This window comes from Rhinoderma darwinii, chromosome 2 (genome assembly GCF_050947455.1).
Source record: "Rhinoderma darwinii isolate aRhiDar2 chromosome 2, aRhiDar2.hap1, whole genome shotgun sequence".
Taxonomy (NCBI): Eukaryota; Metazoa; Chordata; class Amphibia; order Anura; family Rhinodermatidae; genus Rhinoderma; species Rhinoderma darwinii.
The window spans coordinates 469,672,392-469,744,480 of NC_134688.1; the positions used below are offsets into that span (position 1 = coordinate 469,672,392).

At 41.9% G+C, this 72,089-nt stretch overlaps 1 protein-coding gene across 1 annotated transcript; it reads right to left on the minus strand.

Annotated features, from left to right (window-relative positions):
* Nucleotides 1-588: 588 nt before the first annotated feature.
* On the minus strand, nucleotides 589-23,306 carry LOC142741919 (OX-2 membrane glycoprotein-like). The gene is made up of 5 exons (XM_075851240.1): nucleotides 23,165-23,306; nucleotides 7,196-7,534; nucleotides 3,494-3,805; nucleotides 2,251-2,282; nucleotides 589-654 (listed from the first exon to the last, which is right to left on the minus strand). Exons 1-5 carry the CDS (start codon nucleotides 23,304-23,306, stop codon nucleotides 589-591), a joined length of 891 nt encoding a protein of 296 aa, XP_075707355.1.
* Nucleotides 23,307-72,089: the final 48,783 nt, after the last annotated feature.

Consider the following 72,089-nt stretch of genomic DNA (forward strand, 5'->3'; position numbering starts at 1 on the left):
TTTTAGCACTGCTGTTCCTTGACGTTGCCCTATGTGCCCCTCTAGAATAGAGACCTCCCTGCAATTATAACCTCTGAACACCTTATAGCTATCCCCACTTTCACCATAGAAAAACTGTATAAAACTATATTGGAAAACATGCCCAGTGGTAAACCTCACCATGGGGTGCCCATTGCCCATTCTCTTGAGAGATTTTGGCAACCTCGGTGTAAAATCTCGAGAGCAGTCTAAATTTTGCCAGCATTCCCAGAAGCCCGGCTCTGAGATAAAGACACTTCGCATACATTGAGTCATCAGTTTTTTACATATTTAAAAAGAAATGAAAAAAATTCATTATTTGTAAAAAAAAAAAAAAGTTAACTTTTGCAGACAGGGTCATAACAACTTACAATATCCATGCCCAGCATGTAGGAGAACAAATATTTACACAGATTGAGGTAGACCTAAGGCCAAGGTGCTTATAGTCACAAGAGACAAGTTTTTCATGATATTTTGTGATGATGTCACAATGGCTAAGAACCAGAGACTATTATTGTAAGCATGTCCCCGACTGGAAGTCCCGATCTCGGTCTGGAGATGCATTCCTCACTAGACGTCCAGCAATTTTCTTTCAGTGCGATTTGTCTCCAGCTTCTTGACCTGTTTCCGGTTACGCTAAAATCAAAAAGTACAATATAGTATTATTAATGTGATTTGGTTGCCACTTAATCACATAGATTTACAGAGGTAGGCAGTGGTGCATATCATTTTAGTTTGGAGAGGTGTAGATAAGTTGAATTCACATTTTTAGATGTGATTTTTTTGTTTTAAGCCAAGCAGGAGGAGAGGGTACTTAGTAGTGTTCTTCAGTCTGGGAATTCAGTGCATTAATGGGCATGAGTATTTTTTCTTAAGTCCTATCTCAAGAGAAGGGTATTTTATGGACATGGTCACACCGAGCTATGTTGTGTCGAGCCAGGGCAGTGGGCCCAACCTTCTCCAGTTTCAAAATATGGTTCCCAGTGTGCTATGCGTTACCAGTATTCACCAGCTGGAGCGCCATAGGTTGGAGACCACTGTTCTAGGGCACTATTGTAGAGAAATAACCATCGGGCCTTATTCCTGGCATTTCTTTGGTATTTTTCCCATCGACTCTAAATAGGGAAGGATCCAGTGGGGAAAAAAGAAGTTCAGATATCATTCCCCTCAGAAGCTCTACTAAGAACATTTCCTAGAAGCAATGTAGATGATCGTGGGAAACCCGTTCTGTTAGACCTTAGGGTATGTTCACACGGGCTATTTTCAGCCATTTTTCGGGCCGTCGGCGCCCCAAAAAATGGCTAAAAATGCGGGGGCTGAACACCTCCAAGCATCTGCACATTGATTTCAATAGGAAAAGTGGCATTTTGTTCCCATGGGGCATTTTTTACTCGTTCGTTTTTAAAAACGGACGCGTAAAAAAAAGCCTCGTAAAAAGAAGTGCACATCACTGCTTTAGCCGTTTTTGGAGCCGTTCTTCATTGACTAAATAGAAAAACAGCTCCAAAAAACGGCCGTAAAAAATGCAAGTTGCTTTTCCTTGAAAACAGCTACGTATTTTCAGCCGTTTTTTGTTAAGCATGTGAACATAGCTTTATATGCTCCAAAAGTAAAAAAAAAAGTGTTGGCGCTGTATGGATTTTTTATTTTTTTTTCCCATTAACTTCAAAGGGGCAAATGCACTTGCACATTTTACATGCGTTAAACGTGATGGCCCAACTGGACAACCCTTTTGTAGAATGAAGCCGCCTCGGCAATCATCTGATCATCATGAGGTCCAGGCTTTCTAACCTTATTGATCAAGTGTTCGTCAGTGGAAGATCACTTGGTTTTCCATGAGGGTATGTTCACACGCTTAATAAAAAAACACCTGAAAATACGGAGCTGTTTTCAAGGGAAAACAGCTCCTGATTTCGGACTTTTTTTTAGCAACTCGCGTTTTTCACTTCGTTTTTTATGGCCGTTTTTGGAACTGTTTTTCAATAGAGTCAATGAAAAACAGCTCGAAAACCGTCCCAAGAAGTGACATGCACTTCCTTTTCACGGGCGTCTTTTTACGTGCCATTTTTGGGAAATGAGGCGTAGAAAAACGCCCCGTTGGAACAGAACGCCGTATTTCCCATTGAAATCAATGGACAGATGTTTGTAGGCGTTCTGCTTCCGATTTTTTAGCCATTTTTCGGGACGTTCACAAACCAAAAAAACATCCGAAAATAGCCCATGTGGACATACCCTCACTCCTGCAGTGGCCACTTTGCCTTTTCCTTAGGGAACACAAGGAATGGAGTCACTTAGCCACTAAGTGGCGCTATCATCTGCATCCTCATAGAAAAGTGTCTAACATGTCTAGCTAGATGTGCCAAATTTATCATACTGCGTGCGCCACTGTGATAAATTTGGCGCATATTCTGACTGCCTGGTCTAAGTTTACGCTGCCTAAAACTTGCACAGTATTAAGAAATGTGCCCCATTGTTCTTTCCATAGTAAGATTGTAGTCTTGTGAAAAATAAGATAAACTGTAAATTACTGACCAAACATGTAATCCAGAGAATTCCGAACACAATTCCGCCAAAAATTAAAATTGCAGGAATGATCATATAAATGAACTTCAACTCTGGATTTCTTGAATTTTGATTTCCTGTGAAACGAATGTTAGAAATGTGATGTCGGATTATTTAAGAATCACCCATTAATTCATCGCACTCACTGATAAAGGGGTTGTTCACTGAAGAGTGCCTTTCTATATGTCTTCTATTAGGCCATATTACAGATTCGCATTATAGTTGCCTATAGGTTTATATCGTACCTCCGTTTGCCTTCCGATTTTATAAGAAGACGCATGGAGTTTTTTTCTCATGGATTCCATATGAATGCAGCAGAACATCAATTGTGACATTGCTTGCCATATTACGGAAGTATTCTGCGTCTCACATAAGCACCATATGGCGGCACACCGAGTGCCTAATGGACCTGACTATCAGCTCATCAGGAAGAGTGACTGCTGGACATTGTAACAAACCCTCAGCTTTTTGAGCAGAACTAGATCAAGAGGTTTTTAGACTGATTATAAATCAGAATGTTTCAATTCACTGGAAGCAAACAAACATGATTAAGAATTGAAACACAAAGTTGCGACGGAACAAACCATGTAGAGTCTTGGTTCACTTTTGAACACATCATGTATTAGGGAACTGGTGGGATCCCATCATGTATGAGGGAACTTGAAGAATCCCATCATGTATGAGGGAACTGGAGGGATGCCACCATGTATGAGGGAATTGGAGGGATCCCATCATGTATGAGGGAACTGGAGGGATCCCAGCATGTATGAGGGAACTGGAGGGATCCCATTATGTATGAGGGAACTGGAGGGATCCCAGCATGTATGAGGGAACTGGAGGGATCCCTGTTCTTCGAGATGATGTGTCTGCTGTGACTACTAATTGAAATATAAATAAATATTCCATAACTTACTAGTGCCATCTAGAACTGTAGATAGACGTTTCTCCGAGCTGAGGACGGGGTGATTGACCACACAGATTATAGAGACTTTCATGTCCCAGATACTAGAGATGTGCAGAGTAAAGTTACTTATAACCGTCTCGGTTTCATTCAGGTTGATAATCGTGTACGTTTCTGGAGCGCTATCCAGGTTCTCCGGGAGTAGCCATGTGATATTGGGGGCTGGCTTCCCAGTGGCGGAGCAGATGACAACGTACAACATGTCTAAAATGTCATGGTGGGCAATCTCACGTACTTGCAGTTTGGGCTCCAATATATTTGCCTCTAAGTATTAAAAAAATATATTAATTATTCTATAAATACAAAATTCCCAAGGGTCCCGCTATGTTAGTGAATTTCTTCCCCAGAGAATAATATAAAACATGTCCTACATATGTGGTCACAAGTACAGATAAGAAAATAAACACAAAAAAAGTGTGTGTATATATATATATATATATATATATATATATATATATATATACACTACCGTTCAAAAGTTTAGGGTAACTTAGAAATTTCCTTATTTTTGAAAGAAAATGAAGATAACATAAAATTAATCAGAAATACACTCTATACATTGTTAATGTGCTAAATGACTATTTTAGCTGCAAAGGTCTGGTTTTTAATGCAATATCTACATAGGTGTATAGAGGCCCATTTCCAGCAACCATCACTCCAGTGTTCTAATGGTACATTGTGTTTGCTAACTGTGTTAGAAGGCTAATGGATGATTAGAAAACACTTGAAAACCGTTGTGCAATTATGTTAGCACCGCTGTAAACAGTTTTGCTGTTTAGAGGAGCTATACAACTGACCTTCCTTTGAGCTAGTTGAGAATCTGGAGCATTACATTTGTCGGTTTGATTAAACTCTCCAAATGGCTAGAAAAAGAGAGCTTTCATGGGAAACTCGACAGTCTATTCTTGTTCTTAGAAATAAAGGCTATTCCATGCGAGAAATTGCCAAGAAACTGAAGATTTCCTACAACGGTGTGTACTATTCCCTTCAGAGGACAGCACAAACAGGCTCTAACCAGAGTAGAAAGAGAAGTGGGAGGCCCCGCTGCACAACTGAGCAACAAGGCAAGTACATTAGAGTCCCTAGTTTGAGAAATAGACGCCTCACAGGTCCTCAACTGGCAGCTTTATTAAATAGTACCCGCAAAACGCCAGTGTCAACGTCTACAGCGAAGAGGCGACTCCGGGATGCTGGCCTTCAGGGCAGAGTGGCAAAGAAAAAGCCATATCTGAGACTGGCTAATAAAAGGAAAAGATTAATATGGGCAAAAGCACACAGACATTGGACAGAGGAAGATTGGAAAAAAGTGTTATGGACAGACGAATCGAAGTTTGAGGTGTTTGGATCACACAGAAGAACATTTGTGAGACGCAGAACAACTGAAAATATGCTGGAAGAGTGCCTGATGCCATCTGTCAAGCATGGTGGAGGTCATGTGATGGTCTGGGGTTGCTTTGGTGCTGGTAAAGTGGGAGATTTGTACAAGGTAAAAGGGATTTTGAATAAGGAAGGCTATCACTCCATTTTGCAACGCCATGCCATACCCCTGTGGACAGCGCTTGATTGGAGCCAATTTCATCCTACAACAGGACAATGACACAAAGCACACCTCCAAATTATGCCAGAACTATTTAGGGAAGAAGCCGGCAGCTGGTATTCTATCTGTAATGGAGTGGCCAGCGCAGTCACCAGATCTCAACCCCATAGAGCTGTTGTGGGAGCCGCTTGACCGTGTGGTACGCAAGAAGTGCCCATCAAGCCAATCCAACTTGTGGGAGGGGCTTCTGGAAGCATGGGTTGAAATTTCTCCCGATTACCTCAGCAAATTAACAGCTAGAATGCCAAAGGTCTGCAATGCTGTAATTGCTGCAAATGGAGCATTCCAAGACCAAAGCAAAGTCTGAAGGAGAAAATTATTATTTCAAATAAAAATCATTATTTCTAACCTTGTCAATGTCTTGACTATATTTTCTAGTCATTTTGCAACTCATTTGACAGATATAACTGTGAGTTTTCATGGAAAACACAAAATTGTCTGGGTGACCCCAAACTTTTGAACGGTAGTATATATATTCACTGCTCTATAGATTCTCATGATGTCCTCAAAAGACAAGTTATAGATTGCCACATCTGTATATCACCATTTAGGCATGAAGTGGCATACAGTTGGATACATCGCCTGAACCATTCGGGCAGAGCTATACCTGAAGCGCTGTGCCTGGGGAAGATTCTGACGTCACTGTCCAAATATGGTTAGTGATGTCAGAGGCATTACAATGCCGGAGTCCCCAGCCAGAGCATCGCAAGAGCTATGGCCGGGGACTCCAGATGCCACCTGCACAGGGAACCTATATCCCCCAAGACTGCAATAACTTAAAAGGGTAATTAAACTTTCAGAAAACTTTTAACGTCATAGCGACACGTCAGAAGTTTTGATCGGTGAGGGTCCGAGCACTGAGACCCCACCGAAAGCTAAAATGAAGCCACAGAAGCACTCGGATGAGTGCTGAGCCGCTTAGTTTCTGATCGGCTTTTCCAGGAGAGCAGAGCAGTTGGTATACGGACTCATAGACATTCTATTGAATCCATACACCGTTACATTGGCTTTACGAGAAAAGCAGACCAGGAACCAAGCGGCTCAGCGCTCATCCGAGTGCTTCTGTGGCTTCATTTTAGCGATCGGTGGAGGTCTCAGTGCTTGGACCCCCACCGATCAAAACTTCTGACATGTCAAAAGTTTTCTGAAAGTTTAGTTACCCTTTAAAGCAGCCAGAATCCACGACTGCTATTTCTGACTGGGGAAGCTACATCATTGGAGCTTGCCTGGGGTAAACACGAATAGAAAAAGAAAGAAGCCTCCAGCTCACCTTTGTAGTATATATGATTTTAGGAAATCATGCACGGGTCCTCGTGTCGGCACACGTTGAGTAGACAGAACTAGGAAAAGCAAGGTTGGATCCAGCACGAAACATAAGATAAAATGGAAAGGAATTTCCAAGTTTAATGGGCCAATAATTTGGCTGGTTAAAAATCAGGATCTGGGTACACAGCGTGACATCCTGTTAGTGTAAGGAAAAATTGTGATGATGGTTGAAAGCCTACGCGTTTCAGACGCTGCGAGCGTCCTTAATCATGGCTGAAGCTCGCAGCGTCTGAAACGTGTAGGCTTTCAACCATCATCACAATTTTTCCTTACACTAACAGGATGTCACGCTGTGTACCCAGATCCTGATTTTTAACCAGCCAAATTATTGGCCCATTAAACTTGGAAATTCCTTTCCATTTTATCTTATGTTTCGTGCTGGATCCAACCTTGCTTTTCCTAGTCTTGCCTGGGGTAGTCCCAGTGACACAACTGGCCAATTACATCACTAGGGCTACCCCAGGAAATCTCCAGTGATATAGCTTCCTGGACAGAGATATCAGCCGGAAAGTACGGCTGCTTTGAAAGCAACCGGGAACTAAAGCTGTAAAGGTCTTATGGTAGCGGGGGATACGGCCGCCTCTGCAGCATCGGGAAGCTCTAACAATAACTGTCCATACATTGACATTTCCTTCACTGGTGTTTCCTGAAGCATACATTTGCCATATAGTGTCATTCATCATCCATAGCCCCCCATGTTAATTTCTAGTCCTTTATATTATTACTCTTACCATAAACTTCGAGGCAGATTGTTCCAGAGGAAGCCCCCAATGGAAACAGATTGAAGATACATTTAAAACATCCCTCATCCTCCAGGGTCACGTGGCTGATGGTGATTGCTGAGACATTACTGCTGTTTGTAAAGTGTTTTGTCCGATTTGAGTAGTAACCAAGTCTTTTTTGCCCATAAACCTTACTGCTGGTAGTCACGGTACCGGTAAAATTGCCAGATTCTTTCTGCCACGTGATTTGTACAACATTTGGATCGGGGGTCATCAGTTGGCACAGAAGAGTCACATTGCTGTCAATTCTCGCTCTTTCCGTTGCAATGTTCTTTACTTTTATTGTCCCTTTAGTAACAAAATATAGTAAAACAGTGTGAGGAAATTAGTGGAATTGTGTAGTGTATAGTAAAGCTGCGCACACCTACGCATGTAGCCATCTTTATCTTGACTCATAATTTCTCTTTGTTATTTCTTATAATCTAAAAGAAGGCTCCCCTCTCCTCCAATGCCTATTCCAGTAGAATTGGTCATGTAGATTTAGGTAATCCTTAGGGTATGTGCACACGATAAGTATCTTTTACATCTGAAAAGACAGACTGCCTCGTTTCAGACGTAAAAGCTCCTCCTCGCATTATGCGAGGCGTCTTTGACGCTCGTAAATCTTGAGCTGCTCTTCATTGACTTCAATGAAGAACGGCTCAAATTACGTTGCAAAGAAGTGTCCTGCATATAATGTATATAAGTGTCCCGCATATAATGTATATAAGTGTCCCGCATATAATGTATATAAGTGTCCTGCATATAATGTATATAAGTGTCCTGCATATAATGTATATAAGTGTCCCGCATATAATGTATATAAGTGTCACGCATATAATGTATATAAGTGCCCTGCATATAATGTATATAAGTGTCCTGCATATAATGTATATAAGTGTCCTGCATATAATGTATATAAGTGCCCCGCATATAATGTATATAAGTGTCCTGCATATAATGTATATAAGTGCCCTGCATATAATGTATAGAAGTGTCCCGCATATAATGTATAGAAGTGTCCCGCATATAATGTATAGAAGTGTCCCGCATATAATGTATATAAGTGTCCCGCATATAATGTATATAAGTGTCCTGCATATAATGTATATAAGTGTCCTGCATATAATGTATATAAGTGTCCTGCATATAATGTATATAAGTGTCCTGCATATAATGTATATAAGTGTCCTGCATATAATGTATATAAGTGTCCCGCATATAATGTATATAAGTGTCCTGCATATAATGTATATAAGTGTCCCGCATATAATGTATATAAGTGTCCTGCATATAATGTATATAAGTGTCCTGCATATAATGTATATAAGTGCCCCGCATATAATGTATATAAGTGTCCTGCATATAATGTATATAAGTGCCCTGCATATAATGTATAGAAGTGTCCCGCATATAATGTATAGAAGTGTCCCGCATATAATGTATATAAGTGTCCTGCATATAATGTATATAAGTGTCCTGCATATAATGTATATAAGTGTCCCGCATATAATGTATAGAAGTGTCCCGCATATAATGTATATAAGTGTCCCGCATATAATGTATAGAAGTGTCCTGCATATAATGTATATAAGTGTCCTGCATATAATGTATATAAGTGTCCCTCATATAATGTATATAAGTGCCCCGCATATAATGTATATAAGTGTCCCGCATATAATGTATAGAAGTGTCCTGCATATAATGTATATAAGTATCCTGCATATAATGTATATAAGTGTCCTGCATATAATGTATATAAGTGTCCTGCATATGATGTATATAAGTGTCCTGCATATAATGTATATAAGTGTCCTGCATATAATGTATATAAGTGTCCCGCACATAATGTATATAAGTGTCCCGCATATAATGTATAGAAGTGTCGTGCATATAATGTATATAAGTGTCCCGCATATAATGTATAGAAGTGTCCCGCATATAATGTATATAAGTGTCCCGCATATAATGTATATAAGTGTCCCGCATATAATGTATATAAGTGTCCTGCATATAATGTATATAAGTGTCCCGCATATAATGTATATAAGTGTCCTGCATATAATGTATATAAGTGTCCCGCATATAATGTATAGAAGTGTCCCGCATATAATGTATATAAGTGTCCTGCATATAATGTATATAAGTGCCCTGCATATAATGTATATAAGTGTCGTGCATATAATGTATATAAGTGTCCCGCATATAATGTATATAAGTGTCCCGCACATAATGTATATAAGTGTCCCGCATATAATGTATATAAGTGTCCTGCATATAATGTATATAAGTGTCCCGCATATAATGTATATAAGTGTCCTGCATATAATGTATATAAGTGTCCCGCATATAATGTATAGAAGTGTCCCGCATATAATGTATATAAGTGTCCCGCACATAATGTATATAAGTGTCCCGCATATAATGTATATAAGTGTCCCGCATATAATGTGTATAAGTGTCCTGCACATAATGTATATAAGTGTCCCGCATATAATGTATAGAAGTGTCCCGCATATAATGTATATAAGTGTCCCGCATATAATGTATATAAGTGTCCTGCATATAATGTATATGTGTCCCGCATATAATGTATATAAGTGTCCTGCATATAATGTATAGAAGTGTCCCGCATATAATGTATATAAGTGTCCCGCATATAATGTATATAAGTGTCCAGTAAGCCCAGCGTAATGTAGGCGCAGCCGTAATGAAGGAAGCGCATGACTAGGTGTTTGGGAGTTCTAGGCTATTATGTTCTAGGTATTATGTTTTAGGCTATATTTATAGGGATTGGAGGGTTATGTGAAAGGGGCATGGGGCAAAATGTATCTATATGTGGTGGGTGGAGAATAAAGTATATAAGTCCATGCGGGGAAGAGGCAGCCTTCTTTCCCGCTGGACAACAGGAGAAAGTTTTGTCCCGCCCGCCCTCCCAGTACTTTTCTCCTGTTTATGGGAATTTGTCGGTTGGGGTTTTTTTTTGTCACAGTAGCAATGGCGGTAGGAGGAGGGGTCTTTGGAGGCACGTAATGGTAAGAAGGAGAAGCAACAATGGAGATTGTTGGAAGAGAACTCGGGGCGTTTAACCCGGGATAGTATTGGAGGGGCTGGGGAGTGGTTACCCAGCTCATATATATTCCTGATGGGCAGGGTCCCCAGGAAGGGAGAGAGAGGTCTTGGACATGGTTGGTGCCCTCGGGTCAGGTGCAGAACGGCTGTAGGGTAAGGGGTCCAGACCTAATAAGGAAACGATGGAGTTTAATGATTGAAGTGCCTTCAAGGATCCTTTATCTGGAGTTGGGAAATAGAGCAGGATGTTATCATGGAGTTATGATGTGTTTATGGTTATGCTCTTTTTCAGAAAAAAGGTGTGTTTAATAAATGGCTGCTGTGGCCTTTACACCAAAATTCATGTGTGGTCTCTTATTGGGGTTTGGGGGGTGTAAGGTCGTAGATAGCGGAAGCATCAAACATACCTTAAGTCATGCATATAATGTATATAAGTGTCCTGCACTTCTTTGCCGAGGCAGTCAATTTACGCGTCGTCGTTTGACAGCTGTCAAACGACGACGCGTAAATGACAGGTACAGTCACAGTACGTCGGCAAACCCATTCAAATGAATGGGCAGATGTTTGCCGACGTATTGTAGCCCTATTTTCAGGCGTAAATCGAGGCATAATATGCCTTGTTTACGCCTGAAAATAGGTCGTGTGAACCCAGCCTTAGTGCATGACCCAGAAAACAGTTCATTACAACCAAAGAGTTAAATGTTAAAATTCTGGCTGCCTGACGCTGCCACTGGAGGGAAATTACTGTATACTTTGGTGTTATATAGCTCAATGGAAAACTATCTCTCTCTCTTTAACAGTCCCCATAACAGTGACAGACACAAGTCCCTCATAACAGTGACAGACACAAGTCCCTCATAACAGTGACAGGTACAGATTTCTCAAAACAGTAAGGGTATGTGCACACACACTAATTACGTCCGTACTTGACGGACGTATTTCGGCCGCAAGTACAGGACCGAATACAGTGCAGGGAGCCGGGCTCCTAGCATCATACTTATGTCCGATGCTAGGAGTTCCTGCCTCGCTGCAGGACAACTGTCCCGTACTGAAAACATGATTACAGTACGGGATAGTTGTCCTGCAGCGAGGCAGGGACTCCTAGCGTCGTACATAACTATGATGCTAGGAGCCCGGCTCCCTGCACTGTGTTCGGTCCGGTACTTGCGGCCGAAATACGTCCGTCAATTACGGACGTAATTAGTGTGTGTGCACATACCCTAATAGTCAGAGGACCCTCATAATAGTTACAGATACGGGTCCCTCGTAACAGTGACAGCTAGAGGACCCCATAACAGTGTTAGTCAAAGGTCCCTCATAACAGTGACAGCTATAGTTTCCTCATAACAGTGACAACCACAGGATCCCCTTAACAGTGAGAGCTGCAGGTTCCTCATGACAATGATAGCTACAGGTCCTTTGTAACAGTGACAGATCTAGGTCCCCATAACAGTGACAGCTAGAGGACCTCATAACAGTGTCAGCTACAGGTCCCTATGAAAGTAACAATTTGAGGACCCCATAACAGTGACAGGCACAGGTCCCTCATAGCAGTGACAGGTATAGGTCCAGTGAACCAGTGACAGTAATAAAAGTGACGACCACAAGACCTATAACAATGACAGCTACAGGACCCATAACAGTGACAGCAACAGGATCCCCATAACAGTGACAGCAACAGGACCCCCATAACAGTGACAGCAACAGGATCACCAGAACAGTGACAGCAACAGGACCCCCATAACAGTGACAGTAACAGGATCCCCATAACAGTGACAGCAACAGGATCCTCATAACAGTGACACTTAGCGTGTACAGCACTCCAAATGAACACAAGTATGCCGAGGGGCTTCATGCTAGGAAAATAATGAAGTTAAACAGCGTAACTTCCCATTGAAATAAGTAGAAAGAAGATGATGTACTGCAAAGTCACGCCGAAATGGGAAATTCACAAGAACATTGGTATCAATATAAAAGTCACCGGATACCCCTAACTTCCCTTTTTGAGCGCACGAAGAAGAAAAAAACCATATTGTGGTTTCAGTCAAAAAAGTTTTATATGCTTGCCTGTCAAATACACACTTCATCAGGGTTTGCTCTGGACTCCTTCCTCTGATAAATATGTAGCTATTCTAATGTAGTAAAAAACTTTAAGAGATTTAAGAACTCATTATAAGTTGGTTTATGGGGTTTTAACCAAGCATTCAAGATAGTCTTCTTCGCTGTCAATACCAATCATATATATATTTGGCAAGGACGTGGTGTCTGAGGCACAGTTAGCTCTGCCCACAGCCCGACCTGAAAGAAGGTGATGAGGAGGGAGATGTGAGTGCTCAGTCTGTCTGTTGTTTGTGCCTCTATTTGTCTGTGTCTCTGTGTGTTTGTGTGTGTGTGTGTGTGTATTAGTTCCAGTTTGTGTGTCTTTGTGTATGTGTATTTGTGTGTCTAAGTGCCTATATACAGTATGTATCTGTATGTGTATATATTTCTGTGTGTGCATCTACTACATTATCTGTACTCAGAGTTATCACTGTGTTATCTGTGGTGTTACATAGGACTGCAGGTAAAATCTACTACATTATCTGCAATCAGAGAGTTATCACTGTGTTATCTGTGGTGTTACATAGGACTGCAGGTAACATCTACATTATCTGTACTCAGAGAGTTATCACTGTGTTATCTGTGGTGTTACATAGAGCTGCAGATATCACTACTACATTATCTGTACTCAGAGAGTTATCACTGTGTTATCTATAGTGTTACATAGGACTGCAGGTAACATCTACATTATCTGTACTCAGAGTTATCCCTGTGTTATCTGTGGTGTTACATAGGACTGCATGTAACACTACTACATTATCTGTACTCAGAGAGTTGTCACTATGTTATCTGTGGTGTTACATAGGACTGCAGGTAACACTACTACATTATCTGTACTCAGAGAGTTATCACTATGTTATCTGCGGTGTTACATAGGACTGCAGGTAACATCTACTACATTATCTGTACTCAGAGAGTTATCACTGGGTTATCTGTGGTGTTACATAGGACTGCAGGTAACATCTACTACATTATCTGTACTCAGAGAGTTATCACTATGTTATCTGTGGTGTTACATAGGAATTCAGGTAACATCTACTACATTATCTGTACTCAGAGAGTTATCACTGTGTTATCTGTGGTGTTACATAGGACTGCAGGTAACATCTACTACATTATCTGTACTCAGAGAGTTATCACTGTGTTATCTGTGGTGTTACATAGGGCTGCAGGTATCACTACTACATTATCTGTACTCAGAGAGTTATCACTGTGTTATCTGTGGTGTTACATAGGACTGCAGGTATCACTACTACATTATCTGTACTCAGAGAGTTATCACTGTGTTATCTGTAGTGTTACATAGGGCTGCAGGTATCACTACTATATTATCTGTACTCAGAGAGTTATCACTGTGTTATCTGTGGTGTTACATAGGACTGCAGGTATCACTACTACATTATCTGCAATCAGAGAGTTATGACTATGTGTTATCTGTAGTGTTACATAGGACTGCAGGTAACATCTACTACATTATCTGTACTCAGAGAATTATCACTGTGTTATCTGTGGTGTTACATAGGACTGCAGGTAACACCTACTACATTATAGGGTAACAAGCGGAAGGAGGTCCACGTCTTTTACCCTGGGTGAATAATTTATCATTCAGAAAACGCTTCCACATTTTTTCTTAGGTTTAAAATTTTGGTAATTAGGTTTTAAAATATACTTATATTTTTTTATAATAGTTTTTACAAATACTTCATCATTCCTTTTGCAAACAAATCTGTATAACGGGTTTTCTATACTAGTAGCATAATAATTCTCCTTTTTTTCTATCTCATATGACTCTAAATCATTGTTAGACGAGAGCCCACGGATTCATAACTAAGGTCTTATCTACTACAGTATTAATAAATGAGACTACTTGGCCCCGAAAGATCTGGATCTATGGACACTTACACAACGAATGCCATACTCCAGCTTTGAGAAGTCAGCACTTTGGACATGCTTCAGTTGGACTTTGTTGGTCTCGGGATTTCGACAACTCGATTTTTTTATGTTCAAACCCCATATTGAAATCAGTATAAACTTGAAGTTCTCTTAACCCCTTCCCCACATTTGCCGTATGGATACGTCATGGAAAGCCAGTGCTTCCCGCATTTTGCCTTATCAATACGACAAATGGTGGACACCGACTCAGAAGCTGAGCCGGTGCCATCATTGCCGGATGTCATCGGTGTATTACAGTTAAAATCCGCTTTAATGGCGGGGGACCGAAATTAGCTTCGATCCCCGCCATTAACCCCTTAAATGCAGCGATCAAAAGCGATCGCTGCATTCAAGATGTTTGCAGCTCATCTGAACCCAGCAATTAAATTATAGCTCTGCCCGAATTGTTCCAGTGGCTAAAATGGCAACCGGAGGCCTAATACTGGCCTCTTGGTCGGCCCAGCATGGAAGACTTTCAGGACCCACCCAGCGGCGGAGCCTGAAAGGCTTCCGTAGCCGACGGCAAGATGGCGTTGGCTCAGGAGCTGAGCCGGCGTCATCAGTGGTGGATGTCAGCTGCATGTTACAGCTGACATCCACCTGTAACGGCAGGAGCCGGGGTTAGCTCCAATCCCTGCCATTAACCCCTTAGATACAGCGATCGCTTCATCTTAGAGGTTGCTAGCAGATCGCCAGCCCTGACATGCAATCAGGGCTGGCGACTGCTGCTTTTGCAACAGGAGACCCAATGGCCTCCTGCTTCGCCATTACAGAAGCCAATTATGCCCCCCTGGGAGGCAAAGCCTAATCGGCTTGCTGTCAGTGAATAACTGACAGATCTAATACATTGCACTACGTAGGTAGAGAAATGTATTAGAAAAAAAGGCAGACAGTTGGACCTTCAAGTCCCTGAGTGGGGCTTGAAAAAAAAGTGTAAAAAAAAGTATAAAAAAGTATAAAAATAGGTAAAAAAAAAAGTTTGAAAACATAATAAAAGTTTCAAGTAATAAAATAAAACACAATCGCCCTTTTGCTTATCAAGTGCTCTATTATTGAAAAATAATAATAAACCATACGTATTTGGTATCGCCATGACCGTAATGGCCTGAGATATAAAAATATTATGTTATGTATTGCACGCGGTGAACAGCGTAAATGAAACCTGTAAAAAAACGATACCAGAATTTCTGTTTTTTGGTCACTTTGCCCTACAAATATTGGAATAAAAAGTGATCAAAAAGTCGCATGTATCCAAAAATGGTACCTATAAAAACTATAGCTCGTCTCGCAAAAAACAAGCCCTCATACAGCTCCATCGTCAAAAGTTAAAACTTTATGTTTCTCACAAAAAATACATTATTTTTACAAAAGTAATTTTATTGTGCAAAAAGTTGTAAATCATAAGCAAAATCCAGCAAAATCTGCGCTCCAAAAGCCAAATGCCGCTCCTTCCCTTCTGAGCCCTACTGTGTGTCCAAACAGAGGTTTATGACCACAAATGTGGTATTGCCTTTACAAATATTGGGGTGCTTATTTTCCTTTATTTGTTGAGAAAATGAAACATTTTGAGCTAAAGCTACGTCTTATTGAAGAAAAAGGATTGTTTTTATTTTCACTGCCCAATTCTAATAAATTCTATGAAACACATGTGGGGTCAAAATGCTCACTACACCCCTAGATTAATTCCTCAAAGGGTGTAGTTTCCTACATGGAGTCACTTTTTTGGGCGTTTTCATTGTTTTGGTCCCTCAGGGGTTTTGCAAACCATTCCTGCTAAATTTGAGCTCCAAAATCCAAATTTCCCTTCTAAGCCCTGCCGTGTTTACAAACAGCTGTTTATGACCACATGTGGGGTATTGTTTTACTCGGGAGAAATTGGTTTACAAGTTTTGCGGTGCTTTTTCTCTTTTAGTCCTTGTGGAAAAAAAAAAAATTGCTAAACCTACATTTTCTTTGAAAAAATTTAGATTTTAATTTTCACGGCCTATTTCAAATAATTTCTGCAATAAACCTGTGTGGTCAAAATGCTCACTATATCCCTAGATAATTTTCTCAAGGGGTGTAGTTTCCAAAATGGGGTCACTTGTTGGGGGGTTTCCACTGTTTTGGCACCTCAAGAGCCCTTCAAACCTGACAAAGTGGCTAAAATATATTCCAATAAAAATAAGGCCTCAAAATCCTCTTGGTGCTCCTTTGATCCTGAGGCCGGTGCTTCAGTCCAATACCACGCTAGGGTCATATGTGGGATATTTACTAAAACTGCAGAACCTGGGTAATAAATATTGAGTTTCTCTGGTAAAACTTTCTGTGTTACAAAAAAAAAAAAAATTGATTCAAAATGAATTTCTGCAAAAAAAAAAAAAATGTGTACATTTCACCTCTAATTTTCTTTAATGCCTGTGAAAAGTCTAAAGGGTTAAGAAACTTTCTAAATGCTGTTTTGAATACTTTTAGGGGTGAAGTTTTTAAAATGGGTGACTTATTGGGAGTTTCTAATATATAAGGCCCTCAAAGTAACTTCACACCTGAACTCGTCCCTGTAATAATTGCCTTTTGAAATTTTCTTGAAATTGTGAGAAATTGCTGCAAAAGTTCTATGCCTTGTAACGTCCTAGAAAAATAAAAGGATGTTCAAAAACGATGCAAACATAAAGTAGACATATGGGAAATGGTAATTAGCAACAATTTTGTGTGGTATAACTGCCTGTCTTACAAGCAGATACATTTCAATTTAGAAAAATGCTAATTTTGCAATTTTTCCCTAAATTTTGGTGGTTTTCACAATTAAATACTGAATGTATCGAGCAAATTTTGCCAGTAATATAAGGTCCAATGTGTCACGAGAAAACAGTATCAGAATCGCTTGGATAGGTAAGAGCATTCCGAAGTTATTACCACATAAAGTGAAACATGTTAGATTTGAAAAATGAGGCTCTGTCAGGAAGGTCAAAAGTGGCCAAAGGGGGAAGGGGTTAATGTCTCATATTTTACCGCTAGGTTAGTATTCTTCCAACCCTTATATATATTTTCCTGGATCTCACTATACCGCTAGATAAATTCCACGAGGGGTATAGTTTCCCAAATGGGGTCACTTTTGCCGGGTTTGCACTATTTTGGCCCCTCAGTGGCTTTGCAAATGTGACATGGTGCTGCAAACCATTCCAGCAAAACTTGAGCTCCAAAAGTCAAATGGCGCTCCGTCCTTTCTAACTTCCGCCATGTGTCCAAACAGCAGTTTATTACCACATATGGGGTATTGCTGTGCTCAGAAGAGTTTGCTTTACAAATATTGGGGTGTTTTTTCTCCTTTATCTGTTTAAAAATTAAAAAGTCTGAGCTAAAACTACATTTTATTAGAAAAAAATTAGATTTTCAATTTTACGGCATAATTCCCATAAATTCAGCAAAAACCGTGTAGGGTCAAAATGCACACCATACCCCTAGAAAAATTCCTTGAGGGGTGTAGTTTCCAAAATGGGGTCACTTTTGGGGAGTTTCCACTGTTATGGTCCCTCCAGGGCTTTGCAAACACGACATGGCACCGAAAACCAATGCAGCAAAATCTGCGCTCCAAAATCCAAATGGCCCTCGTTCCCTTCTGAGCCCTGCCGTGGGTCCAAACAGCAGTTTATTACCACATATGGGGTATTGCCGTAATCGGGAGACATTGCTTTACAAATGTTGGGGTGCTTTTTCTCCTTTATTCCTTGTAAAATCTAAAACATCGTATGTTTTTTCAGAAAAAAAAGTAGATTTTCATTTTCACAGACCAGTTCCAATAAATTTAGCAAAAAACCTGTGGGCTAATAATGCTAACTATACCTCTTGAAAAATTCCTTGAGGGGTGTAGTTTCCAAAATGGGGTCACTTTTGGAGAGTTTCCACTGTTATGGTCCCTCCAGGGCTTTGCAAACACGACATGGCACCGAAAACCAATGCAGCAAAATCTGCGCTCCAAAATCCAAATGGCCCTCGTTCCCTTCTGAGCCCTGCCGTGGGTCCAAACAGCAGTTTATTACCACATATGGGGTATTGCCGTAATCGGGAGACATTGCTTTACAAATGTTGGGGTGCTTTTTCTCCTTTATTCCTTGTAAAAATGAAAACATCGTATGTTTTTTCAGAAAAAAAGTAGATTTCCATTTTCACAGACCAGTTCCAATAAATTTAGCAAAAAACCTGTGGGCTAAAAATTCTAACTATTCCTCTTGAAAAATTCCTTGAGGGGTGTAGTTTCCAAAATGGGGTCACTTTTGGGGGATTTCCACTGTTTTGGCACCACAAGACCTCTTCAAACCTGACATGGTGCCTAAAATATATTCTAATAAAATAGAGGCCCCAAAATCCACCAGGTGCTCCTTTGCTTCTGAGGCCGGTGTTTCAGTCCATTTTCACACTAGGGCCACATGTGGGATATTTCTAAAAATTGCAAAATCTGGGCAATAAATATTGAGTTGCATTTCTCTGGTAAAACCTTCTGTGTTACAAAAAAAATTTATTACAAATGAATTTAGTAAAAAAAAATTGAAATTTGTAAATTTCACTTTATTTCCTGTGAAACGCCTAAAGGGTTAAAATAATTTCTGAATGTGGTTTTGAATACTTTGAGGGGTGCAGTTTTTAAAATGGGGTGTTTTATAGGGGGTTTCTAATATATAAGGCCCTCAAAGCCACTTCAGAACTGAACTGGTCCCTGAAAAAATAGCCTTTTGAAATTTTCTTGAAAATGCGAGAAATTGCTGCTAAAGTTCTAAGCCTCGTAACGTCCTAGAAAAATAAAAGCACGTTCAAAAAACGATGCAAACATAAAGTAGACATATGGGAAATGTTAACTAGTAAATATTTTGTGTGGTATTACTATCTGTTTTACAAGCAGATACATTACAATTTAGAAAAATGCAGATTTTTGCAAATTTTCTCTAAATTTTGGTGTTTTTTACAAATAAATATTGAATTTAACGACAAAATTTTTTCAGTATCATAAAGTACAATATGTCACGAGAAAACAATCTCAGAATCGCTTGGATAGGCAAAAGCATTCTGGAGTTATTACCACATAAAGTGACACATGTCAGATTTGGAAAAATAGGCTGTGTCCTTAAGGCCAAAACAGGCTGTGTCCTTAAGGGGTTAATGATATAGAGGATGGGATTAATAGCACTATTTCTATTTTTGCAGATGACACCAAGCTATGTAATATAGTTCAGTCTATGGAAGATGTTCATGAATTGCAGGCAGATTTAAACAAACTAAGTGTTTGGGCGTCCACTTGGCAAATGAAGTTTAATGCAGATAAATGTAAAGTTATGCATCTGGGTACGAACAACCTGCATGCATCATATGTCCTAGGGGGCGCTACACTGGCGGATTCACTTGTTGAGAAGGATCTGGGTGTACTTGTAAATCATAAACTCAATAACAGCATGCAGTGTCAATCAGCTGCTTCAAAGGCCAGCATAATATTGTCGTGTATCAAAAGAGGGATGGACTCGCGGGACAGGGATGTAATATTACCACTTTACAAAGCATTAATGAGGCCTCATCTAGAATATGCAGTCCAGTTCTGGGCTCCAGTTCATAGAAAGGATGCCCTGGAGTTGGAAAAAATACAAAGAAGAGCAACGAAGCTAATAAGGGGCATGGAGAATAAGTTATGAGGAAAGATAAAAATAACTAAACCTATTTAGCCTTGAGAAAAGACGACTAAGTGGGGACATGATTAACTTATATAAATATATTAATGGCACATACAAAAAATATGGTGAAATCCTGTTCCATGTAAAACCCCCTCAAAAAACAAGGGGGCACTCCCTCCGTCTGGAGAAAAAAAGGTTCAATCTGCAGAGGCGACAAGTCTTCTTTACCGTGAGAACTGTGAATCTATGGAATAGCCGACCGCAGGAGCTGGTCACAGCAGGGACAGTAGATGGCTTTAAAAAAGGCTTAGATAATTTCCTAGAACAAAAAAATATTAGCTCCTATGTGTAGAAATTTTTTACTTCCCCTTTCCCATCCCACTTCCCCTTTCCCATCCCTTGGTTGAACATGATGGACATGTGTCTTTTTTCAACCGTACAAACTATGTGACTATGTGACTTACTAATATACTTTCATTTAAAATTCAGTACTAAATGGTGCCGTTCAAACCCGGTGAATTGTTCCCGGAAGTCCTGGAGCTTTTCTAATATTGATGACGCGCCGATACGGCCCCACGTGACTGAGGGCTGGCTTCCTGTGCTGTTCGTGGCGGTGTGTTATCAATGGCATGACTGCAAGGAGCAGTCACATTGCCTATTGCTGGAGTCCCCGAGCAGAGCATCAGCTAGCGCTTTGCTCGGGACTCCAGCACTGCTTCCGACATTTGGTCAGTGACTTCAGGGGTTTCCTGCCACTGGAGTCCCGGAGCAGAGCATCAGCTGATGCTCTGCTCCGGGACTCCAGCAGTAATGCCATTTTTTATAAGCACCAGGTTGAGCCAGGGCCAGGCCACTCTATCAAAAGGCTTTTTCTGCATCAAATGTGATTATTCCAGCCCTTGGATTCGATTGCGGCCTGACCCTGGCCCAGTCATTGAGTGCCAAGATTTTCCTTATATTTCTCACCCCATTCCTTCCTTTTTATAAAGCCATTTTGATGTGGACCAATCAAACTCGATATCACTTTTGCTAACCTAGTTGGCATTAATTTAGTGTAGATTTTGATATCGGCATTGATGAGGGTAATCGGGCGATAGGATTTTGGATCTGAAAGATCTTTATCTCTTTTTGGTACAAATTTTATATATGTCTCATTCCCAGATTGCAGATTTTTGCCATGTTGATACATATAATTGAAAGATTTAATAAAGCATACTTTATATTTAAAATAAAATATTTAACCAGTTCAGGTCAGGGCTATTTTGAGCCTTCAGGACCAGACACCGTTTAGCCATGTAACGTCCACAGCCGCGGACTGTCGTTCTTACCTGCCCCCCGACGGCCGCAGCCATGGACGAGTAAGTGCAGGGCGGCATCTCCCTCCTGAGAGACGCCGACATTCACTTCTGCATAGCTGCACTTGTTCCTGTAGGGTGCGCGCGTGTCCGGCCTTAAAGAGCCAGTGCACACACATGAGTAAAATCTGTATTTAGCCCATGATCACCCTGGGCAATAAAAAGAGCTCTGCCCTTTCACTCACTGGCAGAGTGTTGTTGTGTTTACCCATGTTAGTCGTAGCAAATGGTCCCTTAGTGTTATCCTGTTCCCGTTGTTCCCGTGCTCTGCTACCTGTAGCCTGTATCCCGTGCTATATTTGTTCCTGTGCCTTAGAGAGTTGGAGTCGTGTTGTGCCACCGGTCACGCCTGCTGATATACACCACGTCTGGTTTCTGCAAGTTTATCTGTGCCGAGCCTCTGTTACTGTCTTGACTATCAAAAGTGCTCTTGTACTAGGACTGTTGTTGGCCAGCTGCTACTCCGCTACGGCGGTGCGGACTAGTGGATCCACATACCCACGGATCGTGACAAGCCATTTTTAGCACGCGTTAGTTAAACAGCCATAACGTTTTTATTTGTTGGTCTAGAGACGTGATTTTTGCAATGTTTTTTTTCCGTAGACAATGCATGTTTCTTTTTATATCATTTTTATAAACAATTAGAAATTTTAGGCTTAAAATCTGAAAATACTACTAAAAAAATAATCTTTTTTACTTTTTAGCTGTTGTTTTCTGGTAATAACACAGTTTTACCCTAAATTAGACCTTTTTTGGGGATTTTCCTTGTCTACTAGTATTTAGTCAATATCTCTTTATGTATATTGTGATTTAATGAACCATCTTTATCTCTCAGTAACTTTATATGATTTGTTTTACGTACCCCTTTAGTTAAGTTGGAGAGATATTTACCCACTTTGTTACCTTATCTATACAATTCATAGTCTTTTTTTGTTTTTGAAATTTGAGCCATCCTATGCAAATAATATTGATATAAAGCTTTTTTTTTTTATCAAACTTTAAGATTTTATTAGTTAAGTTGTTGTGGGCCTTATATGTTTCATATGCAGTATGGTAATCTTTACTGACTTTTGTCAATTCCTTCGTTATCTTTTTTCCTTTTAAAGGCTACATAAGAGATTATACTTCCCCTCATCACAGATTTAGCTGCTTCCCAGAACAGTATAGAGTCTCTTAGATGTTCCTTATTGTTTATAGAATATTCTTCCCATGCGCCTTTAAGCGTCTTGATAAATTGTTGATCCTTAAGGGGAAACGCCAGTATTGACTTGTCGAAAATAGCTGTAGAAATATTTTTTATAAGGCTAATTGGAGCATGGTCAGATATTATTATTTTGTGAATCTTTGTCGTTTCCGTTCTAAGTAATAAATTCTTAGTAATTAGAATATTATCAATTCTAGAAAGCAAATTATATTGTGAGGAGAAATACGTATAGTCCTTTTCCTCTGGGTTCAGCACTCTCCATGTATCAATTAGTAATGTATTATTAATGAAACAATTGAATACTACTTCTTCTGTAGTGTGAGGGGAAGTTCCGGCTAGTCGATCGATCTCTCGATCACCTACTGTATTGAAATCGCCTGCTATAATTTTTGTGTTTGTTTCGTCGTGCAATATCCAGATCCTTATAGAAAATGTCCTTCTCATTATTGATATTTGGGGCGTCGATATTTCTAAATCTTCACTTTCTCTTCTCCCATCTTCAGAAGAACTCTCATCAATCTATCTGAATCATCATACTCGGTGCTAATTAATTCACATCTCAAATTTTTCTTAATTCAAATAATACAACTTTTTTTCCATTTAGATGTTCCTCTACCTATGGCTTCTCCCACCCATTTACCTTCAAGTTTCTTAATTTCACTTGGGCCTAGATATGTCTCTTGAAGTATATCGGCTTTCAAATCCTGAAGATGTTTAATTATTTTAGTTCTCTTTATAGGATTCGTTATTCCCCTGACATTCCAGCTAACGATATTAATCATGGTGATTTATTTTGAACCATATTTACTTCAAACCACAATATAAGAATAATTAAAAAAAAAAAATTAGATACTAAAGAATTATAACCCCATTTATTAATTGAAAAAAGAAAGAATTCCGTGCGCTCCAAGTCCCACCCATTTATCCCTAGCAAAATTCTAGGCTACCTAGTACACAATGATGCGCTCTACTAAACCTTCCTATCTTCGAAAAGATCAAAAGAAGATTCACTCCTTAAACTCAGCCAACAAAAAAAAGTTAGAATTAAGGTTCCAATAATCCACCGCCAAGCAGAAAGGAGAAAATAAAAAAGGAAACCTAGTTTTCACCCCCTCAGATTAAAGCCCCATGCACACGACAGCAAAAAACCTCAGTTTTTGCGGACCGCAATCGCGGACCGCAGAAACGGAGCCATTCACTTTCATTGAACACTGACACCTTTCCGTAGCACTACGGAAGGGTGTCAGTGCCGTGGAAATATTCCGGGAATTATGGAACATGTCCGTTCTTTCGCATTATGCGGGCCGTGCTCCCATACTTTGTATGGGAGCACGGCCCGAAAATGCGGCTGTCAGTCAGCGGCCGGCCGTGCCCGCAATCACGGGCTGTGATTGCGGGCACGGTCGTGTGCATGGGGCCTAACAGTAAATCTGTGAAAAAAAATAAAAAAATTCTTCTTTTGTGATTAGAACAGCGATTGAGAAACAAACCGATACCTTCAGTGTTTTTTGAGCTTAGTTTTTACAGCGTTCACCATGCAATTAAAACGACATGTTAACTTTATTTTGCGGTTCAATACGATTACGGGGATGAAAATTTATACAGTTTTTTTTATATTTTACTCCTTTTACAAGAAATAAACTAAGTTGAAAAATTTATTTTGTGTCACCAAATTCTGAGAGCCATAACTTTTTTATTTTTCTGTCGATTGAGATGTATGAGGGCTTATTTTTTGCAGGACGAGCTGTAGATTTTAATGGTACCATTTTGGGGTACATGCACATTTTTTATTACTTTTTAATCCATTTTTGTTGTGGGAGATGCGGTGACTAAAAAAAACGCAATTCTGGCGTGATGGCAGATCTGGGGGCCTTCATTTGGCACCAAGTCTGCCATGCCAACCATCGGCACCCCGCAATCATGTCACAAGGGGTGATGGGCTGTCAGAGGGGGTTGCCCCCTCTTTCTAATGCTTTAGATGCCGCGGTCGCTATTGACATCGTCATCTAAGGAGTTAAACTAGCGGCATGTTTTCAGACCAAATTGAATTTCTGAGCCGACTATAGATTTTTGGAAATTTACTGTATCTGTTAACGAGCAGTTCAACGGTGTGAACAGCAGGTGCATGGGATTTCAGTCACTGACAGCAAGCAGAGTAGAGCATGTTTACCAGATTGCCACAGGCTCCCAATATCTGTGAGCCCTGCCTTCTGTCCAGGCTTGCTTACTGGTAGCCTACTTCACACCAGCCCTGATCTGATATACACATGTCTTGCTTCTGCTTTAGACTAAACGTCTAATTTTTTTACATTATTTTAATGTAATAATGATTATTTGAAGCTCTAATATAATAAAACAAGAGCACAATTAGCTGTGTTTCCCAAAATCTGCTCTCAGTAGCCATATCGCTATATAACATTTACTGTTTAATTGTAAAGAACGCCTCTAATCGTTCATTCCCATCATTACTGCACCCAAAGTACATATAAATGCATGCAATTGTCGCTGTGTTTTTAATGGAAAAGCTTTCTAGGACTGAGTCTAAACCCCATAGCGGTACCACCATAAAAAAAATGCTTAAAGTTATGCAAAAAAGAGTAACAAGCAAATATGGTAATGCAACTTTTTTGTGCTGTGTTTAACCACACATGACTAAGAATGTCCCAGGACTGTCACACTACAAGGGTTTGTAATTACTTTAGCTACCAAGCAAACAACTGCGTAACTGTCTTCAAATGAGCAGAGGCAGTGTGAGAATTTTCTAATTAGGTGGTTTCCCCAATCGTATAGTATTTTTGAGGGGTTTTCCCATCTATGGACTATTAGTAATAGTAAAGGCCAGATATGTGTGATTATTGGCTTTTGACTGCAGGGAGCCCCATGATCACTAGAACAAATCGAGTCTTGAAGTCCTTCCAAGCACTGGGAAGTTCCAGCACTCTTTAGCCGTACTTTGCTCCATTCAGAAAATATCACGTTGGCCCATTGACTATAATTAGCCAACATGGTGCCACTTGTGAAATTTAGCGTGGCCAATTGGAGCTAAAGGGGCACTGCACCTGTAAGGGTGTCCCATTAGAACGGTTGGGCTTCAGTGTACAGTAGGGGTCCTAGTGGACATGCCCTCACTGAACATATATTTGTAGCATAGCCTATCAAAGAACCATAGATGTAAGTGGTCAGGTAACTTTTTTAATTTTGAATAACTTTGAAAAAACTATTCAATTTATTTAAAAGCCACTACTACTCTCATTTTTATTAAAAACCATAAGAGGCTATAACAGCCCTATCACTATCGCTGGCACCTCTAAATAATAATAGTATTTGGTTTAAAAGGTTTCTGCCACCAGACAGTCCCGGAACGGTAGGTCATTTACAAGGTGTCCTAACAAAAAGACGGTTGTAGATGCTGCTGTACTGTGAGCCCTCTGATTGGCCTATAGGACTTGTGAATTTGGATAATGCACACCCAAATCCCCCCCGCCATCATAATGGCAAAAATTGGGTGTTCAGTATGCAAATTAACAAGCCCTATAGGCCAATCAGAAGGCTTTCATGGTGTCTCTTTCTCCACATCTATAACATAAAGAAGCGGTACTGCAAGAGTTTTGTTGAGGTTTCGGATTGGGTATCGGTGTTATGGGGGACGAGGAGTGGGACATTATCAAAGAAAGCAGCTTCAAAGTTTTCCTGTTGGATTTTTTTTACTTTCATTAAACAGAAAAGATCAGCTGACGTATAAAGTAATTAAAATATCTTGTCCTAATAAAATTTCATAAATATCAGCGAATCAAATAATTGTACACAGTAAAAGAGTAAAGACAAAAAATACAAAAATTTGGTTGAGATTCTATTTTTATTTAGAAGTTCCTTCATGTCAGTCCTATCAGTTTTCTCTTCTCTTCACTTGACTAAAACAAGATCATAATCCGTGTCATCATTTTCTGTCCTTATTATGGCATATGCAGTGGTCTCTGTGGTTGGGTTCACACCATCTTTTTGTTCATTTTCCCCAAAATCAATAGTTGCGTAATGTAATTCGGGAACACTTTGGCACTGCTCAGCTGGGGGTTCCTGCAAAACCATGAAACACATGATCACGTTCACCTCTATAGTAGTTCCATCCGCATTTAATACAGTAACTGAAGAAGAAAATGTCTTGGTACACTTGAAGGAGTATTCCCAAAATCATAAATTATCATGGTGATAATTTTATGATCGCTGGGGGTCCCACCATTTAGACTCCCGCCATTTAGCCATTTAGTCCCGAACCCTCAAATCCTCTTAAGTAAACCATAGTAAGGAGGACATTGAATGGAGCAGCGGTCGAGCAAGTGCGCTACCGCTCCATTCAATGTCTATTTGAATGACAGCAATAGCCCAGTAAAGCGCTCAGGGTTTGGGACCCCCGTTCTCATGATCGGTGGACCTCCACCTTTATGATTTTGAGAATACCTCTTTCAGGAAGTAGAAGCTAAATATTTTTTTTAACACATTGCTAAGAGTTCATGATTGCCTTCTACTTCTCCTAACTCAGTGGTGGGTAAGTCACTTCTTCATCCCCAAAGTGGTAATTTCCTAATATAGAACAATAAAGGTTTGCAATGTGGTAATTTCCCTAGTATGTGATCAATATATGTGTGTCCCGGTGTCCAGTGGTTTAGTACCCCAGTCCTTGGTATAAGGGGTCTCGCACACAACCATGTGTGCCACCAGAGTCCGGTCCGTGATCTGTGGAAAGATAGGACATGTTCTATCTTTCCACGGATTGGAGAATCAGGTCCGTTATCACGGACCCGATTCACCCACTGAAGAGAATGGGTTAGTGAAAACTATCGGGTGCCATTCGGATTCCATGAAAAACGGACCGAGTGGCACTCGGTCGCGTGCAAGAACCCTAAAGGTGTTTAGTGGCTCTATCCCCATTGTCTAGAGGTTTGTGCCACTATCATTGGTGTTTAGGGATTTAGTGTCACTAATCCTAGCGTCTAGTGGTTTATTAGTCCCTTTCCCTGGTGTCTAGTAGTTTAGTGCCACTATCCCCTGTGTCTGGTGATTTAGTACCATGATCCCTTATGTCAAGTGGTTTAGTGGCCTTATCCTTGGTGTCCAGAGGTTTAGTGCAACTGTTTCTGGTTACTATTAGTTTAGCGCCCCAGTCCCTCAAAAGGGAACTGTGCCTGTCACTGATATAGGGGGCATTGCACTTTTATACTGATAAAAGGAGGTGCCGTGGTATGAAGAAGACTCAAAAAGACCCCGTTACATCATCATGTTCGATCAATATGTTACTGTCAGTTTTATAAAAGGACAATCCATTGGACTCTGCATACAGTACATAAAATCACAAGTTTACTGTACCTCTGACTCAGTGCGGAGATTCTCTGTCTCTGAAAAGGCAACAAATAAAAAAAACTTTTACCAAATCAAATACGTTTAAACAAAGTACATTTTTATTTAAATGTTTTATTTTATTTATTCATCTCTTTATGACCAGACACTTTTTGGAACATGTTTTTGAACATACGGTAGTTTTGATTATTTACAAAATAATTTTTGCAGTTTTTTTCATTACACTGAGGGCTGTTTCGTTTTGTTAGGGGTATTATTTTGGATTGTTTTGAGTTCGGGCTGACACGGCACTGTATTTGTATTTTTTTATTTGCAAATACAAAATTGTATTATTTTTGTATGTACGTGCATATATATATATATATATATATATATATATATATATATATATATATATATATACATACCATATTTTTCGGACTATAGGACGCAGTTTTTCTCCTAGAAAATGTGCTCTAATCTTGTGCTGCGTCCTATAGGCTGAAGGCAGACAGCTGTCAGTGTATGAAGAAGCAGGGAAACTGAGCAGGGAGCTTCAAAGGTCCTTGCAGTGCATCAAGGTCCTGTGCTGTGTTTAAAGAATCTCTGAGTTATCTGCTCACTGAACAGTCACATCTTACACAGAATTCTGTCATCTGAATGTTCAGTCGGCAAATAACCCTGACATTCATACACACAGCACAGTAAATCTGTGCAGGTCCTGCTCTGCAAGGACCTTCTAGCCACACCCACTCCTAAGAACAGAGCAGCAGAAGACAGTTTTTTCATTATTAACCCCTGCCTCTCTTCACCTCTGATGTCTGGTGGGTTTAGGGGAAGGGTGAGAGCACTATAGCTGCCTATATCTTGTCTTTCTGTGGCTGGCATTGTATTGGGGCGCTGTGGTACCCTATTGTCTAAATATTACTAAGGAAATGTAAAATTAAAGGCAAAACTTTTTCTTCTCTTTTATGCTACAAATTATGGGTGTCTTATGGTCCAGTGCATCATATATACGCATACACACACAATTTATACATTATACATATATGACCTCTGGGGACATTTACACTGGATATATATTTTTTTCATTTTGAATCTTTCCACTGTAACTGATGCATGCATAGTATGCCCAGTTACATTGGAAAAACTGTCCCCTGTGGTGACATCAGTCACTGGCCGAACTGATCTGTGTCTTCTAAGGATCAGCGCTTGAGTGATCAGGAGTGGCATGGAAGCTGAATACAGAGCCTTATCTGTGTGCATAGTATATATGTTGTTACTATCCTCCCTTATCTAAGGCCCATCCCCTCTAATGATAATGAGTTGACCCCGCCTATTCTATCCCAGTCTATACAGCAAAGGTGACAAGTCAGCTGCAGAAAACAGAAAATCTCAGATTATTGTGACAGCTCTAGTTGCCAGTGGGAAAAATTCAATATTTCAAGGTTTTAAATTTTGATATGGATAGTCCCTTAGAAAATAAAGAAAAATATATATTTTTAAACATTTGTTTATAATGAAAACCTGATTTAAATAATGGCATTATCTGATACATTCAATTTAAATATATATTTTTGAATGTTTGGGAACACCAAATATATATATTTTATGTTATGTGATGCATATAGAATAAAGTTTATTTTTTGTAAAAATATATTTTTGTTTAGTCGGGTTAAAATGTTTCACTTTTGTTGACTTAAATGTACTGGCATATCTCTATACCTAGGATATCAAAGTAAAGCTCTGGGGGGCCCTACTTCGGCCCAGAGCTGTCCCGTGTATGACTTAATTCCTTGCAATCACGTCGCTGGGGTTGACAATTGAAGATCAAAGCCATCACGTTTTGATGATAGCATGATCAGTATGGATCACAGCATCTGATAGGTTTACAGGGTTGTCCCATCAGGCCATATGGACCTCATATAAGTGATTTCCTGCTAGGAATCCCCCTCTATGATCCATTGACTCAGTGGCTCCTTCTATGACAGTCCAGGCCCGTTCATGTATTACATGGACGGTCATTCACTAAATACTACATTTCTTCTGCAGTGACCCCTGGAGAGGAAGCTTACCGAAGGGTTGTTGTGGTGAGACAACCCCTCTAAATGTCCAGGATAGGAGGATTTTGGGATTTCTAAGAGTATGACTGGATTGTAATCTAGAAAAAAATTTGGGCAGAGTTTCCCCTGAAAGTAAAGAATGCTGGAAATTACATTTACCTTGTTTTCTGAGAAGTGACGTCTTTCTGTTGAAAAGAGAACTTCTGGTTATTTTACTTAGTACATTTCTAATTTTGTGTGTATTTTGAGGTCTTGAAGTCATAATATAGAAACCTGAAACATGCAATATGTGCAAAAAAAAATAAATATATATCTTTCAGTTTCTAAACGTTTTTTTCTTTCAGCAACAAATTCTTCCCCATAGAGGAAATTACTGTACATGAGGAATATGAAAATCTCACTTTTGGCAGCTCGCTTCTATTATTGGGTAGAGTTTGTGCTGGTCACGTCTTCAGAATGTTGAGAAGATGAGAGGATAGGATGATAATGCTGATTTTTAGCAAATTTTTACACTATTTATTTAATAACTAGGGTCGACTAGGCATGTTAAATACACCTACAAAAACATCTCTTTTTCTTATTGTTTTTTATCCGAATGTATATTTTTATACTAGATATATACTAGGTATATTTTCAGTGGTGGATTATTATATGGGCGGTTCGGGCGGCCGCCCGGGGCCCACGGCTCCCAGGGGGCCCATGGCTGCCCGAACCGCACATCATTTAAAAAAAAACACATTGCAGCGCGCTAGCACTGTTAATGGGGAGGAGGGGCGGGCTGAGAGGGAATAGGGGCGCACCGTCCGCCCTGCTGCCTCTCTGAGGGGGCAGAAGCGCAACTGAATCCTGCCGCCGCTACCCCCTCCTGCACTAATTGTACCTGCATCTATAGAACGCAGGTACAATTACATGCATAAGCGCTGAATGGCCGGGTACGTTCGGTGCCCGACCATTCAGCGCCTTACAATGACGCTGATTGGCAGGGCAGAATGAGTTGTCCCGCCAATCAGCGCCTTTCAACTTGTGGAAAGGCGCTGATTGGCGGGGGAAGTCATTCTGCCCTGCCAATCAACGATGGTAGTGGCGCGATGACGTCATCGCACCGCTTCCATTGTTAAAGGTCGCTGATTGACGGGGCATGTCATTCTGCCCTGCCAATCAATGCCTTTCAATGACGCAAGTGGCGCGATGGTGTCGCTCAGCCCCAGCAAACCTGCTCAGAAGAGAGCAGACCTGCATTGACACAGGACAGCGTGGGAACGGGATCATGGTGAGTATGTAAGTTTTGTTGTTTTCAACTAAAAAGTGTGGGCGGCATTATCTACAGGAGGGGAAGCTATACGTGGGGCACAATCTACAGGGCAGGCTTTATGTGGGACACAATCAACAGGGGAGGCTTTATGTGGGACACAATTTACAGGGGGACTATATGTAGGGCGCTATATGTAGAGCGCCATCTACAGGGGGCTATATGTGGGGCACAATCTACAGGGGAGGCTTTATGTGGGACACAATTTACAGGGGGACTACATGTAGGGCACTATATACAGGGTGCGGTATATGTAGAGCGAAACTACAGGGGGCTATATGTGGGGCACAATCTACAGTGGAGGCTTTATGTGGGACACAATCTACAGGGGGGCTATATGTAGGGCACTATATACAGGGGGAGCTATATGTAGAGCGCTATCTTCAGGGGGCTATATGTAGAGCGCTATCAACAGGGGGGCTATATGTGGGGCACTATCTATGGGAGAATTATCTACAGGGGGCTCTATGGGGCACTATCTACAGGGGGCTCTATGGGGGCACTATCTACAGGGAGCACTATGTGTGTGTCTGGGACACATTGTATGGTGCTATTATAATCAGGGACACAGTGTATGGCGTTATTATAATTAGAGGTGCAGTGTATGGTACTATCACATATAGGGGCGTATTGTGCGGCACCATGATAACTTTATCTTTGTTTATAGATGCAGAAATGTTTGAAAAGTGAGAAGCCCGAGACATCTGAGTGAAAAACTGCAGAAATGGGTTGTGGCCGGGAGAAGTCATAGAGGTCTGGACTGGATGGAGAAGAAAAGAGAAAAAGAAGAACTAGAATCTGAAATGAAGTCACCGGTAAGTCACTTAATGTAAATTTTTATTCTGCCTCTAATTAGTACTGTAGTCACTGTATGATCTGCAGTGAGATGATGGGTGGTATGATGTTTTTTGGGGAAACAGCAAATCCCAGCATATCCTTACCATTGTTTGGGCCACGCTGGGAGCTGTAGTTGTATCCATACAAACTTATACAGCAGGGGTTGCACTAAATTGAGCTGTAATTGTGCTGGTGCTGTATTTATGTACTGAGCTTTGTTCTGGTATTGTATTTATGTACTGTGCTTGGTTCTGGTACTGTCATTATGTACTGAGCTCGGTTCTGTTGTTGTATATATGTAGTGAGCTTTGTTCTAGTACTGTATATATGTACTGAGCTTTGTTCTGGTGATGTATATATGTACTGAGCTTTGTTCCGGTGTTGTATACATGTAGTGAGCTTGGTTCTGGTGTTGTATTTATGTGCTGAGCTTGGTTCTGGTATACTGTTTCCGTAAGTCCCATAGAACTGAATGGTAGTTACGGAAACAGAGTAGATTGCATACTACGCTGCTTCCGTAACTGCCATTCACTACTATGAGTTATGGAAAGTCCATGGCCAGGAAGTGGCCGAGAGGCAGTGATAGCAGAAAGAGGTAGAACAGAGTTTAGGGGGCCCGGTTCTACAGGGTGGGCCATTTAAATGGATACCCCTAAATAAAATGGGAATGGTTGGTGATGTTAACTTCCTGTTTGTGGCACATTAGTATATGGGAGGGGGAAAACTTTTCAAGCTGGGTGTTGACCATGGTGGCCATTTTGAAGTCGGCCATTTTGTATCCAACTTTAGTTTTTTCAATGGGAAGAGGGACATGTGACACATCAAACTTATCGAGAATTTCACAAGAAAAACAATGGTGTGCTTGGTTTTAACGTTACGTTATTCTTTCATGAGTTATTTACAAGTTTCTGACCACTTATAAAATGTGTTCAAAGTGCTGCCCATTGTGTTGGATTGTCAATGCAACCCTCTTCTCCCACTCTTCACACACTGATAGCAACACCGCAGAAGAAATGCCTCCCGATCTGACCCCCTTAGACTTTTATCTTTGGGGTCATCTGAAGGCAATTGTCTATGATGTGAAGATACGAGATGTGCAGCAACTGAAACTACGGATACTGGAAGCCTGTGCTAGCATTTCTTCTGCGGTGTTACTATCAGTGTGTGAAGAGTGGGAGAAGAGGGTTGCATTGACAATCCAACACAATGGGCAGAACTTTGAACACATTTTATAAGTGGTCAGAAACTTGTAAATAACTCATGAAAGAATAAAGTAACGTTAAAACCAAGCACACCATTGTTTTTCTTGTGAAATTCTCGATAAGTCTGATGTGTCACATGACCCTCTTCCCATTGAAAAAACTAAAGTTGGATACAAAATGGCCGACTTCAAAATGGCCGCCATGGTCAACACCCAGCTTGAAAAGTTTCCCCCCTCCCATATACTAATGTGCCACAAGCAGGAAATTAATATCACCAACCATTCCCATTTTATTTAGGTGTATCCATATAAATGGCCCACCCTGTAGATATAGGTGCAGTTCCCAGAGGTGGGGCTCGCATCTATCTGACAGGATCCACAGGATATGTCATAAATTTCCCTCACAGGAAAACCCCTTTAAAGTGTAACTAAACTTCTAAAAAACTTCTGACATGTCATAGTGAAATGTCAGAAGTTTTGATCAGTGGGGTCCGAGCACTGACACCCCCATGGATTGCTAAAACAAAGTGGCAGAAGCGCTCAGGTGACCGCTGTGCCACTTCGTTTCTGATCTGCTTTTCTCGAAAAACCGAGCAAGCAGTGTACGGATGTACACCACTCCAAGGAATACTGATCAGAAGCGAAGCGGCGCAGCATTCAATCGTGCGCTTCTGCCACTTCACTTTAGCGATTGGTCTCAAGGCTCGAATCTCCCACCGATTAAAAGTTCTGACATATCACTATGACATGTTAAAAGTTTAGTTACACTTTAAAAAGAGGTGTTATAATTTAATTTTTTTTATTATTATTATTATTTTTTTCTTTAATAAAACAGTCTATCAGGGTGTTTGGTGCAACTTTCTAAATACCGTTTATTAAAAATTATTTTTACTTTTTGAGATACAGCTGCTTTATATCCTAAATACAGAGCGGCTGTATCTAGTGCTAAAACCTGTATCCATCAGGTCAGTGGCACTGACGGGTACAGTGTCAGCGGGTTGGGGGGGTTGAATTGTGTGTGTGGGGCAAGAAGGGGGCCCAAGTTGTGTCAACAGCGCAGGGCCCATGGTACACTTAATCCGCCACTGTATATTTTATACTTGTCTACTCATACATTGTCACTGTCATATCAGTTTCTTCATAAGAAAACATACTTGTTTTCCAACCACTTATTGCTTAGTCACTGATCATATGAACATACTGCTCATTCGTTAAAGGGACACTTACATCAGAAAGGGGTATCTTTTTGTAAACTCAATATTCATAAAAAACACGTTCTTAAAAATAAATTACAAAATATTGTATTTCTCTGGCAGTGATGACAAAGGGTTAAAACTCCTGAGTGGCAGAATAGACTGTCGGTTTACAGCCTGCTGCAAAGACAATAGGTTATCTCTATGCTAGTCTCATTATAAAAGAAGGTGGAGGGCTAGAATGACAGCTCTATTGTACTCTGGATAGGTGTAGATAAAGATGGGGCAATGACAAGTTTAAAACATGAAGAAGAAAAAGTATAGAAACAGCAAAGCAGTCTGAAGGCCATTTTACACGACAGATGATCGGACGAACGAGCGACATTCGAACGTTCATTCCCGATCATCACCCCATGTAAACATGCCCAGCGATCAGCCAAAAAACACACAATGCTGATCGGATCTTTTATACCGTATAAACATCGATGACGTGGAATTAGTGTTAGTCCAAAAGGGGGAACCTTTCCCTTGGACCAATAGGATTCCACGATCACAGACCTAATTCAACAAGCTAAGGTAGCCTTGGAAGCCGTCAAATCCTTGTGCAGCCCCTCAGGGATCACAAATAGAGAGCCAGAGCATCTGAAGGATTTAATCGCCACAAGTTATATGTGAACCGCCCTAACCACATCAAGAAAATAAAGTGCACGCTCCCACAGGTGGGATGGGAAGGGCCGACAATCTCCTCTTTTATGCGTAAGACAAAGACTATGTCAATGCAAGTGGAGCAATACCGTAAGGCTGCCGGAGTCTGCTGGGAGGGAGCGTGCACGTAAACCCGCAAACTCTAATCCGTAACCACTCTGGTCGACAGAATCTATAGCGACTCTAAGGTGTTCGCCAGAGCCGACCGCAAGGTGAGATCGACTTTGCTACTTAGAACCCAGGTTGTCTTTGCAGAGTGCAGTTTTGGAAAAGAGGTGCAGTGCAGGCAAACCTGAGCTGGAAACCAGACAGCCAGAAGGTTAACTGAAAGTCCAGAAAGGGAGTAGAGATACCCCAGGTTCTAATAAGGCTGAGATATAAAGCAGATGATTAAGGATCGTGCGTCTGTAGATCTAACAGTTGTGCTGGTTTGTGAATACCGATGTAAAATAGAAAAAGTTATATTTACTATAGAAAGTGTGAAAGCAGATGCCACGCTTCCCTACAACGTAAAAAGAATTAAGAAGCACTCACCTGGATTTCGGCACACAGTTCCCCATTTCAGAATGCACGTAGAGAAATAATATTATTATAAGATTCAATTAGTTAAAAAAACATACGTATTCTGTAATGCTTGCTATTGGGAGGAACTCAAAAGATGAAAAAATAAGACAAGCAGCTCCACTTCCTGTGTACAAGAAACCAATACAGGAAATAAGTAGTTCTCAACTTTTTTGTCTTTTTGGTTTCGATCCCGTAAGCATTTTATAACTTATGTAGATAGATACTAGATAGATAGATAGACAGACAGACAGACAGACAGACAGACAGACAGACAGACAGACAGACAGACAGACAGATAGATAGATAGATAGATAGATAGATAGATAGATAGATAGATAGATAGATAGATAGATAGATAGATAGATAGATAGATAGATATGAGATAGATAGATAGATAGATAGATAGATAGATAGATAGATAGATAGATAGATAGATAGATAGATAGATAGATAGATAGATAGATAGATAGATAGATGATAGATAGATAGATATGAGATAGATAGATAGATAGATAGATAGATAGATAGATAGATAGATAGATAGATAGATAGATAGATAGATAGATAGATAGATAGATAGATAGATAGATAGATAGATATGAGATAGATAGATAGATAGATAGATAGATAGATAGATAGATAGATAGATAGATAGATAGATAGATAGATAGATAGATAGATAGATAGATAGATAGATAGATATGAGATAGATAGATATGAGATAGATAGATAGATAGATATGAGATAGATAGATAGATAGATAGATAGATAGATAGATAGATAGATAGATAGATAGATAGATAGATAGATAGATAGATATGAGATAGATAGATAGATAGATAGATAGATAGATAGATAGATAGATAGATAGATAGATAGATAGATAGATAGATAGATAGATATGAGATAGATATGAGACAGATAGATATGAGATAGATAGATAGATAGATAGATAGATAGATAGATAGATAGATAGATAGATAGATAGATAGATAGGAAATATCTGTAGGTGATGCTCACCTGTTATTTATTTTCTTCAATGCTTGGCTGTTTATTAACTCAGCTCCTTTAACCCCTTACCGACTACAGGGAGTCTGAGGTAGTCTGAGACACACCTCCTGGTTCATCATTGGTTCAGGCTGCTATCTCCCTCTCAACTGCAGCTCTGTCTCTTCTGATTGGCTGCTCTCTGTATATGTTTATCACAGGCTCAGCAGGAAGTCGGTGCATGGAAGACCAATTTCTACTAAAGTGTAATATGAGTCAGACCTTGTTCACACGGCGCTCACAAAAAAAGACTAGTAAACGTGTCAAAAACGCTAGTGTTTTTGTAAAGCGCTTTTCAAAATACAGGCGTTTTTGTTGTGTTTTTTGATGCATTTTGAGGGCATTTTTGGCACGTTTTTTGGGCGCATAATTAGGACTCCCATAAACTAGATTCGCAATTAGGACTCTCATTGACTTGGGAATTAGGCAAGTTTTCAGTGCGTTTTACGCGCCAAGAATTGACCTGAAGCTTCTTTTTTTACACGACGAGTTTTTTAAAAACGTATGCGTAAAAAAACGCGTCCTAAACACTACAATGCGCTTTCCCAAGCTTAAAATGCGTCAAAAATGTGTTGAATACATGCCATGTGAACAAGGCCTAATAATGGAGGCAGAGGCTGAGAAAAAGCTTTTCCTCTATTTTTCTTAGGCAGAAGTGGCAAACAACTTGGATCAGCAGTATTATAATGATGCTGCTTGATTTGTATTCAAACCACTGTCTATAACTTTCTTATGACTCTTTCGGGGCTGTGGCGTTGGCTGCTATATCAGTCCTGCCATGAAGCACTCCGCTTAAGGTGATATTTAACCCACTTGTGACTCCTCACTTGTTCAACACTCCAGGGGCTCTTTCCTTATATGTGCTCTTTGGGCTTTTACTTTAATTATTTTTCCAAGCAGTATTCCAGGACTTACTACTGGATTATTTCCATTGAGAAGTCTGTTCAAGCGTGCTGGTTTTCTACCCTGTGTTGCTGCGTCGGGCCCAGCCCAGTAGGGTTTTAGCACTGCAATCCCTCCGACAGACAGACTCCTGACGAAGTTACCTGCATCTCTCTCTGTAGCAAGACCCTCTCCTTGCTGCCTGACTTTCTTGCACAGCTCCCAAACCGTACTCCCGCCTTCTCACCCGAAATAACGGTGCGCACCACTTCCTCTTCAGGTCTCCTCTGCTGCTCCAGCAGTCTTGACCAGTGTGTCACCGCCAGCTGCTGACCGACCCGGATACTGCGACCTCAGCAAAGTCATTACCATTCCTGTAGGTTACAACAGCCAGAGCAGCATGATTATAAAGTACAGAATACTAAACCACCAATGAGTAACTGCTACTCTTAAATTGAGGCAATTGGGCCTTAGTAAGGGGCAGGGTGAGGCTTGGAGTGTCACTTTCAGAAATGCAGTAGGTTTAGCTACATATGTAGAAGTACAAATAACACATGTGCTATGACAATAAGTTGTTCCAAACTCAGCTCTGCTACATCTTAAATTATACACTGCTGCTTGACGACTGTACTTGTAGTACTCCTTGCAACATTTTATATCAATAAATATTTGAAAGATACTACTTTTTTTTTATGTCTCCTGAGACAGTTTTGGGGGGTGGCAAACTGGGCATTTGCCCAACGCCCCAGTTTCCTATGGCCCTCTTAATACGGGAACCCCAAGAGCAAAGTAAAGCCTTACAAACCACCCAGTGTTAACACTATATGGTACTTTTATTTGGGAATTGAACTGTAGTATTAATTGAGAACTATATTATGTGGGATCTTAATGGGAGTATTATCTTGGCACTATATTGCAGGATATTGTGTTGTTTTTTGGGCTAAAATGACAGTGATGGACCAAGGTCCTCAAGAGTGCAGAGTATTTCAGCAGAGGAATGTGTTGATTTTGTGAACAGTCATGATGGGAGGAGTCGAATGGAGAAAAGTGGGAGGTCACAGTCTGATTGTAACATAGTGGGAGGAGCAGGAACCCTAGCAGCACAGAGTATTTCAAGAAAGTATTGTGCCGATCTTGTGGGGTGCAGTGACCTGTCACTCATAAGATGATGTAAAAGAGGACAAGGCTGCATGTGACTTGGACATAAAGAGAGAAAACGAATGGACACAGAAGGTCTCCAGGCTGGAAATAATGATGTCATACGCCAAGTGTTGTCCATTTAATGGCGTCACTCACAGGTTGATCACCTTGGTTCCAGCCTCTTAGAAGGGACTTTCTAGTAGGACAAGGTATAACTAACTCCTCAATGTCCTTGATGAGTGATTTAATCTTGACATGAAGAGACAAGTAGGACACCTACATACCATTTATGAAGAACATGGAGGTCGATCTGGGAAAATAAGACCCATACCTGAAGAAGGTCCATCCAAGAGCATACGTACCATAGAGGCAGCCCATACTGCTGCTATGGGGTCCCTGTAGAGAGGGGGCCCATTCTAGGCTGGTCTTGAATTTAATGGATGGTGAGAACCATGGATTTTGTCACCAGAGGAAGTTTTTAGGGTGAATTCAATTCAAGAGTTCAAAAGGGTCCTGGATGTCTTTCACGAGTGTAATTGTAAAGGATCTGCCAGGCACAGCTTCTGTATCTACGCCCATAGGTAATCAGTCTGCACCTGCTGTGAGACTGACTCCATCTTCCAACACTCAGGATGGCAGGCTTAGGAGTGGGAGAGCCTATCACAGCCTGGCCAGACGGAGCTAGCTCCCGCCCTCTGTCTATGTATACCTGCCTTTCCTGTTCCTCCTTGCTTGTGATTCTTCTCTGTTTGTTTCCTGCCCTGCTGCAGCTTCTTGAACTATTTGTCCCTGCTTCGTATTGACCCTGGCTTGCTGACTACTCTCCTGCTCTGCGTTTGGTACCTCGTGCTCTCCTGGTTTGACTCGGCTTGTTCACTACTCTCCTGCTCTGCGTTTGGCACCTCGTACTCTCCTGGTTTGACTCGGCTCGTTTACTACTCTTGTTGCTCACGGTGTTGCTGTGTGCAACTGCCCCGTTTCCCTTGGGTTCTGTGTTCCCTTGTCTGTTTGTCTATCGTGCACTTATTGAGTGTAGGGACCGTCGCCCAGTTGTACCCCGTCGCCTAGGGCGGGTCGTTGCAAGTAGGCAGGGACTGAGTGGCGGGTAGATTAGGGCTCACTTGTCTGTTTCCCAATCCCCGTCTTTACTGTAATAATATAACAAGTTATATGTACTAGATTTCTGGAGATGGGTCGTTGATCCAGGAATATATTTTGTTGCCAAACTGGAATCTGGAAGGGTTTTTTCCATTAGATGGGGTATATTGGCTTTTGCCTTCCTATGTATGCCGCTAGGATATTATACATCGCAGAAATATCATTTAGATTCCATTGCACCTTCAGTATGTCTATGCAAGTGTTTCCACATATTGTGTTGTCTGTACTGTTCATGCCCTTTGTTTGTTCCATCTGATTATTTTTGCTACTTCATATTCTGCAAATTAAGTGGAATTTTTTTTTCTTCTGGTAAATCTTTGGATATGCATAACCAGGGCCGTAAATACCCCTAGGGAAACATGTGATGGCCCTGTGTCATTTCTTTGAATGTAACACATAAACAACACAAATGTGTGAACAGCACATTCCAACAAAATGAAACAAAACGTGTATACAGGTGCAAGAACACCTGTGACTGTAAATATACAGCATACAAGAAAATGGCGACAGCACCCTGTGAACACTAATGTAACCTAAACACTGTATATAAATAAATATGCATTACTGCTAAATGTACTTACAATAGGGAGGTTCTCAGCTGTTTGGTGGTATTATTTAGGCACCACTGGCGTAGATATAGGGGTCGCAGCGGTCGCAATTGCGACCAGGCCCCCGAAGCCAGGGGGGCCCACGGCCCCCCGCACCACATCAATAAAAAGTTACTATAGTAATTCGGGCCGCGGGCCCCTGTTACTATGGTAACATACTTTACTTACCTTCCTGGTTCCGGATCGCAGCGGAGGTCCTGACGTCAAGCGCTCTGCGCAGCGCATGACGTCACAGCGCTATGCGCCGCGCACAGCATCGAGACGACAGAACTCCTGCCACGGCCGAAGAGGAAGGTAAGGTTATCCCTGACTGGCGGGGTCCGACTCCCGGGACCCGCCAATCAGCTGTTTTGAAGGGGCCGCAGCACTCTTACGAGAGCTGCTCCCCTTCATTCTGGTCACTTCATTCCGGTCACACTGTGAATCGGTGTCGGCGATTCACAGTGTGAGCAAGTAGTGAAATGAAGGGGAAGCAGCTCTCGTACGAGTGCTGCGGCCCCTTCAAAACAGCTGATTTGCGGGTCCCGGGCGACACATCAGCTATTGATGGCCTATCCTGTGGATAGGCCATCAATGTTTAGGGACTGCACAACCCCTAAGCCTACGATGTAGCAGGCTTAGGGGGCCCATGAGACAGGATCACAGATTGTGTGATCCTGTCTGCTGGGCCCTGTATCTAAGCCAATCACATGGTAGGCTTAGATACATGGCCCATGCGTGATCCTGTCTGCTGGGCCCTGTATCTAAGCCTACCACACTGTAGGTTTAGATACAGGGCCCCAGCACACAGTAATCTTATACTGTATAAGATTACTGTCTGCTGGACCCTGTATCTAAGCCTACCTTGTGGCCTTAAGCCTTAGGGTATGTGCACAGACACTAATTACGTCCGTAATTGACGGACGTATTTCGGCCGCAAGTACCGGACCGAACACAGTGCAGGGAGCCGGGCTCCTAGCATCATAGTTATGTACGATGCTAGGAGTCCCTGCCTCGCTGCAGGACAACTGTCCCATACTGTAAACCTGTTTTCAGTACGGGACAGTTGTCCGGCAGCGAGGCAGGGACTCCTAGCGTCGTACATAAGTACGACGCTAGGAGCCCGGCTCCCTGCACTGTGTTCGGTCCGGTACTTGTGGCCGAAATACGTCCGTCAATTACGGACGTAATTAGTGTGTGTGCACATACCCTAACACATGTGTTACTAATCATTTTTTGTGTGTTTTCTTACAGGTTCGGTCGTTGGACTACGGCGGATTCCAGGACTACTTCGATGACAGCTTTTTTTTTATTAATAAAATGGTAATGAGGGTTGTGTGGGGGTTTTATTTATTTCAATAAAATATTTTTTCTATGTCTTTGTGTTTTTTTTTAAACTATATTACTACCGCCTTAGTAATGGCCGCCGGCTGATTGACAGCATCCATTGCTAAGGCGGGGCTTAGTGTTAGCCGATGCAGAGGCGAACACTAACCCCCATTATTATAATAGTGCTGGGAAGAGCCGGGTACGATCCAGTACTTGACCATCTGTAGTGATGGTCGGCCACTGGGGTGGCCGCAGGCTGGTATTATCAGGAGGGGAAAGGCCAAAAACAGTGGCCCTTCCCACCCTGGTGATGCTAGGGTGCTGCTGCTTTATTGTATCTGGCTGATTATGAAAAATGGGGGGGACCCCACGTCATTTAAAAAAAAATAATAATAATAATAATTGGAAAGAACGATGTCGGGTCCCCCCCAATTTTCATAACCAGCCAGATACAACACAGCAGCAGCAGGCAGCATTACAAGGGTGGGAAGGGCCACTGTTTTTGGCCTTCCCCAGCCTAATATTACCAGCCTGCGGCCACCCCGGTGCCTGACCGTCACTACAGATGGTCGGGTACTGGTTCGTACCCGGCTCTTCCCAGTACTCCTGGTGGCGGTGGGTACCGGGGTAATAATGGGGGTTAGTGTTGGCCTCTGCACCTGCTAACATTAAGCCCCGCCTTAGTAATGGAGGTTGTCAATCAGCCAGCGGCCATTACTAAGGCGGTGATAATAAAGTTTAAAAAGATACAAGCACATAGAAAAAATATTTTATTGAAATAAAAAAACAACCCTCATTAACCATTTTATTGAGAATAAAAAAAACGCCGTCATTGAAGTCCTCGTATCCGAAGTCCAACAACCGAACCTGTAAAAAAAACACAAACACACAAAAATAATCAGTAACACATAAAGAAGCAAAATTATTATTCTTACCTATCCTGGGTCCAGCGCTGGAGCCGCAATGTCAGCGAGCTGGGCCCTGTATCTAATCCTATCATGTGTGATACAGTCTGCTGAGCTGTGTATCTAATCCAATCATGTGTGATACTGTCTGCTGGGCCCTGTATCTAATCGTATCTTGTGTGATACTGTCTGCTGGGCCCTATATCTAATCCGATCATGTGTGATACTGTCTGCTGAGCCACTGTATCTAATCCTATCATGTGTGATACTGCCTTCTGAGCCACTGTATCTAATCCTATCATGTGTGGTACTGTCTGCTGAGCCACTGTATCTAATCCTATCATGTGTGGTACTGTCTGCTGAGCCACTGTATCTAATCCTATCATGTGTGATACAGTCTGCTGGTCCACTGTATCTAATCCTATCATGTGTGATACTGCCTTCTGAGCCACTGTATCTAATCCTATCATGTGTGATACTGTCTGATCAGCCACTGTATCTAATCCTATCCATAGTGTATAGGGTCGTAGTGCTATAGATATGCTATGCTGTCTCCTACACACACTTTTTTTTGGGCGGACACATATGTATTGGGCCTATTTCCCGGACATTTTAAGCCCTGAGGGTATGTTCACACGGCAGCGTCTGTTACGGCTGAAATTACGGTGCTGTTTTCAGGAGAAAACAGAACCGTAATTTCAGCCGTAATGGCATGTGCAGGCGTCTTTCGCTGCGTCCATTACGGACGTAATTGGAGCTGTTTTTCCATGGAGTCCATGGAAAACGGCTCCATTTACGTCTGAAGAAGTGACAGGCACTTTTTTGACGTGGGTGTCTTTTTTACGCGCCGCCTTTTGACAGCGGCGCGTAAAAAAAAATGGCCGTCGGCACAGAACATCGTAAGACCCATTCAAATGAATGGGCAGATGTTTGCGACGCTTTTGAGCCGCATTTTCGGACGTAATTCAATGCTAAAACGCCCGAATTACGTCCGTAAATAGTGTGTGTGAACCCAGCCTTAGTGACGCCCCGGCTGCTAGTGCTGCACTGTTGGGTCACTTAGGAGACCCAGCGATGCAGCTGAAAGCGGACCGTCGGCCATGAGAAGTTTGCGGGGGGGGGCCCAGTAAGAATTTTTGCATCGGGGCCCATGAGCCTCTAGCTACACCCCTGTTAGGCACTATAAGTACTGTGTTGTTTATGTGATTCATGTATGTGGCACATTGTGAAGGGGGCACTATCTATAAGGGGGGGCTGCTTGTGGCACCTGGGGGGGGCCCAGTCAAGAGTTTTTGTCTGCCTGCTATGGGGCCCAGCCTTTCCTAGTTACGCCCCATGGCGGCATTTTGAACCAGGGACGGACTGGACCGGGCGGAAGGGGCATGCCTTATTTTACTTACCTGACGTACCGCATGATGGTGCCCATCTGTTTCGAACACTCCTCCTCCTCTCTGAATCTGTACGCAGCACGCACCGCCAGAGAGGAGCAGGTCTGCAGAAGGAGCGGCCGAGTGCTCTCTCCTCGAGAAGAGGAGTGACGAGATGCACGATGCACGAGGTGAGCGGTGAGCGGTGGCCTGTATTAAAAACTGAGCGCCACTTACAGCGCTCACGCTCCTGCCTTCACTAATTTAAAAGGTGTCGGTCGGCCATAGCTGGGGGACCGGGACCCGGGAGTATACTGCAAGGGAGGTCTGGGCATTTGACTGACAGCCAAGGGCTCTATGAGGGGGGAATAATCCACCCCATAGAGCCCTCACGTTACTATAATGGAAGGATAGGGGAATGCAGGGGAGGGGCGGTCTGAGCATCTGACTTACTGCAGAGGGCTCTATAGGGGGGAGTATTCTGCCCCCCCTTTAGAGCAGTCAGTCAGATGCTCAGACCCTTTCATTGTAGTAAGTAGTGAGGGCTCTATGGGGCGCATTATTCCCCCTATAGAGCCCTCTGCTGTCAGTAAAACCCCCAGACCCTCCTTGCAGTATACTCCCGGCCCCCCCACGTCGGCCGACCCCTTTTAAATTAGTAGGGGCAGGATCGAGCTGTTCATAACTTAGATGTGATCGATAATAGGTGACCTAATGGATTCAGGTCTCAGCACTAGATACAGCTGCTCTGTATAGAGGATACAAAGCAGCTGTATCTCAAAAAGTACAAATAATTTTCAATAAAAAGTAATTAACTTGCACCAGTCACATTGATGTATATATATATATATATATATATATATATATATACATATATATATATATATATAAAATAAATTTTTAAAGGTGTACATAGCCGTTAAACTGTAACTAAACTTCTATCATGTCATACTGACATGTCAGAAGTTTTCATTGGTGGGGGACCGAGCACTGAGACCCCCACCGATCAGCTGAAGTCCTCGTGTGAGCGCTCAGCTGCTTCGCGTCTGTTTGGCTAGTACCGGAAATAAATGTATCGGTGTACGGACTCAATAGAAAGTCTATGAGCCCGTACACAGATACATTTATTTCCGGAAAAAGCCTAACAGACACAAAGCGGCTGAGCGCTCACACGAGGAATTCAGCTGATTCGTTCTAGCGATTGGTGGGGGACTTCGTGCTCGGACCGCTACCAATCCAAACTTCTGACATGTCACTATGACATGTCAGAGGTTTGTCGAACGTTTAGCTGCACTTTAAGCTTTTTTTCAATAAAATGGTTAAAGTGCATTGTGTGGAAGAGTTATTTCAATAAAAAAAAAAATTATGTCTCTGTTTTTGAATACTTCATTACCGCCTTAGTAATGGCTGCTGTCTGATTGAGAGCGTCCATTACTAAGAAGGGGCTTAGTGTTAGCCAGTAAAAAGGCTAGCACTAACCCCCAATTATTACCCCGGTACCCACCACCACCAGGAGTACCGGGGAGAGGTGGGTATGATCCAGTACCCGACCATCTGAAGTGAAGGGTACTGGGGTGGCCACAGGCTGGTATTATCAGGCTAGGAAGGACCAAAAACCATGGCCCTTCCCACCCTGGTGATGCTAGGCTGCTGCTGCTTTATTGTATCTGGCTGGTTATGAAAAATGGAGGGGATCTCACATAATTTATTTTTCAATTTATTTTTAAAAAATGACGTGGGGTTCCCCCTATTTTTCATAACTAGCCAGATACAATAAAGCAGCTGCAGCCTAGCATCACCAGGGTGGGAGGGCCACGTTTTTTGGCCCTTCCCAGCCTGATAATACCAGCCTGCGGCCTAACCATCGTTTCAGATGGTCAGGTACTGAATCGTACTCAACTCTTCCCGGTATCCCTGGCGGCAGTGGGAAACGGGGTAATAATAGGGGTTAGTGATATACTTTTTACTGGCTAATGCTAAGCCACAGCCTTAGTAATTGGGGCATAGAAGATGTTAAACCATTTTCAGTGTTAATGCGGAGTTGCTGATCTGTGATAATAAAGTAACACCGTAAGTAGAATTCTTTAAATCTTTTCTATACATCAATCAGCACTTTAGCAAATAAACAACAAATGTTTTCCTATTTAAAAAAATGTATATATTGCGTGTTTGTTGAGTAAAGCTAGTAATGAGAAAACTCTGATAGATTTGGGGGGGGGGGTGTCTTTTTATAGTTCGCCTCAGGCAGCAGAGGGTCTAGGTTCACTCCTGGCTACACAGCGTGTCCCCCTTGTATATAGTGCTACATAACCCCACCTTGTATATAGTGCTACACAGACACCCCCCTGTATATAGTGCTACACAGCCCCCTCCCTTGTATATAGTGCTACACTGCCCCCCTTGTATATAGTGCTACACAGACATCCCCCTGTATATAGTGCTACACAGCCCGCCTTGTATATAGCGCTACACAGACATCCCCCTGTATATAGTGCTACACAGCACCCCCCCCCCCATATATATAGTGCTACACAGCCACAACCAAGAAAATAAAAAAAATTGTACCTTGGCCCGTTCCCGCAACGGATGGAGCGCTGAACACCTCTGGGTAGCATGCGCAGACCAGCGTGATGCAGTAACATAATCACGCTGGCAGGCACAGGGATTCTTCCCAGCGCCTTATAGGCTGCAGGCCTAACGTGGCTTTCAGCCTATAATATACCAACAAATACCACCCAACAGCACCACAACATGTGAACAGATACCAGCTGATTTTAATTTAGGAGTGACCTCATAATTGTTTCAGCTCTTTCTTGTGCTCTCAGTTTGTTCACTGGGGGCGCATGGTAAGGTGAGCTTATTCCATCTGTTCACATGTTGTGGTGCTGTATGGTGGTGTCTGTTTCTGTGGTGCTGCACTTGTGGAGGGATGTGGCCCAGAGCCAAGGAGGCTTGGCATAGCCTGATAGCATGGGTGCTTTTGGGCTTCTGGGTTGCTCCCTCTGCAGGAGCGGTGCTTCGGTGACCGCCATGCGGTGCTGCAACCGATAGAGTAGGGACCCACTTGAAAGAGGTCGCTGTGAAGTGGCTTATACAGTTTGATCAAAATGTTAACAAAGAACCTCATGTTCATGTTTATAAATTATGCCTACGTATATATTGTGGATGTGCGGCCCATGTCTAGTCTCACGATGTTGACTTGAGGAGAGTATTTGTGTCCCTCAGATATCAAAGCCAAACATCATATTAATATTACTGACTTTGATCCTAGCCCCTGACACTGATACCTGCCCTGTCTCTGACCTCAAGTCTAGCACCTGGCCCTGTCTCTGACCCCTGAACCCGAGTCTGACCCTGATACCTGCCCCTGTCTCTGACCCGAGTCTGACTCCTGACACTGGAAGTACAATGTTATTCTAAAAGTGGAATTGACATGCCTGACTTAGACTTTGTTCACATCTGCTTAGTTGTTTCTGTTAAAACCATGACGCAGTGTCACAACGAACATCAGTGGCACCCAACAAACCCCATTGACTTATCATGAGGGCTGTTGGATGATATCATTTTGACAGCAAGAATGGTGCTGCATGCTGGAGCCTCTTTAATGGCGCCTTCTGATGCAGATTTAACACGTTAGTGACCACCAATATGCCTTTTAACGGTGGTCACGAATGGTTCTTAGGCTAGGCCACCGCCTTTCCATGGCAGCCTAGTCTAAGTCCTGCACTAGTGTCCCGTGCTGGCTGGAGCGGGTGATGAGCTGTCTTATAACAGCCGGGCTCCTGTTCTAACGACCGTGATCGAAGTTTACTCTGACCACGACTGTTTAATCCCTTAGATGCTGTGGCCAATAGCGACTGCAGCATCTAAGTGTCACCCATCGATGGCTCACAAATGCGATTGCGGGTAGCCAATGGCTTGCCATGACAGCCAGGGGCCTAACATAGAACTCCAGGTATCGCCACAATCGTAATGAAGCGAACAATAAAGTTAACATGTTATTTAAACCACAAGGTACAAAATACAATGGCGAAAAAACAGTTTTTTGCATTCCCCCCCCCAAATAAATAATAATAAAAGTTAATCAAAGTCCAATGTACCCCAAAATAGTACCAATGAAAACTACATCCCGTCATACGGCTACATCAATGGAAAAATAAAAAAGTTATGACTGTTGGAAAGTGACGATGCAAAAAACAAATAATTTTACTACAGAAGAGTTTTTATTGTGCAATAGTTGTTAAACATAAAAAAAACTGTACCTATGTGGTATCGCCGCAAAAAGACCCATAGAATAAAGTTGGCATGTTATTTATGCCTCACAATGGACGGCGTATATTTAAAACGCATAGAACCATCACAGAATTGCTTTTTTTTTCCATTTCCCTAAAAAAAGTTTATAAAAGTGAATCAAAAAGCTATATGTTCCCCAAAATGGTGTCAAATAAAACCCATCCGCAAAAAAACAAGTCCTCCTATAGCTATGACGATGGAGAAATAGAAAAGTTATAGCTCCTTGAAGGCGAAGACGGAAAAACAAAAAAACAATTGCTTGGTCCTTAAAGCCTAGAATAGGCTGGTCACTAAGGGGTTAAGCATAGCTTCACCTCGCCATGTTATCAAGGTATCTGGTAGTTTCCAAGTCCGCTTTGAACAATGGAGGTTTCTATCTTCTGTTCCTCATTATTGCTCATTTTGTTGTGGTTACACCTCTCACATTACGAAATCTCCCCAAAACGTTATTATTTTCGTCACTGTTTACCTGCGCAGATATTGAACATGTCGAGGATGATGAGATAGGATCCAGCTTTATTCTGCTCTAAATAAAAACACTCTTAGAACGATGGGAGGAGATCACAACCAAAAGTACAATGCAAAAGACACAGGAAGGCTACGTTCACAATGGAACCCATTGACTTTAATGGGTTCCGTCAGGTTTCTGTCATGGTTTCCGTCATTTTGCTGGACAAAATAGCACTGAATTCTGCGCTGTTTTGTCCAGGATTTTTGAGGGAATTTGCAACAAAGACTTCTTTTTTTTTTCCATATATAATATAATTTTTTATTATTTCATTATTCAGTATTATATCAAAATATGCCATGCTACATAACAAAAAAAACAAAGGAAATTCTCCAAGTTAACATTATATTAAACAAAGCATTATGTAGGACAGACACTATCCAGAAAGGGGTTCAAAGAGATAATAGTGAAAAATCAACAATCATCCACTAAAACCCTGGAAAATATCGCGTAGGGAGGGGACAGGGAAAAAAAAACTCAGCAACTCCTAATAAAGTGAAGTTAATGGGCAGGTGCAAAACTGACTAGTCAGTTATCGTAGTCAAGTATCAGAGTCAGATATCATAGTCAGATACAGGTGTCAGGGTCAGGTATTAGAGTCAGTATCGGGTTATCAGACTCAGGAGTCAAAATCATGGTCAGATATCAGATTTCGGTGTCAGAGTTAGTATTAGACTCAGGTGTCAGGGTCAAAGTCAAGTATCATGAAGAAAAATGTGCCAAGGCACAGAGGTCCCAGTTTCCCAGCCACCAGTCGATTAGCCCCGTGTTATCCCCTGAGGACGCTGCTTCTGCAGCGAAACATGTCGGGGGGGCTATCGCCATTTTAATAATCACTGACGGTTCAGTCATTGCCTCTACTTGTGTGGGACTGTTCCTATGCACGGCAGTCTGCAGCTGCCGAATCAGTCTCTTTCACTGCGTCCAGCGATGTGCTGGGTGCATGCACATTGACTTCTGTGATACATACTGGCCGTCTCTTGATACAATTTTAACTCTTTATTGTTGTCTGTCTGTTTGATACATTAATAAAAGTTACATTTTAACTGCCATTACTGACACTAATCGACTGGTGGCTGGGAAACTGGGACCTCTGTGCCTTGGCACATTTTTCTTCATTGTTCATTCATCCCTGCCAGCCACTAGGGGTCTTTCTTTTGCTTTTTCAAAGTCAAGTATCAGGCTCAAGTGTCAGGGTTAGGAGTCAGATTTAGGTTTTAGGGTAAGACATTTGACTCTATCCGCCATTTATCTGAGGATGTCCTAATAGGACACTGTACAGCAGAAAGAGATAGAAAAGGCAGTACACTTATTCTACAATTTTCAGAGCCCAGCGTGGGCAGGTAAAATGTCCGCCCCTGAATAAGAGGCAGGAAATAGTATTAATTGTTTCCTGTCACTGGATTCCCTAAACAGCATGGGGTGGAGCTCTGAGGGGGCTACTTTCATATTTACCAGGTAACTTTTTGCTAATGTTTGTCCTTGTCCCTTTGATTGTCCCTATGAGAAAAAGTAATTTCCCCCTTAGCTACTAAACCAATAAGTTAACCAAATTCAATTGACAATTGGGTTTAATTTTACTAACCACTCCCATGCATGATCGCTGCCAGACCTGTTGAATCTATAAATTAACTAAATAGAGCCTGTATGGCAATGGAAAGCAGGCTAGAAGGTCTAAAAAAGCAGCACAGGGTACCAAGTCCTAAAGAGATTCAAATACAAATGCCAAACAAAGTCACTGAAATCTATAAGTCTGGAAAGGGTTACAAAGTCATCAATGATGTTCTGGGACACCGGCAAAATATGATGATGCCATTAGCCACAAATGGAGAAAACCTGCAACAGTGGTGAACCTTCCCAGGAGCGGCTGGCCTACCAAAATTTAGCCAAGATTGCATCGACGACCCATCCGGGAGGTCACAGAAAAACCTAGACAAACATCTAAAGAACTGCCGGCCTCACTTGTCTCAGTTAAGGTCGATGTACACAATTACACAATAAGAAAATAGCGTTCATGGGAGAGCTGCAAGGCGCAAACCACTGCCGACCATAAAGAACACAAAGGCTCGTCTCGCATTTGCCAAATAACATCTAGATGACCCTGAACTATTCTGTGGACTGATGAGTCCAAGATGTAACCAGACCCATGTCTTCCAAAAAGTTCCATCTGGTGTAAAGCTAATACTGCATTCCCCCATAACAACATCATACCAACAGTCTGTAAAAAAAACAGTTTGTAGTGGAATGTCTGGGGCTGCTTTGCTTCCGCACGACCTGGATGACTTGTCATAATCGATGGAACCATGAAGTTCTGCAGAAAATCCTGAAGGAGAATGTCCGCCCGTCAGTTCTTGACCTACAGCTCGATGTCCCCATACATTTCCATCATGTCGGCAACACATCTCCCTGTTTACACAGGGACATACTGTATGCTGCCGACTAGTGACCAATTTTTTTGACCGCATAAACGAGCGTATGCTTATTCACCGGCTGATCTTTGCCCTATTTACACAGGGAAATTATTGGGAACGAGCATTCATATGATTGCTCGTTTTCCCGATCATTGCCCCGTGTAAAGGCTCTTAACTGACCCCTGAATATTAGGGCAGATGAAACGCGTTGGGTCAAAAAAATAATCAAGTAAATCTGGAGTGAGATAGTAACCAAGCCAAGACAGACTGTGCAGTTACCAGGATCAGAATAAGGTTGTTAGGCTCTTTCTTTATTCTATCCACTATCTTCTGAAATTGTCTGATAAACTAAGCGCGATAGATTCAAACCAATGATGAAGAGTATATTGCTAGGTTTTTAAAGCATATTAATTTCAATTTTAAGTTTTAATGTACTTTATTATTTAGAAAGTTGACCAGATATTCTGTGATATAATACTTGGTAAGGGAAAAATATATTACAACTTTACATACTAAATGAGAAAAGGACTTAGTGATATAAGTTGACAGTAAACTGAACTGTAGCAACCAGTGTCAGGCAGCTGCTGCCAAGGCAAATAAGATCATGAGGTGCAACAGAAGGGAAATAGATGCACTTGACAAGAACATAGTTCTACCACTTTATGAATCACTGGTCAGAACACACATGGAATATTATGTACAGTTTCGGTCACCAGTGTACAAGAACGACATAGCAGAGCTGGAATGGGTGGACTGCAGTTTCCTGAATAATGGGTGACCTAATAATTATTCATACGTTTAAGAGTAGTCGGTATAAAGATCTCTCTCATGATATATTTGTACCCAGGGCTGTAACTTCTGTTTTTTGTGTTTTCTGTTGTTTTTTATTATCTCTAAAGATTTAAAAGGGAAATACCACAAACTGAAAGAAGTGCTAGATGCCAGTCTCTCCTAGTAAGATATATTAGGCTTCGTTCACATCTGCGTCAGGGCTCCGTTCCAACACTCCGTCTGAGCATTCAGTCAGAACAGTGCCCTGACTGACACAAACTGAAACCATAGGTTTCCGTTTCCATCACCATTAATTTCATTGGTGACGGACCCGGTGCCAATGGTTTCCATTTGTCTCCGTTGTGCAAGGGTTAAGTCGTTTTGACAGAATCAATAGCGTAGTCGACTGCACTACTGAGACAAACGGAAACCATTTGCACCGGATCCGTCACCATTGAAATCAATGGTGATGGAAACGGAAACCTATGTTTTTCGTTTGTGTCAGTCAGGGCTCTGTTCCAACGGAAAGCTCAGACAGAACATCGGAACGGAGCCCTAGCGCAGATGTGAACGAAGATGTAGTTTTTATCCACATATACTACTGATGTATGCAAAATAAAATATATACAGGCATACTTTAATATATTCAGTGACAATTTTGTAATTGGGTCTCTAAACATTCCCATAAACTAATTTTGTAAATGTTTAAAGCTGATAAACCGTTCCATTAGAGCTGCTAAAGGACTAACCCGGAACAGATTAGGGTTAAAAGGGTTGTCCACTATGGGCAATTCCATTTTGGTAGAAGAAAATTTGATCAGCACTCCACAGTAATCAGCTACAAATTACAGAGGAACCTGGCAGCAAGTGTTCCATTCCCCTGCAGTGCCACCACAGGAGGAATAGGGCATTACATTGGCTGTCCAGATAATACATGAACATGCTGGGGTCTCCAGTAGATGAGACACTCTTTGTAACTACTCTTTGTGCTGGCTAATGGATGAGGGTCTTGAATGGGTGAACCCCCTCTATTAACTAAGAATCTTATAATAGGGTATTTGAAAATGGGTTTGTAAACCAGATATCCCCATAAAAATATATTTAGTACAATATTACAAGACAGCAAACTAGTAATAAGTATTGGATGCATTAATTTAAGATTAGGCAAACATCATCAACATATGTCCCCCGTGTGATCAGGGGAGGTACTACAATTAAAAAAAAAACCTTTAAATTAACCCTTTCCAGCAGCGCATTATAAGTGCAAGGTGTAGGGACAGCGCAGGTTTAAGAGCTGTGCCAGCTCCCTGCTGCAATGCCCTGGATCAGAAATAACTCAGATCTAGGCCATTGACTGCTTTTAGGCTATGTTCACACGGGGTATTTTGCCGAGTTTTTTGACGCGGAGACCGCGTTGCAAAACTCGGCAAAAACGGCCCGAGAACGCCTCCCATTGATTTCAATGGGAGGCGTCGGCGTCTTTTTCCCGCGAGCAGTAAAACTGCCTCGCGGGAAAAAGAAGCGACATGCCCTATCTTCGGGCGCTTCCGCCTCTGACCTCCCATTGACTTCAATGGGAGGCAGGAGAAAGCGTATTTCTCGCTGTTTTATGCCCGCGGCGTCCAATGGCCGTGGGCGAAAAACGGCACGATAATCGCCGCGAAAATCGGCGTGCAGGGAGAGGAATATCTGCCTCAAAGTTCCAAACGGAATTTTGAGGCAGATATTCCTCCCCCAAAATACTCCGTGTGAACATAGCCTAAGACCACAGTCAATACTGACTGTGGTACCTAGGTAGTTTTACAGAAGGAGGGAGCTTTCTTTGTAAGCTCATTGGTGCCAATATATTGCCTAACAAAGACCCCCAGGTTTGCCATGTACATATGTGAGACTATTAGGCTCAATAGTCTTCCTGTCAGGCATAATACATTGCAATATGCAAATATTGCAATGCATTATGTAAGTGATCAAAGGATCACAAGTTCAAGTGCCATAGTGGGACTAAAAAAATAATTTAAAAAAGTTCAATAAAGTGTACCAATTCCATAGTAAAACAATGTTTCCCTTACAAAATGCTTTATTATGAAAAAGAATTAGACATAATTGATATCCATGCAACGGTAACAACCCGTATTATAAAATTAACATGTTGAAACCGCACAGCAAACGCCGTAAATCAAATCCCTGAAACACAATGGCGGAATTGCTGTTTTTTGTTTACCCTCTCCCCAAAAAGTTATAAAAGTAAATCAATAAAATACATCAACAGAAAAATAAAAGTTATAGCTATTCAAATGTGATGAAAAAAAGTTATGTAAAAAAATATGGAAGTTGTAAAACATAATAAAAACGGTATCACCGTAATGGTAACAAACTGTAGAATAAAGACATCATGTCATTTATACCGCATACAACACCATAAAAATAAATCCCAAAAAACAATGACGGAATTCTTCCCATCACAAAATGTAATAAAAGTTATTCAATACATTGTATGTAGTCATTAAAAAATACAACATATCCAAAAAAGGAAGACCTCATACAGCTATGATGCCCGAAAAAATAAAATAGTTTAAACTCCACAGTGATGAAAATACTTAAAATATCGCTATGCATTATCATTGGGGACTATAGGGATTGTCCGAGCTTGTATATTTTTATTATTATTAATGAAGAAAAAGGGAGTTTTTGAATTACTTGTCTTTGATAAAAATGCGCTCCTTCCCTCCACTGCCCACGGCGCTGCATGTAAACATTGCACATCGCCTCCTTCCTCCGTCCAATCCTGTGCAATGGACATTGCACAAAAAAGGGTTTTCCTCTCTGCATTCATATGTCAGTATAATGTATAAATGAAGCACTGTACCAGAATACCACTAGTGGGCCATTTGACTTGTTTGGTACGTCTGCTTTGTGTTTATATGGCCATAAGTTATTGTCATAGAACACCCCTCCAAATATGCTGCTTCAATTATTAAGAGTAATGATCGGGGAAGCCTAAGATTTCAGTGTCTGTGCTCTAGATTCCCACATTAATGATCCAATAATGGTTAAAGGCATTCTGTACAGATCAGAGGCAGTAGCTAGGGGTTTATCACACGGGGCAAAACATATCTGAGTGGGCCCCCCCAATGCATGTTTACAAGTGAAGAGGCGCAGTCTAGTTCTAGTGGTCATCATTGTGAATGAGCGCTGTCCTGTATACGCTGCTATATTTCCTTTTTTAGGCCCCATGCACACGACCGTAAAAAACTCTGTAATTGCGGACCGCAATACGGTCCGCAATTATGGACCCGCCAGGTTCTATTGGCCGCGGACACCTATCCGTATCGCTACGGAAGGGTGTCCGTGCCCTAGAACCATACTGGAAATTATGGAGAATGTCCTACTTTGTATGGGAGCACGGCACAAAAATGTGGCCTGTGGCAGTTAGTGGCCAGCCGTGATTACGTGCACAGCCGTGTGCATGAGGTCTTACTAAAGTTGAATCTTTTCTCTGACAGAGGAGTTTGCATTAGAAAGTGTTGCAGACCACACAAAATAAATGAAAGGGTATTTAACCCCCATCAGCCCAGTATATACCAGTCATCAACCCTGTACATACCAGACATCACCCCTGTATGTAACCGCCATCATCCCTGTATATAACCCCATCATCCCCATCCCTGTATATAACCCCATCATCCCTGTATGTAACCCCCATCATCCCTGTATGTAACCCCCATCATCCCTGTATATAACCCTATCATCCCTGTATATACCAGCCTGGCTAGTATATACAGGTAAGATGGGGGTTATAAACAGTGATGATGGTGGTATATACAGGGATGATGGGGGTTAATGCAGTGATGACGGCTGGACTACCAATCATCCCTGTATATAACAACCATCATCCCTGTATATACCAGCCATCATCACTGTTCATAACCCCCATCTTACCTGTAAATACTAGCCAGGCTGGTATATACAGGGATGATGGGGTTATATACAGGGATGATGGGGATATATACAGGGATGATGGCTGGTATATTCAGGGGTGATGAGGTTATATACAGAGATTATGGCTGGTAAAATCAGGGATGATGGGGATTATATACAGGGATGTTGGCTGGTATATACAGGGATAATGGGGTTGTATACAGGGATGATGGGGGTTATATACATGGATGATGGCTGGTCCAGCCATGATCGCTGTGTATAACCACCATCATCCCTGTATATACCAGTCATTCATCCCCGTATATAACTCCCATAATCCCTGTACCAGCCATCATCTCTGCTTATAACCCTTATCACCCCTGTATATACCACCTGACTGGTCTATACGGGGATGATGGAGTTTATATACAGGGATGATTGCTGGTATATACAGGGATGATGGTTGTTATATACAGGGATGATGGGGGTTATATACAGGGATGATGGGTAGTCCAGCTATCATCCCTGCTTTAACCCCATCATCCTGTATATACCAGCCATTATCCCTGTATACAAACCCCATCATCCCTATATTCATCATTCATTCATTGGGGAGGGCTGCTTGCTCACGCTCTCCTCACACCCAGGCTTCTTCTACTCCTCTCTGGTGGGCAGCATTACAGGTGTGGTCTAGTAGACGTGCCTAGCGTGCGGCACGTCTGCTAGATTGAAGAGTATTGTGGCCACGGTGATTATTTCTGTGGCGGCGGGGGCGGCTGTCATGGCAGGAGCGGCAGGCCCCACCATCTTACAAGGGCCCAGGGCCACCACCCCCTGTGTCCTCACTAGATACAGATGGAAAATCTGACTGTAACAGCCATGGTTGCACACGCTCGTCCCTAGACTTAAAGGGCCAGCGTGTTCACATGTAAAAAGTTCCCTAATCAATCCCCAGATCACCCTGGACTATAGAAAGCGCTCTGATCTTACACTCCTTGAGAGTTGTTATTGTTGTCTACCCATGTTCGTATTTCAAATGGTCGCTTAGTTGTATCCTGTTCCCAGTGTTCCTGTATCCTGCTTCCTGTATCCCGCATCCAGTATTGTGTTTGTTCCTGAGCTAATCTAGAATTGGAGTTGAAAACATCCTCTGTGCCACGTGCCATATGCCATGCCCCGCGTCATCTGCCACGTTAGTGTCACCTGTGCCAAGTGTCATCTGTGCCAAATGTTTGCTACACCACGTGTCTGCTGTGTCTACTTCCTTTCAAGCCGAGTGTTTGCAGGATCTTCTACCCAGGTACTCTTGTTGTAGAGACTGTTAAAGACTATCATGGTTTGGCCAGCTGCTACTCCGCTACGGCGGAGCGGCCTAGTGGGTCCACATACCCCACTATCGTGACAGCGGCCTGAGCGTACTGTCACAATCGTGGGGTTATTGCTTTTCCTTTCCTCCTGCACATGGGCTGAAATGAGAGCTGCTAATATATGTAGTTCCCACTTCAACCTGCCCTTTTTTAACTAGGTCTTGTTTGAAAGCCAGGACTCTTAGCTTTAAAAAAAGACCTGGATACCAGCTCTATCTGCGACCTAGCTTAAGCCTTTAGAAGCACAGGTTGAAGTGAGAGCTGCAAGTATATGCAGCTTTCACTTCAACCTGCTCAAGGTCTGTTAAGACCGCAGCTGGAGCAGCAAACCAGGGTTTATTTTAAAGCCAAGAACCTTAGATACAAAACAGGACTTAACTCTAGCTGCGACCTAGCCTGTGTTAGAGCCGTTAGTAGCAAAGACGTTTAAGATATGGGGTGTTCCCGATATGCAGTGGTTAGTACCTACCAAAAGTGGTCCAAGGAGGGACAAGCGGCAAACCACTGACAGTGTCATGGGCTTACAAGGCTCAGTGATGCGCAGGGGAGTAGAGTCTAGCCCGTCTGCTCCGATCCACAGAAGAACTACTGTAGCAAATATTGCTGAAAAAGTTTCTGCTGGCTATGAGAAAAGGGTGTCAGGACGCGAAGTGCATTTCAGCTTTCTGTACATGGGGTTATGTAGCCACAGACCGATCAGTGTGCCTTGTCCACCTCGAAAAAAAAGCACACAAAGGGCAAGTGAGCATCAGAATTGAACCATGGGGCAATGGAAGAAGGTGGCCTGGTCGGATGAATCACGTTTTTCTGTGCATCATGTGGACGGCCGGGTGCGTGTGCGCTGCTTACCTGGGGAAGACATGGCACCAGGATGCACTATGTAAGTTACAAGGTAGACCTCTTCTTAGGTACGGAATAGCTTAGACGACGCTATTTTATACAAAATTATCCCACAAAATAATGTATACCGTATACATTTTTTTTAGCATGTGAGCCTATGGGTGACGTGGTGACGTATGCCACTGTATGGCATATGCACAGGCGTCCGTTAAATGTACATGTCACAAGCTTTTCAATATTTTTTCCTGCTATTTCTGTTAAAACTATCCCATAATAGTCTATGAATGATGGACGCCACTCTTAGGCATCCATCAAAGCCAACATACAGAATACGTTGGGAACTTTTCCTGGCGTACACATTAAACATTGGCCAAAAGCGAGTGGGGCCTCAGTATGCCATTTGCCACAACTTTTTGTGACAGTACAATGTGTTCTCTGAGGTTTTTGGACTGCAGGTAATAGAACTTCAGAGCAGATACACAGAGTAAAATGACAAATTCAGCTCTGCTGCTCCTATAGCTCCATACCTGGTTATTAAATGGTGCAATCAGTAAAGAGCAAAAGAGATTATATTTTGCCATCTAGTGGACAATTGTTATATTACAGATGAGGCATGTCAATATAACTAAACTATAGGTTTTAGTTATAACTTAAAGGCAGTGGCGGACACAGACTGCAAAAGGCCCCTGTGCAGATAATGTGCCAGGGCCCCCCCCCCCCCACCCCGCAAACTTCTCATGGCCGACGGTCCGCTTTCAGCTGCATCGCTGGGTCTCCTAAGTGACCCAACAATGCAGCACTAGCAGCCGGGGCGTCACTAAGGCTGGGTTCACACACACACTATTTACGGACGTAATTTGGGCGTTTTAGCATTGAATTACATCCGAAAATGCGGCTCAAAAGCGTCGGAAAACATCTGCCCATTCATTTGAATGGGTCTTACGATGTTCTGTGCCGATGGTCATTTTTTTTTACGCGCCGCTGTCGAAAGGCGGCGCGTAAAAAACTGCCTGTCACTTCTTCAGATGTAAATGGAGCCGTTTTCCATGGACTCCATGGAAAACCAGCTTCAATTACTTCCGTAGTGGACGCAGCAAAAGACGCCTGCACATGCCATTACGGCTGAAATTACGGTGCTGTTTTCTCCTGAAAACAGCACAGTAATTTCAGCCGTAACAGACGCTGCCGTGTGAACATACCCTCAGGGCTTAAAATGTCCGGGAAATAGCCCCAATACATATGTGTCCGCCCCAAAAAAAAGTGTGTGTATAGGAGACAGCATAGCATATCTATAGCACTACGACCCTATAAACTATGGATAGGATTAGATACAGTGGCTGAGCAGACAGTATCACACATGATAGGATTAGATACAGTGGCTCAGAAGGCAGTATCACACATGATAGGATTAGATACACAGCTCAGCAGACAGTATCACACATGATAGGATTAGATACAGTGGCCCAGCAGACAGTATCACACATGATAGGATTAGATACAGTGGCTCAGCAGACAGTACCACACATGATAGGATTAGATACAGTGGCTCAGCAGACAGTACCACACATGATAGGATTAGATACAGTGGCTCAGCAGACAGTATCACACATGATAGGATTAGATACAGTGGCTCAGCAGACAGTACCACACATTATAGGATTAGATACAGTGGCTCAGCAGACAGTATCACACATGATAGGATTAGATACAGTGGCTCAGCAGACAGTATCACACATGATCGGATTAGATATAGGGCCCAGCACAGTATCATACATGATTGGATTAGATACACAGCTCAGCAGACTGTATCACACATGATAGGATTAGATACAGGGCCCAGCTCGCTGACATTGCGGCTCCAGCGCTGGACCCAGGAAAGGTAAGAATAATAATTTTGCTTCTTTATGTGTTACTGATTATTTTTGTGTGTTTGTTTTTTTTACAGGTTCGGTTGTTGGACTTCGGATACGAGGACTTCAATGACGGCGTTTTTTTTATTCTCAATAAAATGGTTAATGAGGGTTGTGTTTTTATTTCAATAAAAAAAATTTCTATGTGCTTGTATCTTTTTAAACTTTATTATCACCGCCTTAGTAATGGCCGCTGGCTGATTGACAACCTCCATTACTAAGGCGAGGCTTAATGTTAGCCGGTGCAGAGTCTACACTAACCCCCATTATTACCCCGGTACCCACCGCCACCAGGGGTACTGGGAAGAGCCGGGTACAAACCAGTACCCGACCAGCTGTAGTGACGGGCAGGCACCGGGGTGGCCGCAGGCTGGTAGTATTAGGCTGGGGAAGGCCAAAAACAGTGGCCCTTCCCACCCTTGTAATGCTGCCTGCTGCTGCTGTGTTGTATCTGGCTGGTTATGAAAATTGGGGGGGACCCGACATCGTTCTTTCCAATTATTTTTTAAATGACGTGGCGTCCCCCCCATTTTCATAACCAGCCAGATACAATAAAGCAGCAGCAGCCTAGCATCACCAGGGTAGGAAGGGCCACTGTATCTGGCCTTTCCCCTCCTGATAATACCAGCCTGCGGCCACCCCAGTGGCCGACCATCACTACAGATGGTCAGGTACTGGATCGTACCCGGCTCTTCCCAGCACCCCTGGTGGCGGTGGGTACCGGGGTAATAAAGGGGGTTAGTGTTAGCCTCTGCACCGGCTAACACTAAGCCCTGCCTTAGCAATGGATGCTGTCAATCAGCCGGCGGCCATTACTAAGGCGGTAGTAATATAGTTTAAAAAAAACCACAAAGACATAGAAAAAATATTTTATTGAAATAAAAAAAAAAAACACAACCCTCATTAACCATTTTATTAATAAAAAAAAAAGCTGTCATCGAAGTAGTCCTGGAATCCGCCGTAGTCCAACGACCGAACCTGTAAGAAAACACACAAAAAATGATTAGTAACACATGTGTTAGGGTATGTGCACACACACTAATTACGTCCGGAATTGACGGACGTATTTCGGCCGCAAGTACCGGACCGAACACACTGCAGGGAGCCGGGCTCCTAGCATCATAGTTATGTACGACGCTAGGAGTCCCTGCCTCGCTGCCGGACAACTGTCCGGTACTGAAAACATGATTACAGTACAGGACAGTTGTCCCACAGCGAGGCAGGGACTCCTAGCGTCGTACATAAGTACGACGCTAGGAGCCCGGCTCCCTGCAGTGTGTTCGGTCCGGTACTTGCGGCCGAAATACATCCGTCACTTACGGACGTAATTAGTGTCTGTGCACATACCCTAAGGCTTAGATACAGGGCCCATGTGTGATACTGTCTGTGGGACCCTGTATCTAAGCCTACCACAAGGTAGGCTTAGATACAGGGTCCAGCAGACAGTAATCTTATACAGTATAAGATTACTGTGTGCTGGGGCCCTGTATCTAAACCTACAGTGTGGTAGGCTTAGATACAGGGCCCAGCAGACAGGATCACGCATGGGCCATGTATCTAAGCCTACCATGTGATTGGCTTAGATACAGGGCCCAGCAGACAGCATCACACAATCTGTGATCCTGTCTCATGGGCCCCCTAAGCCTGCTACATCGTAGGCTTAGGGGTTGTGCAGTCCCTAAACATTGATGGCCTATCCTCAGGATAGGCCATCAATAGCTGATGTGTCGCCCGGGACCCGCAAATCAGCTGTTTTGAAGGGGCCGCAGCACTCGTACGAGAGCTGCTTCCCCTTCATTTCACTACTCGCCCACACTGTGAATCGCCGAAACCGATTCACAGTGTGACCGGAATGAAGTGACAGGAATGAAGGGGAGCAGCTCTCGTACGAGTGCTGCGGCCCCTTCAAAACAGCTGATTGGCGGGTCCCAGGAGTCGGACCCCGCCAGTCAGGGCTATCTTACCTTCCTCTTCGGCCGCGGCGGGAGTTCTGTCGTCTCGATGCTGTGCGCGGCGCATAGCGCTGTGACGTCATGTGCTGCGCACAGCGCCTGACGTCAGGACCTCCGCTGCGATCCGGAACCAGGAAGGTAAGTAAAGTATGTTACTATAGTAACAGGGGCCCGCGGCCCGAGTTACTATAGTAACTTTTTATTGATGTGGTGCGGGGGGCCGTGGGCCCCCCTGGCTTCGGGGCCCGGTCGCAATTGCGACCGCTGCGACCCCTATAGCTACGCCAGTGGTCCACGGGCCTCTGTCTCAGTCCTCAGCATCGCGCAGCTGAGAACTGAGTCGGCCAGCAGAGGAACGGGCCCCCTTCCCACGCGGGGCCCTTGTGCAGCTGCACCGGCTGCACATGCGGTATGTCCGCCCCTGCTTAAAGGGGTTTTCTGGTTTATAATAGAGGAGTTCCCTTGTCCTTCTACTTTGAGACAGAGCAGAGAGCAGTAACAATGAGTGCCTTTCACTCTGGAGGACAAATACGCAGACAGCTAATAGATTTCGATGAGAACTGTGTAATACTTTATTGGCATTGAAGAAAATGTAAATACGTATACTTGGGTTCCCTCACAGATTACAAATGATCGGAGGTGGTCCTTTATAAAAAAAAAAAAAAAAAGTGTAGACCATGGATATAATGATAATCCTAAATGGCTTTTTTTGTGAAAACTTTCCCGTTCAGATTGCAAACCAAAAATCTGCATGCTCCTATCATGACATACTAATGTCATAAATACATTATATGGCCAAAATGACTAAGTTCAGGTGTTTCAGCCACACCTATTTCAAACAGGTGCATAAAATCAAGCACACAGCCATATAATCTCCATAGAAATACTGTGCTAATAGTATGGGTTGTACTGAAGAGCTCAGTGACTTTACAAGTGGCACCTTTGCCACAAGTCTGCTTGAAAAATTTCTGATTTTCTAGATCTGCTAAATATGCCCCGGTCACCTGTAAGTGTTATTATTAACACTTAAAAAAACTGCCCGTCGGAGCAGAACACTGTTTTTCCCATTGAAATCAATGGGCAGATGTTTGAAGGCGTTCTGCTTCTGATTTTACGGATGTTTATCATCCATTTGCAGCTCGAAAAATGGCCGAAAAAAGCCAGTGTGAACATACCCTAAGTGTTATTATTATCTGCTCGATCTCCCCGGTCACGTGTTGGTGTTATTATTATCTGCTATATCTGCTCCGGTCAACTGTAAGTGTTATTATTATCTTTTGGATCTTTTCCGGTCATCTGTAAGTGTTGTTATTATTATCTTCTACAGCTGCCCAGTCACCTGTAAGTGTTATTATTATCTTCCAGATTTGTCCTGGTCACCTTAAGTGCTATTATTATCTGCTAGATCTGCCCAGCTCACCTGTAAGTGTTATTATTATTACTATCTGCTAGATCTGCCCTGATCACCTGTAAGTGGTATTATTATTTGCTAAATCTGTCCCGGTCACCTGTAAGTGTTATTATTATCTGCTAGATCTGCCCCGGTCACCTGTGAAGGTATGTGCACACACAAAATCAAAAACTACAGATCTGTTTTCAACGGAAAACAGCTCCTGATTTTCAGAAGTTTTTTTAAGCCACTCGCTTTTTCGATGTGCTTTTTACGGCCGTTTTTGGAGCTGTTTTTCTATAGAGTCAATGAAAAACAGCTCCAAAAATGTCTCAAGAAGTGACATGCACTTATTTTTCACGTCCGTTTTTTTTACGCGGCCGTTTTTCAAAACGGGAGCGTAAAAAACTGCCCGTTTGAGCAGAACACCGTTTTTCCCATTGAAATCAATGGACAGATGTTTGAAGGCATTCTGCTTCCGATTTTCCGGACGTTTTTCGTCCGTTTACGGCCTGAAAAACGGCTGAAAATAGCCCGTGTGAACATGCCCTAAATGTTATTATTATCTGCTAGATCTCCCCAGTCACGTGTTGGTGTTATTATTATCTGCTAGATCTGCCCTGGTCACCTGTAAGTGTTTATTTTATCTTCTGGATCTTTCCCGGTCATCTGTAAGTGTTATTATTATCTGCCAGGTATATATGTAGGCTTAGTCCGAGTTCTGGGTGTATGTGCAGCGTAAGTTCTCATCTTACAGAGGTCGCCTTGTCGTGGCAGGTGGGCAAACACTTTTTGATCAAAATGTGCACTAAGAACCTCCCTATTATAAGTAGATTTAGTTTTAGTGCATATTTATTTATATTTAGTGGTGTAGGTGGCATTAGTGTCGCAGTGTGCTGTCACCATTCTTTTTCTGCTGTATATTTGCAGTCACAGGTGTTCCTGCACCTGCATACACATTTTATATCATTTAGTTGGAATGTGATGTTCACATTTTTGTTGTGTTTAGATAGATAGATAGATAGATAGATAGATAGATAGATAGATAGATAGATACTATTCAAAAAATAGGCAGCACTCTGTAGTATACAGTGAAGGAAATAAGTATTTGATCCCTTGCTGATTTTGTAACTTTGCCCACTGTCAAAGACATGAACAGTCTAGAATTTTTAGGCTAGGTTAATTTTACCAGTGAGAGATAGATTATAGAAAAAAAAAAAAAGAAAATCACATTGTCAAAATGATATATATTTATTTGCATTGTGCACAGAGAAATAAGTATTTGATCCCCTACCAACCATTAAGAGTTCAGCCTCCTCCAGACCAGTTACACGCTCCAAATCAACTTGGTGCCTGCATTAAAGACAGCTGTCTTACATGGTCACCTGTATAAAAGACTCCTGTCCACAGACTCAATTAATCAGTCTGACTCTAACCTCTACAGCATGGGCAAGACCAAAGAGCTTTCTAAGGATGTCAGGGACAAGATCATAGACCTGCACAAGGCTGGAATGGGCTACAAAACCATAAGTAAGACGCTGGGTAAGAAGGCGACAACTGTTGGTGCAATAGTAAGAAAATGGAAGACATACAAAATGACTGTCAATCGACATCGATCTGGGGCTCCATGCAAAATCTCACCTCGTGAGGTATCCTTGATGCTGAGGAAGGTGAGAGCTCAGCCGAAAAATGGATGGAGCCATGTACCGTCAAATCCTGAGTGACAACCTCCTTCCCTCCACCAGGACATTAAAAATGGCTCGTGGCTGAGTCTTCCAGCACGACAATGACCCGAAACATACAGCCAAGGCAACAAAGGGGTGGCTCAAAAAGAAGCACATTAAGGTCATGGAGTGGCCTAGCCAGTCTCCAGACCTTAATCCAATCGAAAACTTATGGAGGGAGCTGAAGATCCGAGTTGCCAAGCGACTGCCTCGAAATCTTAATGATTTACAGATGATCTGCAAAGAGGAGTGGGCCAAAATTCCATCTAACATGTGTGCAAACCTCATCATCAACTACCAAAAACGTCTGACTGCTGTGCTTGCCAACAAGGGTTTTTCCACCAAGTATTAAGTCTTGTTTGCCAAAGGGATCAAATACTTATTTCTCTGTGCGCAATGCAAATAAATATATATAATTTTGACAATGTGATTTTCAGTTTTTTTTAAAATATAATCTATCTCTCACTGATAAAATTAACCTAGCCTAAAAATTCTAGACTGTTCATGTCTTTGACAGTGGGCAAACGTACAAAATCAGCAAGGGATCAAATACTTATTTCCTTCACTGTATGTGAAAAAAAGTGGGTACTTTATTGCCCCATGTGCAACGTTTCAGCTCTGTCCTCTAGAGCTTTCTCAAGCAACTAACATGTGATTTATTCAAAGTATATAACATGGTGTGAATCAGCAATACACAATAAGTACAATCAAGCATAATATATGCCAAAACAGTATATAGAGAATGTATAAAGCGTACCGTATAAAACAGTGCCTAAAATTCAAACACATTGTGTCATAGTAAGTTGGATAATATAAAACATATGTCATAAAACTAGCATCAAATCTAAAATATCAAATTGAGTAAAGTGTAAACATATGTGCAGTCCATGTGAATATATTAAAATAATTAAAAGAAATTCACCTCCTGGGAGCTCACAAACACGGCGCCGCCATAACAGCGAACAGGAAGCGCTACTGCGCATGCGTGAGAAATTCTGACAAGTTCAGGGTATCAAGGATATCCGGCGTACATCCGCACATGCGCAGTAAAGAGAAGACGCGGATGCGGCTATCTTTTAAATGGGAAAAGGTAAGTAAAGTGAACTGTATTACCTATATTAAATATCTAGAGGATTAAATTAAATTAATATATTAAGATGCCCCTAGTATTAGGTGTAAGGAAAAGTAATATTAGCTACCTGAGGACAGTGAATATGAACATCGGTGTATCTCTGTAAACTGTCTGTATGAAGACACTTCTGTAACAGCCCGAAGAAGTAGGGAAAAACCAACGGTTCCGTCTTAACTCTGATATATAAAGAAGTGGAGTGGAAAAAGTGGTCAATGGACATTCTATAAATATCCATCACCACCAACCAGAGAAGTAGACACTGGCACCATAGACATATCGTATATCCATGTGCCTTAGTGTCCCTTTCAATTCCTAAATTAGCACATTAGTGCTTGAATGGATGAGTGAGGGGCACCATCCCGTAATTTGTGTCATAATCTCAGAACAGTATTGGAATCACCTGCACATACCAATGTCAAACACCTTATTTAGGTCCCTGCAGATAGCAATATGGACAGTAAAAATTAATAATAGAAAGGAATCACATGGTACCCAAAAATTGAGAACAAAATTTAAAGTAAAAATGTATGTTTATTTATAAATCCGTGATGTCTTGTATCTCCAGAGGTGATCTCCAAGTAGAATATGAGAGACATCTAAAAGGAAGAAAAATAAATATGTATTAGTATCTCAAAGATAACAAAACATGTATCTACACCGATGATAATGTCAAAACCATAACACCAATGGGGTGCAGTGGAGGGGGGCAAGGGGGGGGGCGGAAGGGAGAAGGGGAGAGGGGACGTGTTGGGTTCATCTACACCAGTCCACTGAGTGAAAAGTCTACATTAAGACCGTGAGGCTTAAGGCCTGCCTATCTATTGAAACTCTCTTGTTTTAAGTAACTTGGTCCTGTTTCCACCACGTCTGATGGGGGGGGGGGGGGTATGATCTAAGATCCAAAAACCTTAACTGTTGTTCAGTGTGACCAATATCTGAGAAATGTTTGGATACAGGAAGATCCAGGCGTTTTTTTCTAATGGTGTACCTACGTTGATTCAACCTAGTTTTTAGGTCAAGTGTGGTTTCACCAACGTACAAAAGGTGACAGGGGCATTGTAAAACGTACACAACAAAATCACTGTTGCATGTGAGAAAATGCCTAATATGAAAAATTATTTTAGTATTGGGATGTACAAGAGTGGAGCCTTTCAAAATGAGACTGCAATTAATGCAGCCGAAACATGGGAAACAGCCTAATTTGGGTTTTGCCAGGTATGTCTGTCTATCAGATTTAAACAAACCCATATCAGCCTTCACCACTCTGTCCCTCAAGCTTCTGGATCTACGATTGCAGAGTAAAGGATAATTAGTGAGTTCAGGAACTTGTGTCAGACAATTCCCTAACATAGGCCAGTGTCGCCTGATGACTTTCGATATAGCATTGCTTTGGTCTGTGTACGTAGAGACGAAGGGAATACGGTCTAATCTGGGTCTACTGTCCCTAGGTCTAAGGAGTGTGTTCCTTTCCAAGTTTAGATCTATGTTTGTTTAGTAATCTCATTGGGTAACCACGGGTACGGAATCGGTCGATCATACTATCGAGAGTTATTTAGCGGTATCTGTGTCACTAACGATTCTTTTAACCCTCATTAACTGACTCGAAGGTAAGCTCTCTATCATCTTGCACGGATCATTACTGCTGTACAGAAGTAAATGGTTGCAGTCTGTGGGTTTTGTGTATAATTCAGTAATAAAACCATCATCTTTGATTTTAGCCAAAACGTCTATAAATTGGATATCAGTTTCAGAGTGTACCAATGTGAATTTGACCTTATCATCAAACGAGTTTAAGCATGAGAAAAAAATCTTGAAGCGTCTCAGAGTCACCTGACCAAATCACAAAGATATCATCAATATATCGCCACCACTTGACAACATGTTCAAAGTGGTGGGACATATAGATGAAAGATTCTTCCAGCATGCGCATAAATATGTTGGCATAGGTGGGGGCAGTGTTGGACCCCATCGCGGTACCTTGTAATTGGAGATAAAACTTATCCCCGAACAAAAAGTAATTATGACGCAAAATTATGTTGAGTAATTTTAAGAGAAATGTACAGCATTCTGGTGTAAAATCTGATGAATCAAGACAATTTTTCACAGCTTGTAGACCCCTAGTGTGGTCTATGACTGTGTATAGATTAATAACATCAAAAGAAACCAGTGTGATCTTTTTGTTTGACGGTAAAATAACACCCTCAAATTTGTTAAGGAAATCTGATGTGTCCCTGATGTATGAAGTGGCTTCAGTGGCATAAGATCTCAAAATTTTATCTAGAAATATGGCAATATGACAAAAAATAAAGTGAGTCCCTGAAACAATGGGTCGACCGGGAGGGTCAACCAGGGACTTATGAATTTTTGGAAGTGTCTACAGAACCGGAGTTCTAGGCTGTTCAATTGAGAGATATTCTGCCAGATTATCATCTATAATCCCACCGGTTATAGCCTCATCAAGAATGCTTCTGATCACCCTGCCAATATCAAATTTAGGATCATGAGTAATACGTTTATATACCACGGTATCATCTAACTGTCTCCTGATTTCTATAAGATATGAAGAGGTATCCATCACAACCACTGCCCCACCTTTATCAGCTGGTTTAATAGTGATACTAGTGTCTCCAGCTAATTCATCCAGTGCTTTATCCAAAGTCAGATTAGGATGTATAAACTTTACACCATTGACACACTCTGTCTTGATTGTATCAATATCACCCTTTACAGCTGTAATAAAAACATCTATAATAGACATATTGACAGGAGGCATAAACTTACTCCCTTTGGTAAAACCTAACTTTCTAAGGTTTAATTCAGAACCAACACTATGTTCAGGCACAGATTTCCCAGAGAACCAACATTTTAACTTAATAGCTCTTAAAAACCAGAATAGATCAGTCTCAATCGGAAACCAATCGGTCAAAGAAGAAGGGCAAAATGAAAGCCCCTTATTTAGGAGCAATTTTTGTGGTTCAGACAGCACCTTGGAGGAAATATTAATCACTAGCGTTACCTCAACGCCATCACTCCCCTCTTCACCGCTTGTCTCGGTCTGTTGCCTCTGTAGCTTGGGCCGCCAGTGATGCCTTGTTCCCCCTCTTCTGGTGCGATTCCTGCTGGTTTGGAAGTCACCGGGGTCTCCCCCAAAAAAGATGATGTATCTGTCATTGTCAATACACCCTGTATGATGGATCTTTTACGTCTCCTATTGTCCCTATAGTTGGACCCATCTCTATTATCCACGTTTTGCCAGTTATAGACCCTGCCTTTGTTATAGTTATCCGCATCTCTACTCCATTTCCTTCTCTTGATATCCTCCTTTCCATCCTTAATCTTTGTACCCGTTGGTTTTTCCCTACTCCTTCGGGCTGTTACAGAAGTGTCTTCATACACTGCACATATGTTTACACTTTACTCAATTGGATATTTTAGATCTGATGCTAGTTTTATGACATATGTTTTATATTATCCAACTTACTATGACACAATGTGTTTGAATTTTAGGCACTGTTTTATACTGTACGCTTTGTACATTATCTATATACTGTTTTGACGTATATTTTGCTTGATTGAACTTATTTTGTAGTGTTGATTGACACCATGTTATATACTTTGAATAAATCACATGTTAGTTGCTTGAGAAAGGCTCTAGAGGACAGAGCTGAAACGTTGCACATGGGGCAATAAAGTACCCACTTTTTTCACATATACTACGGAGTGCTGCCTATTGTTTTAATAGTGTATAGCTGGGACCTTGGTCTGTTCCCCAGGGCTTGCACCCACATTTTACCGGTGCTGCTGGATGTGTTTGGATAGATAGATAGATAGATAGATAGATAGATAGATAGATAGATAGATAGATAGATAGATAGATAGATAGATATGAGGTAGATAGACAGACAGACAGACAGACAGACAGACAGATAGATAGATAGATAGATAGATAGATAGATAGATAGATAGATAGATAGATAGATAGATAGATAGAAATAAAATAGATAATTTCGTCCTTAGAACATTTATCAGCAATTGGCTCAACACTAAAGTTTGCATAAATTGCAGAAAACGAATTCAAGCCCTTAATAACCACATTAACCCAACTGGCACGGGGCCCATGAAAGAAGCAGCAGAGCAAATGATTATATGCCAATGTCTGCATCCCGTGAACATAACTGTGCTGAACATGATCAAGAAGCAATGACTGCCTTACTCTAGACATAGTGTGTGCCCCGCTGTTATGGGTACAGGTGTTGGCGTGAAACTGCAGATGTAGCACAAGCCAAACTAACATATGGCGCACTTCTCTGTTTATGTAAGGGGCCAAGGCGTGCTACGCTATTTAGGTAACATGCACTTACAATTAAAACGATGTGACACATAAATAGCGTAGCGCACTATGGTGCCCTACCTAAACAGAGTAGCGCGCAGTTTGTTAAGTTGGCGCTTGCTACATCTGTATCATTTGATGGATCTCTGTACTGACATTACATATATTTATACTGTAGACAGTAATTAGGTCACTGCTAACATGTCAATTTGTGCAACATTTCTATACATTTGGCCTCTAGGTTCTCAGGATGGGGTCTGTATATCCCAGGGGGTACACGCCATGTATATAGGAGGTACTCACATTCTCTAGGCAGCAGAGTGTATACAGATTTGGGGATACTTTGGTGTAATGTGGGGATAATTGAAACAGTGATTTTGCCTATTAATGGTTTTCCTTTTTAGACAACCCCTATACATATGCCCTGTAGGGTGCCCATGTAAGTCCCCTCGCTATTATCCAGAGCAGAGGCCGCTCTCACTCTGGCAGGACCAGCATATCCGTGTATTACATGCACAATCCATTAATTTCAGCGAAAGTAGTCTAATACTTAATTCTTGATGGTCAGGGATTTCTTGCCTGGAAAGAGAGTGCTCCATACTAGACAATCCTTTTACCATGTTTACTCTTAGCACTCGCCAGCTCTGCTATGTCTTTCCTAAACACCTGAGCTAAAAACGATATCATGTACAGTCTGACTTATGTTTTGTTTAGAGGTAAAACCACTTCATCACTTGGATGTTGCCTGTTTCATGTATCCTATAAACCTATCTGACTTTGCAGCAGCTGCCTGGCATTGCATTTTATGTCCATTAGGAGCTTAATATTTCCAAGATTTTAAAGCGGATCAGTCAGCTGAATATACTGCCCTAGCGCTACAGGTCCGTTCTCCTATGATCCAAAACTGCTTGATTGCCAGACCATCGAGTAATCTTATTTACTAATAGTGATTTGCGGATCTAATGATCAAAATTTTTAGCATACCTGAAGATGTGTGTATTGCGACTAGTGAAAGTGATCGTCTCTAAGGATTTACACGCTGAGACAATCGTAAGAGACGATAAAAATTAGTCAAATAGTACATATTAGCATTGCTTGTAAAGGCAACTTTATAGACACACTGTCAGGAACTGAACGTCTGGGAACTGAACTTCCAGGAACTGAAGCCTCCTCTGCCTTGCTTTGCAGCCTTGACAACGGTGCTATGGATAACCTTGCTTCTTCTAGTTTTGTCCTAGCCATGTGTTTGCTGCCCTTGGTGATTGATCATAGATTGCATCTATGTTGCTAATCACAGTATTTGATGCCCTCTAATTGTCCACAGTTCTGTTCTTCCAGTTCTTGATTATTCTGGTTCCCAGTTGTCCAGCATCCCTGTGCTTTATCACCCTTGTTCTGTGT

Bases quoted from the DNA above. Each gene is read 5' to 3' on its own strand.
- LOC142741919 (XM_075851240.1), bottom strand. From the start codon at position 23,306: ATGATTAATATCGTTAGCTGGAATGTCAGGGGAATAACGAATCCTATA. The intron at 7,535-23,164 runs GTAAATGGGTGG...TTGTTACTAAAG, and splicing joins TGAAATTAAGAAACTTGAAG to GGACAATAAAAGTAAAGAAC. The intron at 2,283-3,493 runs GTAAGTTATGGA...GTGTTCCCTAAG, and splicing joins TACAGTTCTAGATGGCACTA to GAAAAGGCAAAGTGGCCACT.